Source organism: Leucoraja erinacea, chromosome 34 (assembly GCF_028641065.1).
Source record: "Leucoraja erinacea ecotype New England chromosome 34, Leri_hhj_1, whole genome shotgun sequence".
Classification (NCBI taxonomy): Eukaryota; Metazoa; Chordata; class Chondrichthyes; order Rajiformes; family Rajidae; genus Leucoraja; species Leucoraja erinaceus.
Genome location: NC_073410.1, coordinates 18,418,576 through 18,479,523, shown reverse-complemented (window position 1 = coordinate 18,479,523; position 60,948 = coordinate 18,418,576). Strand labels below are relative to the sequence as shown.

Below are 60,948 nucleotides of genomic sequence, written 5' to 3'. Positions count from 1 at the left end.
CAGGAGATGCAACACCTGTCCCATTAACCCCCCCCCTCGACTCCAATGGCTCAAACAGTCTTTCCAGATGAAGCAGAAGTTCACTTGCACCTCCTCGAATCTGTATCAGCTGTTCCAGTTGTCAACTTCCCTACATCAGCGAGACCAAGCGCACGCTCGCGATCGTTTCGCTGAACATCTCCGCTCAGTCCGTCTCAACTTACCTGATCTCCGGGTTGCTCAGCACTTCAACTCCCCCTCCCATTCCGTATCGGACCATTCTGTCCTGGGCCTCTCCATTGTCAGTGTGTCGCGCTGCTCTAATTGGAGGAACAGCACATCAGTTTATTACCCAGCGGTATGAACATTGACTTCTCTAACTTCAAATAGCCCTTGCTTTGCCTCCCCATCCCCTCGCCTTTCCAAGCTCTCCCACCAGTCTTACTGTCTCCTACTGTATTCTATCTTTCTCTCGCCCAATCACCTGACATCAATATGAAGAAGGTTCTGGATCCGAAATGTCACCCATTCCTTCGCCATAGATGCTGCCTGTCCAGCTGAGTTACTCCAACATTTAGTGTCTCCCACTAAAACTTCCAATAAGCACGAGTCTCATGAGCGGAAAATTACAGTCATTCGCTGGGTTCTGCTGAAACGTTTATATGGCCGACAAGAAGTGAGACTGCGGTAAACAAGAATCAAATTCGAACGCGGATAGAAATATAGGTCCTTTTGCAAGACCGGCCGCGTATCTTGTGACAATGTGCCTTCGTTGGAAAGTGTCGCGTCGTGAACACATCTCCGCATCTACCTTGTAAGGCTCCTCACGTGTTTGGGTAGGATCACCTATAACACCTAAAACATCTGACAGCACGTGTTTAGGGTCTCGCATAGCATTACAAGAAAGGTACGGAAGGAGGGAATATAAAGCATAGAACAGACAACACAGGGACAGTTCGTTCGGCCCCCAACGTCTGTGCCGTTCATGATACCAAGACCAACCATCGTCTGCCAAATATAGGTTGTGTCACTCCATGCATATCAATCTGCTTGTCCAAGAGCCTCTTAAATGCCATTATCACACCCGAAAGACGAGCAGATTGTAGATTAATTGGGATCTGTACATTTCCCTTCGTGTGTAGGGACTGCATACGAATGTGGGACGGCATCTAACTGGTGTGAACGGGTGGACTATGATCGGCGTGGACCCGGTGGTCGAGTGTAATGTTTTTCCTTACTGTATTTCTAATCTAAACGAAACAAAACAAACTGTGCCGAACGGCTTACGACGAGGATGGGATTCGAACCCACGCGTGCAAAGCACAATGGATTAGCAGTCCATCGCCTTAACCTCTCGGCCACCTCGCCTCATTTCTAGAGTATATTGCCTTTCGATTCATACAAATTGCTTTCATTTTTCGCACTTAATTTAATATTCACCCTTCGCTTTCCAAAAGCAGTTTCTTTGCAGAATTCTTAAAAGCCCCCAATCCCAAGTGTTTTGCTTTGTTCCGGGAACTTAACGATCTTATTCAATTAACTTAACATGTCGATGACTCACGCAGGTCGTTAAGGTTTATAATATTTTTCCTTGTGCTTTATTATTCGGTGGAAAGTACAATTACTTTGAGGATTTAAATTCCATATCCCATTACGGACATTTAGCCAACAGCTGTCGTGTGCGGTAATGCATCTTGCTCATGTACCACCACTAAACTACTCTGGCTGATCCATATTTCATTCATATGTTTAGATAGATCTCAACGAATCCAGTCTGAAATAATGAGTTTGAAGTCCATCCTCTCACCATCTCTGTTTCGGAGAGGAAATATTACATCTGGAGCAAAAGTGAACCTCGTCTCGAGGGATGCCAAAGGACACTGCAAATTCCTTTCACGAGCTGGATCTTCACAGAATGACCCAGGGATATTATTGGAAGTCATCATTTACATTAGTGGTAGTAATTTAACTTACCCAGTTTGTATGGGTGTGTGAAAGGCGGAGAGAAATTGCGAGACAGCCAAAAATTTTGTACCACTCCCAAAGCAAACGATGAAAACGGACTATTCGCCCCCACTTGTATTGAGGCAACAGATCGAACGAAAAATAAATCCTCCATATAATCCGTGAACCGAACATACAATGGCTGACATGGAATATTGTACAAATAACGTTTACGCTTTTCCCCGATGCTTTACGGATGTATGTATTTTCAAGATTTAATTTGCATTCCGCAATGGGATGTGCATGAGGGAAATGCGTAAACCTTATTTGTACAAGATTGCTGTACTTGGTAGTACTTCTTGCTCACCTACCACCTTGCTCACCTACCACTGGCTCATTCTTACTTTCCTCTGGAGGAGCATCCAACCAGCCTCACCGCCATCATTACCACACGAGACCGTTTGGGATAGAAAACGAAACACAGTATTCTTCCCCCACACTCCGCGCCCTCCCTTCCATCCACACAACCTTTCAAGGCAAAGCGTCACTTTACCGCCCACACAGCCCTGAAGGCAAAGCATCGCACTTACCATGCACACATCGCTTCACTTCCACATGGCCGCCTCCAACACAGGTGCTCGACTTGTATCTAGCTTATTTTATACATAGTTTTAGGGACGTCACTGCACGATACCACCTGCTTTCAGCTTGTTCTAATAGCCACCTCAGCTCATTAATTGTGGGCCATCGATAATTGACTGGCGTTTGTACCAATCCCGAGAATCACAGAATACACATTATTTAATTGGTTCGATTAAACACTCAGATTCACTGTTTGGCCAGTTTACTCCGGAAACTATCACGAGATTAACAAATTGCACGAATCAGTTCACAGTTCAGAAGACGATAATTGCTCGTTTCCAAGCGTCTCCCCAGTCTAGTTTCAGTAAAACACTGAATCAAGCACTTCAATCAACTACATTTTATTTTACCAAAAGCACGTCACAGATCACACACTGTACCTATCCCACCGGGGGTTCGATCCTTGCGTCTGCCTGTTGAAGCCCTCTAGGCCTCGCTCAGACAGAGGTACTCCAGAAGGGTACGAGTTCATGAGCGCTCTTCCAGAAGATTGACGCTGAGCCTCGTGATCACGGACGTTTATATGTCCCGGGACCTCGAGGGGCCGAAATACACAGAGGCGGTTTCTTAATCAACCGATTACAATTATCGATTAACCCCATACATAACAGGTATTTCCCTAACCCAATGATACAACAGTTCAATGCATTGTATTCACAACGGACTTCGAAATGAAGTAATCCTGGAAACATTTACCCTGATTAACAGAAAACTCAGACAAGGCTCAACACCCCATCCCATCAACACTTAGCAAAGTCAAACTCTGCAACATTATTTACAACTATTTACAAGGTGTATGTCTGGGTTTCAGCCACCCAATCCATTCTTTTTGCATCAGATTGATAAGGTTTGCAAGGCTTCCCATTCTTTGCTTGCAAATTGTATCCAAGCTCCAGACACCCTGGCACCTCCCGCAGCCTGCCCTAGATCTGCAGACTGCAGGCAGCAAATCCAATATCACAGCACCCCAGGCAGAGTTCAGGTAGCAAGTCCAATCTCACGGCACGCCAAGCAGAGTGTAGGCCAGCCAATTCACACACACATACATACACACCCTCCATCTCACACACACACTCACGCACACATGCACACTCACACCTGGACACGCATACACACCCACACACATACACATTCACACACATACACACACACATACACACACAGACTCACACACAAACTCACACACAGACTCGCACACAGACTCACACACAGACTCACACACATACTCACACACAAGTTTCACACACACAGACACACACACGCATTCACTCACACACAGACATACACACACTCACACACACAGACACTCCCACACACAGTCACTCACACACACAGTCACTCACACACAGACACTCACACACACAGTCACTCACAGACACAGACACTCACACACATAGTCACTCACACACAGTCACTCACACGCAGACACTCACAGACACAGCCACTCACACGCACATACACTCCCACACGGACGCTCACACACACGAACACACTCGCACACACTCACACACACAGTCACTCACACATACAGAGACACTCACACACACAGTCACTCACACACACAGATACTCACACACACAGACACTCACACACACACACACATACCGACACACACAGACACTCACACACATACACACATTCACAAACACACAGGTACTCACAGACACTCACACCCACATACACTCATAGACACACTCACAAACACACACACACACACAGATAAGACACACACACACACACAAACACACACACACACACACACACACACACCCACAGATAAGACACACACACACACACACACACACACACACACACAAACATTCACACACTCACACACAGACACTCACACACACAACCAAAGATACACAGGCACTCACACGCATAGCCACTCACACGCATACACTCACAAACACACACATACACACACGCACACACACGCACGCACACACACACTCATACACACGCACATTCACTCACACACACACACCATATATATGGCGGTAAACTGTTTTGAATACTCACACGGCTCAGCGGGGCTTCTCCACTGTGCGCCTTCAGCAGTCAGCAACACTTCCGCATTCAGCACGAACTCTGCACTCACCGGAAATGACGCAATCAGCGCGACCTGTCCACGGAGCGGAAGTCACGGAAATGAGCGGGACTTTTGTAGTAAACACGGTCGGATCTGATAAAGCGTTTATTTCTTCCAAACACAGTTCCAAATAAAGCACATAAAACAACATAAAGCCGCATGCAACCATGTAAAACTACACAAAGGGCACTCAAAGTTCAGTAGACACAAAGTGTTCAGTAGTTCCCAGCTCAGACCGAGAGACGTGACCTCTCCCTCGCCATCTTGCAGCAACTGAGCCACATCCAGATTTCCGGGTTTTATAGTTCCTCCCCTCGGTAGGGGCGTGGCCTTCATCGCGGTGATTGACAGGAGAGAGAATCTCAAGATTTTTTAAACCTTAATAAGTCTTTTATTTTTAATCGTTGGGGAACATCACGTGGGCCTGATCATCGGAGGAGGACTCTGAATAAGATGGCCAAAAATCACAGCCATATATGGTAGCGTTTTTTCTAAAATCAAACAACAGCGCAAACAGGAATTGGTCAAGATGAGACATCTTACTCCAGCCTTCAATACCTTCAATACCTCCACTGCTTAATATTGAATGACGTTTCAGTATTGTACTTTAAGATAGGTGTACTTGGGGTACTTGCCATGAGGGCAAGCTTGCCGAGCGGCTACTGCGCCACTTTTCCCATATTGTCGCTTCTTACAATCAGATATGAGTTAGCACACCAGGGTATCCTAATATGCTTCGAACATTCAGTTTCTCCATCCAAGCTGACCTGTTATATTTTCAGAAGAGAGGAGACATTAGTGTGGGGGTAATTGGACAGACCAGACAGCATCTATGGAGAACATCGATGAGTGATTTTTCGGGTCGGACCCTTCTTCAGACCGGGATCTTCCTTTAGTTACCGTATTACTACCATATTATCTAAATGGTGGCCGATTGGGAAAGGGGGAGATGCAGCGAGACCTAGGTGTCATGGTACACCAGTCATTGAAGGTAGGCATGCAGGTGCAGCAGGCAGTAAAGAAAGCGAATGGTATGTTAGCTTTCATTGCAAAATGATTTAAGTATAGGAGCAGGGAGGTTCTACTGCAGTTGTACAGGGTCTTGGTGAGACCACACCTGGAGCATTGCGTAAAGTTTTGGTCTCCAAATCTGAGGAAGGACATTATTGCCATAGAGGGAGTGCAGAGACGGTTCACCAGACTGATTCCTGGGATGGCAGGACTGTCTTATGAAGAAAGACTGGATAGACTTCGTTTATACTCTCTAGAATTTAGAAGATTGAGAGGGGATCTTATAGAAACTTACAAAATTCTTAAGGGGTTGGACAGGCTAGATGCAGGAAGATTGTTCCCGATGTTAGGGAAGTCCACGACAAGGGGTCACAGCTTAAGGATAAGGGGGAAATCCTTTAAAACCGAGATGAGAAGAACATTTTTCACACAGAGAGTGGTGAATCTCTGGAACTTTCTGCCACAGAGGGTATTTGAGGCGAGTTCATTGGCTATATTTAAGAGGGAGTTAGATGTGGCCCTTGTGGCTAAGGGGATCAGAGGGTATGGTGAGAAGGCAGGTACGGGATACTGAGTTGGGTGATCAGCCATGATCATATTGAATGGCGGTGCAGGCTCGAAGGGCCGAATGGCCTACTCCTGCACCTAATTTCTATGTTTCTATGTTTACTCATCGTGGCAATGGAAAGCACCGGACGGACATAGGTCGGCGTTTGAACGAAAAGCGAGGTTAAAATGTTAGGAGCTCGCGATGCCCTCATGGACAGAATGCAGTTACCCGGAAAAGCCGAAGCCCCATTTTGTCGATGTGAAGAGACGGCGTGGCTGTCGTGGAATGCAACGGATCAGGTTTGAGGAAGTTCACGTGAACCTTAGCATCTTGTAGAAGAGCTGTTTCACAAGCTGGGTGATGGTAATTGAAAGGTCAAGGGTCGTTTTGCCCTTTCGTGAAATAAAATTCCAATGGACGGAGAGAGGTGAGTGGGAGGAGTGTAATTGGTACGACGGTCTCGGCGACTAGCAGAAACAGGGAAGGGACAGATCATTACATGTTGTGTAAATGTTTGGCGGTTATGTCGGACAGATCGGAAGTGCATTAGGAGGTATAGCTTTCAAGGCAGAACGGTTGTAATCGTTTGGAAGAACAACGTACTTTCAACGTCCGGTGTAATAACCATATAACCATATAACCATATAACAATTACAGCACGGAAACAGGCCATCTCGGCCCTACAAGTCCATGCCGAACAAATTTTTTTCCCCTTAGTCCCACCTGCCTGCACTCGTACCATAACCCTCCATTCCCTTCTCATCCATATGCCTATCCAATTTATTTTTAAATGATACCAATGAACCTGCCTCCACCACTTCCACTGGGAGCTCATTCCACACGGCCACCACTCTCTGCGTAAAGAAGTTCCCCCTCATATTACCCCTAAACTTCTGTCCCTTAATTCTGAAGTCATGTCCTCTAGTTTGAATCTTCCCTATTCTCAAAGGGAAAAGCTTGTCCACATCAACTCTGTCTATCCCTCTCATCATTTTAAAGACCTCTATCAGGTCCCCCCTTAACCTTCTGCGCTCCAGAGAATAAAGACCTAACTTATTCAACCTATCTCTGTAACTTAGTTGTTGAAATCCAGGCAACATTCTAGTAAATCTCCTCTGTACTCTCTCTATTTTGTTGACATCCTTCCTATAATTTGGCGACCAAAATTGTACCCCATACTCCAGATTTGGTCTCACCAATGCCTTGTACAATTTTAACATTACATCCCAGCTTCTATACTCAATGCTCTGATTTATAAAGGTTAGCATACCAAAAGCTTTCTTTACCACCCTATCTATATGAGATTCCACCTTCAAGGAACTATGCACGGTTATACCCAGATCCCTCTGTTCAACTGTATTCTTCAATTCCCTACCATTTACCATGTACGTCCTATTTTGATTTGTCCTGCCAAGGTGTAGCACCTCACATTTATCAGCATTAAACTCCATCTGCCATCTTTCAGCCCATTTTTCCAAATGGCCTAAATCACTCTGTAGACTTTGGAAATCCTCTTCATTATCCACAACACCCCCTATCTTGGTATCATCTGCATACTTACTAATCCAATTTACCACACCTTCATCCAGATCATTGATGTACATGACACACAACAAAGGACCCAACACAGATCCCTGAGGCACCCCACTAGTCACCTGCCTCCAACCCGATAAACAGCCATCCACCATTACCCTCTGGCTTCTCCCATTCAGCCACTGTTGAATCCATCTTGCTATTCCTGCATTTATACCCAACAGTTGAACCTTCTTAACCAACCTTCCATGAGGAACCTTGTCAAAGGCCTTACTAAAGTCCATATAGACAACATCCACTGCTTTACCCTCGTCAATTTCCCTAGTAACCTCTTCAAAAAATTCAAGAAGATTAGTCAAACATGACCTTCCAGGCACAAATCCATGTTGACTGTTCCTAATCAGACCCTGTTTATCTAGATGCTTATATATATTGTCTCTAAGTATCTTTTCCATTCATTTGCCCACCACTGAAGTCAACCTAACAGGTCTATTATTGCTAGGTTTACTCTTAGAACCCTTTTTAAACAATGGAACAACATGCGCAGTACGCCAATCCTCGGGGACTATTCCCGTTTCTAATGACATTTGAAATATTTCTGTCATAGCCCCGGCTATTTCTACACTAACTTCCCTCAATGTCCTAGGGAATATCATGTCAGGACCTGGAGACTTATCCACTTTTATATTTTTCAAAAGTGTCAGTACTTCTTTTACTTTGAACCTCATAGTATCCATAGCTACTCTACTAGTTTCCCTTACCTCACATACTTCAATATCCTTCTCCTTGGTGAATACCGAAGAAAAAAAATTGTTCAATATCTCCCCCATCTCTTTTGGCTCTGCAGATAGCTGTCCACTCTGTCTCTCCAATGGACCAATTTTATCCCTCGTTATCCTTTTGCTATTAATATAGCTGTAGAAACCCTTTGGATTGACTTTCACCTTACTTGCCAAAGCAACCTCATATCTTCTTTTAGCTTTTCTAATTTCTTTCTTAAGATTCTTTTTACATTCCCTATACTCCTCAAGCACCTCATTTACTTCATGCTGCCTATAATTATTGTAGATCTCCCTCTTTTTCCGAACAAGATGTCCAATTTCCCTTGAAAACCAGGGCTCTTTCCAATTTTTACTGTTTCCTTTCAACCGAACAGGAACATAAAGATTCTGTACTCTTAAAATTTCCCCTTTAAATGTCCTCCATTTCTCTTCTACATCTTTCCCATAAAACAAAATGTCCCAGTTCACTCCTTTTAAATCATCTCGCATCTCATCAAAGTTAGCCTTTCTCCAATCAAAAATCTCAACCCTAGGTCCAGTTCTGACCCTCTCCATAATTATCGTGAAACTAATGGTATTGTGATCACTGGACCCGAAGTGCTCCCCAACGCATACCTCCGCCACCTGTCCCATCTCATTTCCTAACAGGAGGTCCAGCACTGCCCCTCCTCTAGTAGGTACCTCTATGTATTGCTGCAAAAAACTATCCTGCACACATTTTACAAACTCCAACCCATCCAGCCCATTTACAGAATGTGTTTCCCAGTCTATGTGTGGAAAGTTGAAATCTCCCACAATCACTACCTTGTGCTTACTACTAATATCTGCTATCTCCTTACATATTTGCTCTTCCAATTCTCGTTCCCCGTTTGGCGGTCTATAATACACCCCTATAAGAGTTGCTACACCTTTCCCACTTCTCAATTCCACCCAAATAGCCTCCCTAGATGAGCCCTCCAATCTATCCTGCCAAAGCACTGCTGTAATATCTTCCCTGACTAGCAATGCAACACCTCCACCTCTTGCCCCTCCAATTCTATCACACCTGAAGCAGCGAAATCCTGGAATATTTAGTTTCCAATCACAGCCCTCCTGCAACCACGTTTCACTGATCGCCACAACATCATACTTCCAGGTGTCTATCCAGACTCTAAGCTCATCAACCTTTCTTACAATGCTCCTAGCATTAAAATATGAACATTTAAGAAAACCCCCGTCTCTTATTCTCTGTTTATTTCCTTTTTTTTCTTTCTCCTCTTGTGTCCGAGTGCTTCCCATTTCTGCTTCCTGCCTCCCATTCTGTCTACTACCTTTCGCTATTTGAGTCCCTCGCCCCAACCATTCTAGTTTAAAGTCTCCCCAGCTGCCTTTGCAAATTTCCCCGCTAGGATATTGGTCCCCCTCGGGTTCAAGTGCAACCCATCCTTTCTGTACAGGTCCCACCTTCCCCAAAAGAAGTCCCAATGATCCAGGAACTTGAATCCCTGCCCTCTGCACCAGTCTTTCAGCCACGCATTTATCCTCCACCTCGCTCCATTCCTACTCTCACTGTCGCGTGGCACAGGCAGTAATCCTGATATGGTTACCTTTTTGGTCCTTTTTCTTAACTCTCCTCCCAACTCCCTAAATCCTCCCTTCAGGACCTCTTCCCTTTTTTTTCCTATGTCATTGGTACCTATATGTACCACGACCTCAGGCTCCTCTCCCTCTGATTTAAGGATATCTTGGATGCGCTGAGACACGTCCGAGACCTTGGCACCAGGTAGGCAGACCACCATCCTGGTCTCCCGACTGCGTCCACAGAATCGCCTATCCGACCCCCTAACAATAGAGTCCCCAATTACTATGGCCCTCTTTTTTTCCCTAGCTTTTGGAGCAACAGGGCCGGTCTCTGTGCTGGAGGCCCGTCCGCTGTCACTACCCCCGGGTAGGCTGTCACCCCCATCCGTACTCAAACAGGAGTACTTATTTGCGAGGTGTACCGACATTGGAGTACTCACTCGTTCCTGCCTCTGCCCCTTGCCCTTCCTTAACGTGACCCACATGTCTCTCTCCCGTGGTTTTGGAGTGACCACCTCTCTATAACTCCCCTCTATGACCTCCTCACTCTCCCTGATCAGAGCGAGGTCATCGAGCTGCTGCTCCAGGATCCTAATACGGTCCCTTAGGAGCCCCATCTCGCTGCACCTGGAAGCAACAAGACTAAACTGATGGTCACCAAAAATAAAAACATCAAAGCAAAACAGGCAAATGGAGAACTGTGTTTTAAATTATTAAGTTGTCAGGAGTGGGATTCGAATCCACGCCTCCGGTGGAGACTGCGGTCTGAACGCGGCGCCTTACACCGTTCAGTCATACTGACCACATCCAACCGATGAGAAGCACTGTATATTTATGTCACATATTAACCGAGCTCTCTTGCGTCAACCTGTTCTGATATTTCAACGCTTAAAATCAAATCACTAATTTCATACCTAATAAATAGGTCTCCTTAGTGGAAAGTTGGAGGTTCTGAGACGTTTAAACGGTTGCGTCATAAGAGACTGCCTGTGCAGTAAATTGGAAGCAAAGCTGAAAGTTGAATGAGGCAAACGTCTCTTCCACGTGGTTGGCCCCATAACGTGTGACAATGTCATTCCGATGGGAAATCTCCTGTCATGAACACGTTTCGCCGTCTAACTTGTCATGCCCCTCAGGTTTTACATGTAAGATCACCGTTAAAACTCTAAATTCTAAAGAAGCCGGACTGAACATGTCCATGCTCTCGTTATAGGACTGCAAGAGAGAACTGGAAGAAGGAACATAGAACATAAAGATCCGGAACAGATTATTCTACCACAATAGCATAATGCCGACAAACACTATCTTCCTGCACGTGATAGATATCTCTTCATGCGCTGTATTACATGTGCCCACCCAAAACGCTCTTAAATGCCGCTATCATATCCACCTTTAGCACTACCCCGGCAGAGTGTTCCAAGGCCCTGTGAGAAAACATTTGCCTTGCTCATATTCTTAAACTTTGCCGCTCTCACCTTAACCCATGAAGTCTAGTTTTTGATATTTCAATCCTAGGGGAAAGGTTCTGAGTGCGTACCCTGAAAAGATTCTGAGTATGTGGGAGAAAGGAAAGCGGGATGGTTCTTCGCCCCACCCCCCCTGCTCGATATTAGATACATTCTTACTCGTAGTGGAAATTTCCGATGGTCATGATGACCCTCTGCTTTCAGGAAACATACAGTGGGACATTGCGTGACGATAATAACACTTTATTTTTCGTAATTATTTAATCAAAAGCATTCAGCTCTGCTTAAAGTCACAGCGGCCCACGACGAGGATGAGATTCGGACCAACGCGAGCAAAAGCGCAATGGATGAGCAGTACATTGCCTTAATCTCTCGGCTACCTCGGCTCGTTACTAGTTCGTTTTTAATTGCTTTCTAGTACTTACAAACTGCTTTTATTTTTCGCACTTTTTATTTTATTTTCGCTTTCCAATGGCATTTTCCAGGTCCTCCTTTGGAAAATTACAAAATTCACCCTATCAACGGGCATATTCCTTGTCGATTAATCACGCCGGCAGTTAAGATTTATACGCATTTCGCTTATGCTTTGGAAACGTCCCAGTTTTACAAGATTGAAATTGCATATCGAATTGCAGATTCTTATCCGACTGTTGTGTGTGTAATATATGTTGCACACCAATCACAACCAATCACCACCCGTTCGTTCATAGTTTGCTTAGTTAGGTCTTCATGGATCCAATCAAACGGTACCATTTGAAATTCATCCTGTTACAATCATCGCTTCCGAGAGAACATTTTGCAACTCGAGCAAAACTTAACCCGATCTTGTTCGGATCCAAATTGACACTAAACAGTCGGTTCACATGATGGATTTTCACAGAATAATGCTGAAATATTCGAGGACGTCGTGCTTTACAATATCGGCAGAACATTTACCTACCCAGTCTGTAAGGGTGTGTGAAATGCGATGAAACACTGCGGGGCATCCACTATGTGTGGAGGAAGAAATTGCAGATGCCGGTTTCAAAGAAAGATAGACACAGAAGCTGGAGTAACTCAGCCGGACAGGCAACATCTCTGGAGAGAATGAACTGGTGACGTTTCGGGTCGAGGCCCTTTTTCAGACTATGTGTGTATCCACTCCCAAAGCAGACGTCGTAATTACAGTATTCATTCTTTGTTCCAAATTCAATATTTTGTCATAGAAACATCGAAAACAGGTGCAGGAGTAGGCCATTCGACCATTCGAGCCTACACCACTATACAATATGAACATGGCTGATCATCCTACTCAGTATCCTGTACCTGCCTTTCTCCATACCCCTTGATCCCTTTAGCCACAAGGGCCACATCCAATTAACTCTTAAATGTAGCCAATGAACTGGCCTCAACTACCTTATGTGGCAGAGAATTCCAGAGATTCGCCACTGTCTGTTTGAAAAATATTTTTTCTCACCTCGGTCCTAAAAGACTTCCCCCCTATCCTTAAACTGTGACCCCATGTTCTGGACCCCCGACATCGGGAACAATTTAGAATTTTGTAAGTTTCTATAAGAACCTCCCTCAATCTTGTAAATTCTAGCGAGTACAAGCCGAGTATATATAGTCTTTCTTCATATGAAAGTCCTGACATCCCGGGAATCAGTCTGGTGAACCTTTTCTGTACTCCCTCTATGACAAGAATGTCTTTCCTCAGATTAGGAGACCTAAACTGTACGCAATACTCCAGGTGTGGTCTCACCAAGGCACTGTACAACTGCAGTAGAACCTCCTTGCTCCTATACTCAAATCCTTTTGCTATGAATTCAAACATACCGTTCGTTTTCTACACTGCCTGTTGCACCTGCATGACTACTTTCAATGACTGATGTACCATGACACCCAGGTCTCTTTGTATCTCCCCTTTTCCTAACCGGTCACCATTCAGATAATAGTCTACTTTCCTGTTTTGCCACGAAAGTGTATACCCTCGCATGTATCCACATTATACTTCATCTGCCACGCATTTGCCCAATCACCCAACCTATCCACGTCACCTTGCAGCCTCCTAGCATCCTCTTCACAGGTAAGACTGCCACCCAGCTTCGTGTCATCCGTAAACTTAGAGATGTTGCATTCAATTCCCTCGTCCAAATTTATTAATATTGTAAATAGCTAGGGTCCCAGCACTAGTCACTGCCTGTCATTCTGAAAAGGACCCGTTTACTCCTAATCTTTGCGTCCCGTCTGCCAGCCAGTTCTCTATCCACATCATTACTGGACCCCAATACTTTGTGCTTGAAGCTTGCATACTAATATCTTATTATGATTATGTCGACCTTGTCGACACACTTCTGAAAGTCCAGATATAGCACATCCACTGATTCTCCCTAATCCACTCTATTAGTTACATCCTCGAAAACATTTATGAGTTTCGTCAGACATTATTTACCTTTCATAAATCCATGCTGACTTTGTCCAATGATTTTTACCACTTTCCAAATGTGCAGCTATCCCATCTTTAATAACTGACTCTAGCAGTTTCCCCACTATCGATGTTAGTCTAACTGGTCTGTAATTCCCCGTTTTCTCTCTCCCTCCCTTTTTCGAAAGTGGGGTTATATTAGACACCCTCCAATCCTCAGGAACTACTCCAGAATCTAAATAGTGTTGAAAGATGCATCCACTATCTCTGGGGCTACTTCCTTAAGTACTCTGGGATGCAACCTATCTGACCCTGGGGTATTATCGGCCTTTAATCCATTCATTTTACCTAACACCACTTCCCGGTTAACCTGGATTTCACTCCGTTCCTCCATCTCATTTGACCTCCGGCCATCACTTCAAAAGAAAAATATATTCCTCCACAGGATCCAATAAAAGAAGATAGCATTAAAGCAAACTAAACTAATGACTGGCATTGAATCCCCGATGGTCATGGTAAACATAGACAAAACGAAGCTGTATCATTCAATCTGCCCTCTCAGGCGAATGAATCTTCAGTCCAGATGAAATCTTGAACCCACTTTCCAGCCATATGTTCGCGGTGAAGTAGTGGTGTTGAGGTCAAGCATTTCTCTCCATGGCCAGTTTAAAGAAACTGGGTTTCCTTCCTTTGGAAGAAAAATGATAGATAAGAGAATTGAAGATTTATACTTTCGTGATTTGATTTACTTCGGATTTGTGATATCGATTAAGTGCACGATATTGGAGCTCTTGACATCAGTTCTTCGAATGGTATATATTTCGGAATAGAATAACCATAGAGCATAGAAAATAGGTGCGGGAGGAGGTCATGCGGCCCTTCGAGCCAGTACCGCCATTCAATGTGATCATGGCTGATCGTCCCCAATCAATAACCTGTGTCTGCCTTCTCCCCAAATCCCCTGATTCCATTAGCCCCTAGAGCTCTATCTAACTCTCTCTTAAACCCATCCAGTGACTTGGCCTCCACTGCCCTCTCCACAAATTCACAACTCTCTGGGTGAAAACGTTTTTTCTCACCTCCGTCTTAAATTGCTTCCCCTATATTCTAAGAATGGGCCCCTGGTTCTGGACTCGCCCATCATTGGGAACAGATTTCCTGCATCTAGCTTGCCCAAACCGCACTCGGGATATTTTGGGCGTCAGTTTAGACACAGTTGGCTGGCGATTAACCTTGTTGCGTTTAGACGAGGGAATTAAATGTAACATCTCCAAGTTTGCGGATGACACAAACCTGGGTGGCAGTGTGAGCTGTGAGGAGGATGCTATGTGATGACAGGGTGACTTTGATAGGTTGGGTGAGTGGGCAGATACATGGCAGATGCTGTTGAATGTGAATACATGTAAGGTTATCCACTTTGATGGCAAGAACAGGAATGCGGATTATTATATGAATGGTAAACACAAAATGCTGGAGTAAATCAGCGTGGCAGGCAGCATGTCGGGAGAAAATGAATGGGCGACGTTTCGGGTCGAGACCCTTCTTCAGACTGATGTCAGGGGAGTGGGCGGGACACAGATAGGTAGTCGGTCGCAGTAATAATGGTGGGAGTACTGGGGAGGGGAGGGACTGGAAAGGGAAGACAGCAAGGGCGATTTGAAGTTACAGAAGTCAATGTTGATACCGCTAGGGTGTATGCTGCCCAGGCGAAATATGAGGTGCTGTTCCTCCAGTTTAAAATGGGCCTCACTCTGATAACGGAAGAGGCCTAGGACAGAAAGGTATGATTGGGAATGGGAGGGGAAGTTGAAGTCCTGAGCAATCGGGTGATCAGGAAGGTTAAGGCGGACTGAGTGGACGTGTTCAGTAAAACGATCGCCGAGTCCGCGCTTGGTCACGCCGATGTACAGATGTTAGCACCTGGAACAGCGTATACAGCGGTGAGGTTGGAGGAGGTGCAAATAAACTCTGCCTCAGCTGGATAGACTGTTGTGGTCCTTGGATGGAGTGGAGAGAGGAGGTAAATGTTCATGAATTGCATAGTTCGCGGTTGCAGGAGAAATGACCTAGGGAGCGGGTGGTTTGGCTGTGAAGGGATAAGTTGACCAGAGAGTTGCAGAGGGAACGGTGTCTGCGGTAAGCAAAAAGGGATGGAGATGAGAAGGTGTGGCCTGTAGTGGATCCCGTTGGAGGTGGCTAAAGTTTTTTTAACTCACATTCTTTAGGAAACGGGGTTCTTCCATAGATAAGGCTCTCACTAGGGTCTCCACGATACCCCGCAGCTCAGCATTTGCTTCCCCTTCCCCTATACGTACCAATGATAGAGTCCCCCTTGTTCTCACCTTCCACCCTATCAGCCGTCGCATACACATTTTAATCCTCTAACATGTTCGCCAGCTCCATTGAGTTCCCGCCACTGGCCACATCTTCCCATCTCCACCACTTTCAGCTTTCTGCAGAGATCGTACACTCCGCAACTCCCTGGTCAACGCTTCCCTTCCCAGCCTCGACAGGTACCTTTCCCTGCATCCGCAGAATGTGCAATGCCGGTCCCTTTACCTACCCTTTCGACCACATCCAAGGATCCCAACAATCTTGCCATGTGAGGCAAAGGTTCACGTACCTCCTCCAACGTCATCTACTGTATCCACTGTACCATGTGTCTACTTCTGTACATCGGAGTCACCAATCAACGGATCGCCGATCATTTCGCTGAACACCTCCGCTCAGTCCGCTTTATCCTACCCGACTTCCGGGTTGATCAGCACTTCAACTACCCCTCCAATTCCCATTCTGTCATTGGCCTCCTCTATTATCAGAGTGAGGCCCAGCGCAAATTGGAGGAAGAACACGTCACATTTCGCTAGGGAGCTTACACACATCGGTATGATCATTGATTCTCTAACTTCAAATGCCCCTTGCTTTCGCTCTCTTTCTAATCCCCTCCCACTTCCACATTACCCCACCAGTCTTACTGCCTCGGACTCTCACAATCCGCGAACTCAGCCTCATTATTTCCACCGCTTAAATATTGACATCAGACCTCGTGGCGCAACGGTAGCGCGTCTGACTCCAGATCAGAAGGCTGCGTGTTCGAATCACGTCGAGGTCACAAAGGCTTTAATGAATTTTGGGAACTCGGTCCGTTCTGCAAACTCAGTAGTTCCTTACAGATCCGTGCATGCTCCCGCTCTAAATAACAATATTTATATTGTAATTTCGTCACGTTTTCAAAATACAAGACAAAATTAATTTATTCTTTAAAAAGATGGGGATGATGGAAATTGGAAATAACAAATAGACACAGAGAATACACTCACCGGGCAAGGCCGCATCTTTGGAAGGAAATAATTCACGTTCCCACACATACCGTGTGAACTCCCTCTTTATTATTATTCTTTACTATCAGTCACCGGAAAGAACATGCCCGCTGAATATTGGCAACGTTCTCGATGCTCACATTTCACAAAGTTGAACAGATACAAACGGTCGTTACAGGAGAGCATTCGGAGAAAACGGAACGGAACCCGTTTCCTTCTTATGCATGCTCCTCGAAACCCTGCACTCCTCCGGGGATACATGCCATCCTGGCTGTGTATACCTGATCCATGCCTCCTTTCCCCTAAACAGACCCTCAGTTTATTTCGTAATACGTTGCCTCGGACTCTCACTGTAGATTTAATACCATTCTACTTCAAGATGTCCCTTTGCATGTAAAAATCAACGTTTATAACCTTATATCTAATGCCATCACATTTTCCCCCAATATAGAGCACCCATGTGTGGAGAAGCCCTGATCTTATATGTCTTATTATGTTTTTAAATTCCAACAGGACTGTAGTCACTGATCATAGAACGATCGCCAAACTGGTACTTCAGTTACTTGTTCAATTCACGAAACAAAGATGAAAAAGTAACCTCTTTCTTGTAGACGCCTCTAAATATGTTTTCGAGGAAACTCTTCTGATTACACTTGACACAATGCCATCCTATCTAATCCTTTGGCACAACGGCGACCCCTCTGTGTAACGGTGACGTTAATATTTCCTCCACTGGCAAACTTGGCAAACTGGTTTGACGCTGCCTGCAATCTCCCGGCAAATCTTGTTCCTTGACTATTTGGGGCCCACAGTACAATAAAAAAAAGGCAACCTTCCATTTGTTTCTCTGCTCCATGCACATAATCTCAGTGGAATAAGAGTGTGGGAAGGATCTGTCGTATTTGGTTTAAACCGAAGATAGACTCAAAGAGCTGGAATAACTCAGCAGGGCATGCAAAATATCCGGAAAGAAGGAATAGGTGACGTTGCGGGCAGAGACCATTCTTCACACGTCTGAAGGGTCTCAACCTGAAACATCACCCATTCGTTCTCTCCAGAGATACTGCCTGTCCCGCTGAGTTACTCCAGTTTTTTGTATCTTATCTCAGTGGCCGATTGTTCAAACGTGTCAACGGCGCGAATCGTTAAACTGTAAAACAACCCCACTCCTCTAGTCCCGCCTCTAATTCGCTTGTTTTACCTGTACCCTGGATCATTAAGTTGCTTGTTATGATTCCATCTTATCCACCTTTCCGTAGTGGTAATAAGTTTAAGGCCGTCCATATCAATCCACGCCCTGAGATTCACCCTCCTTAATGATGGACTGCCTCATTGTACAGGTCTCATTCCCCCTCCCCACAAACGTAACAAGGATAGAGTTTCCCTTTTGCTTACATTTATTCCACCAGCCTCCGCATCCGCCAAATCATCGTCCAACATTTCCATCATCGCCAATATGATCTCAAAACCAGTTGCATCTTCCCATAACCAGCTCCGCAGAGACCATAGAACGCTCCACACGCAACTCCAGTTCTCACACAAGCACTCCTTTCCAAGCTGTTTCCCCTGCAAACGCTGAAGATGCTCCACCTGTTACTATACTTCCTCTCGCACACTCATCCAAGGACGCCAGCTGTCTTTCCTGGTGAAACAGAGGCTCACATGCACCTCTTCTAATTTAATCTATTATATTTGCTGGTTGATATAGCTCACACCCTAGTGTCCTGTAAATGCCCTAGTAAATCTTCTATGCACCCTTTGCAGCTTGACAACATCCTTCCTATAACACGACGAGCAAAACTGAACACAGTACTCCAACTGTGGCCTCATCAATCTATCTATATAACGAAAACTTGTTTGTGTGTATGTATATGTGGGTGTGGGTGTGTGCCATCTGGGCAAATCTGCTTGATTCTAATTTCCTTACTGACGCTAGTCAGACTGTTCTTTCGTGTCTTGTTCAGTTGCCTCCACCCCCCATTCCAGAATGTGAAATCGTAGTTTTATGCTTAACAAGATACAGGCTCCCTGTGAAATGTTTCCCTATCAGAATCTATCACGAGGAGAACCCGCCAACTAGGTATTACTTATTCAAGGTACTTTTTAGAAGGGTTTCGGCCCGAAACGTTGCCTATTTCCTTCGCTCCATAGATGCTGCTGCACCCGCTGAGTTTCTCCAGCTTTTTTGTGTAACCTAGGTATTACTTATTCGGCTAGAATTCGTGCCACGCTGTTATATCCGGACATGGATAGCGTTGACCGAACGCGTAAAACGATCAACTGCCACTAAACAATGCATCATATTTTCAGACTGTGGCAAGGTTACAGTGAAATCTATCTGCATATGTTCCATTAGTCCGTTTACTCGAGGTTCACACCATTTTGTATTTTCGGTGTTTTTCCCGGTTCGTATTGTGCAATGGTTAAGCACCGCTTAATGAATAGCTATATCTCTGTCCATCCTATCCACCAGCACCAACGAATCACCAGATCTGCATGCTATCTATACATAAGTAAAACTCTGATCATGTTATCTTCCGGTTTGGCGGTAATTCTATTCGCGCAAAAACGGTTCGCGCTATCGCTACGATTTGTCGCTAGCTCACTCACCGTTCTCCTATGCTGCGAGTCCACCAGGTTTCGTTCCGATCGGTTGAATGTTGTCAAAGTTAGCGCGGTCTAAAAATTTCAAAAGCCGCGCGTGCGCAGATCGACATTTACTGCTGCCTTCCTGCGCCGCGCGTGCGCAAATCGACATTTTCTCCTGCCTTCCAGCGCCGCGCAGATTAGTCTCTTTCCCCTGTCACTCCCCGTACTGTCCGCCGCTCCTGCGCCATCGTCGTCTTTACTGGAGCGGAGGAAATGGAGAGACCCGACCCAGCCGCCCAGCAGCCCAGCAGCTCAGCAGCTCAGCAGCGCGGCGCTGTCGCCAAACGGAAAGCGGTGAGTCTGATCTCGATGGAGGAGAACACCCAGCGTCCGCTGTGAGTCCCAAACGCACTGTCACCGCAACGCCCCGCAGCTCCACCCCTTTCCCCTCTGGTCCCCGTCGGTGGCTATGCCCGCTCCCCCGTGGTAGACCCCTCCCTCATGGCTCTTCCCCCATCATTTCTCCGAGGTCTCCCCCCTCCTGCCCACACGCCGCCGCGGCCGTAGCTGCTGGTACTTCAAGGTCGAACCGAGGCCTGGCTCTGACGGAGCACGCATGAAGGGAGAGGAGCGGCAACATCGAAATTCTGGAGAGGGAGAGTGGGGGAGAGGCTATAGAGAGGAGGGAAGTTGGGAGGGGAGATTAGTTCTGGAGGGAGGGAGAGTATGAATGAGGGTAGGGGAAAGCGGAGGGTGGTGTGGGATGGATTTGCGGAGGGGAGGAGGAGAGGGACATGAAGAAGGCGGAGGTGAGGAGAGAGAATGGGGCAGGAGGGGAATAGAGGGGGGAGTAGAAGAAGGGGAGGTGGGGGAGGTAGGGAGTGTGGAATGGAGGGAGAGGAGGGGTGGGGAAGGCGAGGTGGGATAGTGGAGGGATAGTGGTTGAGGAGTGGGGGTGATGGGCGATAGAGGGTTAGGAGCGAGGGAGGGAGTGAGAGGAGTTACGGAGGGGGGAAGGTAGTGATTGAGGGTAGGGGATAGTAGATGAAGAGAGAGGTGAGGGGGTGGGGGGTTAGGGGAAGGGAGAAGGAGAGTCGAAAGACGGGGGAGGCTAGAGGAGGGGGAGAGAGTGCTAGTGATGAGGGGAAATTAACTGCGCCTGTGCAGTTGAGGGCTAAGGGTGAGTGGTCGAATATTACTTTGGGGGACCAGTTAGTCTGGTATCTTCCTGCATGTGTTAGCCCATGGTAAACCTTTACCAGGATTGTCTGGATACAAACTGGGGTTAGTATTTTCGCGTCAGTCCTCCACCCTCGGTGGTAATCCTGCACACAACGATTTTCACACTCTGCCTTTTCTTATCCTGCGGTGGTTTCCTGGATGCACTTCATATTTTCTGATACATTGGTCGTTTTACTTATGGATCAAGACTTAAGTCCTTATCCATTCCCATTTATCTTCCATTAACATCAAGATGGCCGCGCCGTTCTGTTTGGCTGCCCGTCGTCTCCCGTCTGGCCAAAGCCCCGGACAAAGCACCATCAACCGTCGGTATGGCCTGCAGTCAATCCTGGCCTTCGAACGCCAAACATGTCTGGGCATCCGAGCCTCTGTCGTCGAGGTCTTCATCCGAGGCCCCGGACAAAGCCCCGGACAAAGCCCCGGACAAAGCTTCCCCTTACCGTTCGCTCCTCGATCGGCTTCCGGTGGGTGCTCCGGCTCGGCGTTGCGGCGGCCGCCACACGCGCCGATCCACGAGGTGGAGTAAACGCGCGGGCGTCCGGAAAAGTTTGAATACTCTCGCTCGCGCGCGTTCAGCGTCAGCTTACCTCAGCCAGCGCTGTGAAGACGGATCTGGTCGGCCCTACCGCTCCATCCATCGGCAGTCCTTCGAGCCCAGGTATGCCTCTCTCCGATCGATCTTTCTGGTCCCCGTTCTGTGGGCCCGCGGCCATGTGTGAAACGCAGTGGCGTGGTTTCCCTCAACCTCCGCCCGCTGGCGTGGGAGCCGCTACCGGATCACAACTCACCTGCAGTTCCTGCTAAAGTGGCAACGCAAGATCCTTGCTGAACAAAACCTTCATCTCCAACAACTTCTTCACCGCACGTGGATTGGACTTCCTACTGATCACAGAAACCTGGCTTAATCCTGGTGAGCTTGCTCCACTCGTGGAACTCTGTCCTGATAAACTGTAACTTTTTTAGCTCGCCAAGGCTCTCCGGTCGCGGTGGGGGCCCAGCCACTGTGTTTAAGAAACATGTCAACTGCCGCCTGAACGCTGATCTTTTATCCAGCTTCGAACATCAGCTAATTACAGTTGGTCTAATTTGTCCGCTTTTAATTGTACTTGTGTATCGCCCATAAAAATGCACAAGGACTTTATCACACAATTTGCTGATCTTATCGCTAGTTTTTTGCCCGAATTTGACCGGGCCCTGATTCTTGGTGATTATAACATTCATGTCCGCTGTCCCACTAAGCCGCTTGTGAGTGGATTTATGAACCTGGTTGAGTCCTTCAACCTGACTACTTACCACTGGACCCACGCACAAGCTTGGCCACACACTCCACCTGGTGCTATCGTGGTCTGGTCTGGTCTCCCAATTTGTAATACAGAAATTATTGATGCCTGTCTGTCAGATCATAGTGCATCTCTGCCTTTCTCTCCCTCAAAACCCCATCTCCGTGCTCGCCACTCTCGCTACGTATACTCCTCGACCGCCAGTAAGTTGTTTGAGGCTCCCATAGCCGCCCCTGACACCTGCACCATGGAGGCGTCTACCCCCCATCTCAGTACTGACGACCACATTTCTTTATTCAATACTACTTGCTCTTCCATCCTGGTTTCTGATGCTCCTCTTAAAATGAAAAAAGCCTAAGCCTAAAGGCTGGCCCTGGCTCAATGACACCACCAGAGCCCTAAGAAGAGAGTACAGAAAACCAGAACGGAAATATAAATCTGATGCTTCACATTTCCTTTGAACTCCTGGGAAACATTCTTATCAAATACCAGGAAGCAGTAACGTCTGCGAGACCCACAATCCCTTTTTTTCCGACCTTATTTCTATAACAGCCATGGCCGCTGGCACCTTTTTAGTACTCGGTTCCAGCCCTCTGAAATAACCTAACATGTCCTCTTCCCAAAGGTACCTTGTCCTTAGCTTGGTCCACTAATGCCTGCTAACCAAAATACCACCCGAAGAAATTTACTTCATCCGGTTTTTCACCAAGCAAGGTTAAGAACGATCCACCGAATCCGGAGACTGTTCCCCCTTCATCCGCGAGTCCTAGCTGTATCTCCGGTTGGGGTGGTATTGATGGCACTGCCCTTTTTTCTACTTCAAACATATGTGGTAATTAGACTTTGGTGTGTTTCCAACCCGTTACTGTACGTTTTTCCTTGTAGAGGACACGACGAGTATTCGACCAGCCCCCCCCCCCCCCCCCCCCCCCCCCCCCACCCCCCCCCCCCCCCCCCCCCCCCCCCCCCCCCCCCCTCGACGGCCTACCTATTTTGGCCCGGCTTTTGGAGGATGTAATTGCAATAGCCGGTCCCAGCAACAGCTCTATGACCGCTGGCACTGTTTCTACCTGTTTCAAGCACGCGGTGGTCCAGCCCCTCTTGAAATAACCTAACATAGACCCCATCTTGCCTAGCAAAGGTCCCCCACCTTGTCCTTTCAAAAGTCATTGAAAAGGTAATTCTTAATCAACTAATGCCTTAACTACACCAAAATACCACCCGCGAAATTGTCCAATCCGGTTTCAGGGCCCACCACAACACAGAGTCTGCCTTGTTGAAGGTACATAACGACCTGCTTCTCGCCATCGACTCCGGAGACTGTGCTATTCCGCTCCTTTTCGGCCTCAGGGCAAGATTTGATAAAGTCGACTACACCATCCGTAATTGACCGTCTCCGGTACGGGGTTGGTATTGATGGCACTGCCCTGAGCTGGTTCGTCTCCTACCTCAAATATATGAGGTATGTTTGATATGTTTGAAGTGCGTCTTTGGTGTTTTTATTAATGTATTTATGTGGGGGAAGAGGGCACGGTAAGGGGGATACGGACGTTCTGTCGCTTACTGGAGAGGACACGACTATTATTCCAGTCGCGTCCTCGCCCCCCCTCCCCCCCCTCCCCTTAGGCCAAGTCATTCAAAGGCACGGCATTTCTTTCCACTGCTATGCCGACGGTGCACAGCCCTATCTCCCCCTGAAAGCCAACAACCGATCAAATCTACTCAGCCTTACATGCTGCCTCGAGGATATAACGTGTTGGATGGCCCAGAACTTCCACCAACAAAACGAGAGCAAGTCTGAGGTTATCCTACTCGGCTTCTCGGACTCCATCCAAAGGATAGCAGGCAGCCTTGGAAGCCTTACCCGCTTACTCAAACCTCACGGCAAAAGCCATGGATAGACTTGGTTATTTGACCCCGCGTGGAAGTTTGACGAACATGCCAATGTCGTCGTAAAAGCCAGGTTCTTCCAGCTTTGTACGATAGCTAAAATAAAGCCATTCCTCCAATTGGACGACCTGGAAAAGATCATCCACTCATTTGCTCCTTCCGCCTTGATTACTGCAACTCCCTTTGCACTGGCATCAGTCAATCATCCCCGTCCCGCCTGCAATTGGTCCAAAACGCCGGGCGAGACTCTCGACGGGCACCCGAAAACGGGACCACATCACCCCGATTTTGGATTCTCTCCACTGGCTCCCAGTGCGGTTCAGAATCAATTTTAAGCTCCTCCTTTGTGCATAAAAATCCTTTAACGGGCTTTCCCCCACCTACATCAAAAATCTGCTTACCCACCATACTACCTCCAGGTCCCTCAGATCGGCCGACTTGGGGTTACTGACCACCCCGTGGTCCAGGCATAAGCTCAGAGGCGACCGCGCTTTTGCGGTTGCAACATCTAGACTGTGGAACAGCACCCCTCTTCCCATCAGAATTGCCCCCTCCATCAACTATTTTCAATCTAGACGTAAAACATATTTCTACTCACAAGCGTTTTGTGAGGACCTCTGAGGGAGCGCGGTGTGTTAGATCTATGTGCCTCTGTTTGTAGCACGTTAGTACATGCACTGATGTAAAGCACTTTGGTCAACGACAGTTGTTTTATATGTGCAATATAAATAAAATTGACTTGGCGTAACTAACTGCCTTATCTGGAGAATAATTTCCTCTCGGTTGTGAGGTCTGATTCTTCTGGGGGTTTACCTTTATTACGACCTCCTGCAGTGGAATGCAAGCTACTGCTAGGAGGCTTTTAACACTTTCTTCTGTTGTATCCAAAAGAGGACACATGTCTTCTTCGTTCCACGCTATCATATAATCACGTAGAACACCAAAGACATATGAACTGTCGGTAAGAATATTCGCTCTCTTTCCTTTTCCTAACTTGAAGGCCACCGTCAACGATACTAATTCTGCTTCCTGTAGAGATCTAGTCCCCTGATTCTGTTCCCATTTCAACACTTTCCCTTCTCCGTCCACCGTTACCCATTCTGTTTGAGGGGTACCATTATAATACTTCCTTGATCGATCCACATAACATTCTTGTACATTTGACTTCTCCAAATATATTTTTATAATTCTCCCATTCTCTTCTGCTTCGACTTCTTCCATGCATTCATGCTCTTTTCCTTCCTTCACCATCATTGTGGGTGGATTCACTCCACTGTCTTTGACTATCTTTACGTGCTTGATTACTGTAGTTGTCCGCATAATATTCCCGGTTGCCCACATCTCCTATTGCGCTGATTTGCGTCTATGTTCCCAGATTAGCCTCAGCTCTCAATGCCCCAATCAGTATCTCATTAAAAATGTTTCCCACCGGGAGGCTCATTTCCAAAATATTCTTGAAATGAGGCCCCTTTCCATCCTGACATAATTTGTGGAACATGACCCAATTTCTATTAGGTTTTGTCTGTCCTGAATGTTTAGTGTAAGCCGCAAAATATCTTTCTTCAGAGTCTTCTAATTTTCTCATTGATTTCTGTTTTACGAGGGTAATCTTGGCCCAGTTTCGTGTAACTATTCCGGGTCTTCTTTACAACTTCCTTGAAAACATCAAACTTCCGGTCCATGTGGTATATCCAGGACCAGTGTCTGGAATTCTATGGCAAAGTTCCCCGGACTAAAGGCGGTGCTTTGATCTTTTGATGAAATATATACCAACATTAGCAAGCCTATGAGCCTGTATTACTTCTCATTTTCCTTTTAAACCAACAGTCCATTTCAAATTATCTGCTTCTCTGAGGCTGTCAAAGTTCTTCGCATTCTGTCTGTGTAATTTGTCCCCATATATTTCTGATTACTGTCCGAATTGGAGCTGCAGGGACTGCAGTTAATTTATTTACATTCATAACATTGGATGTGTATATTCCATAGTCCTAGTCATAGCCGTATCTGTATATCTCATTCTTTAAGCTTCCCCAGACAATGTGGTCTCCGTTTTTTTGGAAAGGCTCTAGGCGCTACCATTCCCCCGCATATTTATTTACAGCAGGTTACCCCGAATGTGTGTGCTTTGATGCTGCTATCTTTAGCTCTTGCTGGTTCCTTGCCATGTCTGCGAGTAAAATTACTCATTTTTCGCATCTAGCCCATTCTTAATCACCTGTGTGACCAAAATGTGAACAATTTAGGAAAACATATATTCTAATTCTGAAAGCATTACATGTATATTTTTTGTACTGTATATATGATTAATATTATTTTTCGAAATGTATCAAGTAAAACATTTATTTTATGCTGACAATGTTTGTTCAGGGTCAGAGGTCAAACGCGACTGGTCACGTGTGTGGCCCCACACGGACGCATTTTTTCATAGCAGTTTTATCTTACAAGCTGTTGTAAATTTTAAAAGCTAGAACGTTCATATCTTTAGCAGACATGCATTCAGGTTCTGTAGGTAGGAAAATATCAATGAATAAGTTTAATCTCTTAACAGAATGTTTTAATATATTACTTTATTTGATGTCATTTCGTAATGTATATGAAATTTTGGTTCACTTTCCAAAGAAGGGCACATCTACGGGCTTCCTGTCCCTGTCATCAAGCTTTTTCTCAACTGGTGATGCTTCAGGAACGTATCACGGTTCTATGATTTTTTTCGATTGTTTTTTTATTATGTTGGACTATAGTTTGTACTGTGGAATCCTAGGACCCCCATTTGATGGTGTTTTGGTAATTGTAGCCAATCTCAATACAGCGTATGCTCCACTGATACAGGGGATTTTGAGGTATGCCGGCGCTGGCGTAATGTCAGATCCAGCTCAGTCTTAGGAAGAAACAAAGAATAAAACATCTCGTAGAACTATTGTGAGTTCTCAAAAATGTCGGTTTATTCAAGGACCTAACAGTACACACACTGGAAAACACTCAAAGATTCACATCACTCATCGTATTTTACCCTCATAACGCGATGTACTCGTGAATTCATTATTTTTTTGATATCTTTCATTATTGATCGAATTCATCATTCATCATTGCAGCCGTTCCTCTTTATATTTCCCGAGAGATATTGATAACCATGTACTCTCTGTTGTTTAGAAAGACATTACAAATGGACGCAATAAAATTGTTTACTTCCTGGTAGTTTTATTATCTTCAGCTTAGTTTACAACCTCCAACGCTTCTTTTAATTAAACAGGCTATACTGTGGAACCTGAACATAATGATAAACATATTTACAGCCTCACTTAAGTTCCTTAAGTTCTTAAGTTCCCTCTATTGGCCATTTTACCATCACGCTTCCCCAGTGTATAAGGTATTGGGTTTAGCAGACTACAAACTAATGTTCTTCCTTATAATCTTCGTAATTCCTAGCATCACAGATTTATGTCAATTTTGTTCTGCACCTACTTGCCTGGTGGAGCAGATATTTGTGGGTACAGGCGCTCATCTCCACAAATCGGAAACGTTTAGCTGCCTGGATATTGCTTTGTTTATAAGCACCTATACCATTTCTTGGCATCTCATGGATTGAATTGAAGTGGCTGGAGACGAGTTTTGATAACTCCTGTCATCCTTAGAATACTCCGAAATGGATGAACTATTCGGTATTTCTATACCTGAATGTGTATGTGACCATATAACCATATAAAAATTACAGCACGGAAACAGGCCATCTCGGCCGTTCAAGTCCGTGCCGAACACTTATTTTCCCCTAGTCCTATCTACCTGCACCCAGACTATAACCCTGCATTCCTTACCCGTGTCGTATTGAAATTTTAGTCGATCAGGTATTACGTTATTACACGTGCTTGAGACTTTCGCGTTAGGCCACTACTCCTATTTTGGATGTTGGCCTATATGTAAAAGAAAGGACGAGCAAAAGCCGAATATATTTCACTGGAAGCTGGTCAGTGGAATATGTATGAAATCGGAATGAAGAGAATACCGGAGCTTTTCCGATGTTCTACAATACCTCAAGATGACAGACATTAGGGGATTTTGATGGATGCTAAATTTGAACATATTAAAACATGTTATGATGACAAGACAGAGGTAAATCTTTGTCTGCATATCTCAAACCTAACATCACGAACCTGGGGATTAAAGTGGACCCTGAGCTTAGATTTGACTGTCAGGTAAGGGCTGTTGTTAAATCTGGTTTTTTCCATCTGAGGCAGCTGGCAAAAATATTATGATCGAAATTATGAGTGCTGCGCCTGAGAATATATGTTATCGTGTTATGACATTGGAGCCTATGAGAATTGATTATGTAGATGTGCAGGATAACATGAGGAGCAAAGATATGAATGCGTCATCTTCATCCGTAGAATACGGGAATCCCGAATTTTCAAAATAAGAGTGACAATTTTAATTGTCTAGTGATACGGATAGAGCTTTCAGAGGTACCGATTGCGACCGGTTCAGTGCAAACTTTGAATGAACCGCTTCTTTTTTACGATGCCACATCACAGGATTCAGCCAGAGTTGAACACACTTCTCGACATCTGCATCCAATGCCGTCTCTCCACCGCGTCTTGTGCTTCTTGTGCGTGGTGGTGAAAAGATTGGTCGAACGCTCTTTCCTTGACCCCGATAAACCCGCGAGCAGGTATAAATAAAGGGGACGGTTTCGATGAATATGGCTAAATGGGGCCACCCGCTGTTAGCGTAGGTCATCACGGTTCCAATTTAAACTATCCCAGATTTTCCTCACGTGGCGGGGAAAAGAATGTTATCTACATGCTAAACATTCTACTTGTGCTTAATATATAAAAGAGTAGACCTCGAAAGAAAACTTCATATGTGGGATAACCCAACTTCGCCACAAACTCCCCTTCTTTATGTTACTGTATGTTACTGAGTATTCACGCTTCACTATGCTATATATCTATATTACTGTCGGACTTTACTCAGTCAAATTTTATATCTCTCCTTGGCATGACGCACCTCCATCACTTATTTTTTTTAATCATTGCTCGCACGGCGTCGGCCAGACGTGTGGCAATGCACATTGTTGGCCCCTAATGCCCACCAACAAGCAGTGGCGCCAGCACTAACTACCTTGCAATCATCAATCTTCCAGCCTGAAAAAACAAACTTCTATCATTCTTACCAGCTTTCTGCATATTCTATGTCAATTGAAAATTTGACCTTGCGCATCGGACTTGAATGGATATTGAATGGAACTACAATGTTCTTTCATGATTCATGATTCTACGTCTTAATCACGGCAGAATGTTCTCTACAGCCTTCTACGGTTTAATAGTTACTCCGTGTTGTCTCCACATTTATTAATCATAAGCGACGGGTAAAGTAAATGTGGGCTGTTACTTTATCCAGATATTTCATTGGGTCACCATGGTGACGATCCAACCGTTTGTGAATATTAATATTAATAGCAGAACGTTCTCCAAACAGGAAGAAAGCCGGACTGCACAGCACCGAAAAGCACGAGGCGGAATGGCGATGAACATAATCATGATAGTCGCAATCCTGGTGATCTTTTGGCCTCTCGTTACCGAAATGAATATGGATTCATGGCCCGGTAAGAACACATCATTATACACAATTTGCAGAACCTTTGCCAGAAAACACAAAACGAAAACATCTGAGTGGACATGCAGGATATTGCACCGATATCCAACTCCCATTTCCTACGTCTCTCTATCTGTCGGCTTGAATGCCAAATCATTCTGATACATTTCGCTTAATGGGAAACTGTACGCCTCCCAGACATGCAGAGTGTCTGCCGTGGATCGAGGAAAGGAATATTTCCGCATCTTCCCGTCCGATTGTTGCGATATTTTATATTTATTATTCTGGTTATCTCACACATGCGCGACCTGATGAGAAACAATGGTAAATCTTTCCACTCAAGAGTTCGACGTGCAAAATGTGAAAGCAATGCAGATGCTCAATTGCGGAATGCGTTGTAGAATCAGAAGGACGAACAAAGTATTACTGTGGAGACGGTAGAATATTTTAAGTGATCAGGGAATGGGCGTGGAATACAATAGCAAACAGAACGAAGACGGGAAATATGAAGCCGGAGGGCTCAATGCTTCCCCTATCGCCGCTTGCTGATACGATTAATATAGCTTATACTCCCATTGCAAGTAAACTATATTTCTCGATTTCAGACCTGCAGCGCCGCTGTATCCATGGAGGAGATGTTTGCGTGTTTAAACCGTGCCACAGCTATGGGTTAGCTCCTGTTCGCGCTCATTGTGCCGGTAACATGTACTGTTGCAAGCGCCAGGCAGGAACAGGCGGACGAAATCTGTTTAAGTCAAGATTCGCGTGGCTGGATGGGCCTTGCGAACGGCACGTTATGTTTAATTAAACATATTCTAAATACATTGATGAATCGCGCACTGTTTAACATCCGTATTTTACTGACAGTTGGAAATAGGAGGAATGGGAAGGCTATTTTGCCGGGGGGTGTGGTCTGGGACGATAGTATACCACTGAGAAGAAGCGATGAAATGTCAGGCGATGGACAATTCAGTCGACCGTTTAAAGTCAGAAGGAAGTTGTAATAAATGTGGACGATGGAATTTGACAACCTAGTATCAAGTATACTGGAATCATTCGTCAGATACATATAACCATATAACAATTACAGCACGGAAACAGGCCATCTCGGCCCTACAAATCCATGCGGAACACTTCATTTCCCAGAGTCCCACCTACCTGCACTCAGACCATAACCCTCTATTCTTTTCCCATCCATATGCCTATCCAATTTATTTTTTAATGATACAATCGAACCTGCCTCCACCACTTCCACTGGAAGCTCATTCCACACAGCTACCACTCTCTGGGTAAAGAAGTCCCCCTTCATGTTACCCCTAAATGTCTGTCCCTTAATTCTGAAGTAATGTCCTCTTGTTTGAATCATCCCTACTCTCATTGGGAAAATCTTATCCACGTCAACTCTGTCTATCCCTCTCATCATTTTAAAGACCTCTATCAAGTCCCCGCTTAACCATCTGCGCTCCAAAGAATAAAGACCTAACTTATTCAACCTTTCTCTGTAACGTAGTTGCTGAAACCCAGGTACCAATGCCTTGTACAATTTTAACATTACATCCCAACTTCTATCCTCAATGCTCTGATTTATAAAGGCTAGCGCACCAAAAGCTTTCTTTACCACCCTATCTACATGAGATTCCACCTTCAGGGAACTATGCACAGTTATTCCTAGATCCCTCTGTCCAACTGCATCCCTCAATTCGCTACAATTTACCATGTACGTCTTATTTTGATTTGTCCTGCCAAGATGTAGCACCTCACACTTATCAGCAGCAAACTCCATCTGCCATCTTTCAGCCCATTCTTCCAAATGGTCTAAATCTCTCTGTAGACTTTGGAAATCTACTTCCTTATCCACAACACAACCTATCTTAGTACCATCTGCATACTTACTAATCCAATTTACCACACCTTCATCCAGATCATTGATGTACATGACTAACAACAGTGGATCCAACACAGATCCCTGAGGCACCCCACTAGTCACCGGCCTCCAACCTGACAAACAGCCATTTACCATTACTCTCTGGCATCTCCCATTCAGCCACTGCTGTATCCATCGTGCTACTCCTTAATACCCAACAATTGAACCTTCTTAACCAACCTTCCATGAGGAACCTTGTCAAAGTCCTTACTAAAGTCCATATAGACAACATCCACTGCTTTACTCTCATCAATTGGGTTAGGTACAATCTAATCCAAGATGGTAGGAGCGCATCTGAAAATATATAGCATTACAGCTCAGGAACATCGGTCCACGTAGTTATTTGCCGAACATGACGAAGGTAATCAAGCTTCTGTCTGCATGTCATCCATATCCCTACTTCCCTAACATATCCATGTGCCTTTCTGAAATATTCCTAAACGCTACGATCAAATATATTTCCACCAGCACACTTGGTAGCGTTGCAAAATAATAATAGGTGAGTTGCTGGAGGATTCTAGAAGTCCCAATGGTGTTCTCTTGCTTTAAGAAGCAAAATAGAGATAATCCAGAAAATTATAGACCGGTGAGCCTCAAATTGGTTGCGTGGAAATATTCGGAGAGCAGTCCTGGAAATAGGATTTACTGATATTTGGAAGGGGTGGGCTAATTAACAACAGACAAAATTAATCTTTCCGATGAGGTTCTTGTCTTGCGAACTTGATTTAGATTTCTGAGTTGGCGAAGGGTATTCTTGAGCGTAGTGCAGCGGTTGTCGTGCACATGGACTTTACAGAGTCACTTGACAAGAACAACTGATCTGAGATATCAGAACGAATTAACTGTGGCGGGCGTTTGGGTTCAGAACTGACTGTGTAAATCATAATTACGGTGGAAGGGGAATTAATTACGGTGACCAATGCTATTCCGTAGCGAACGGTCACGGGATATCTGCTCTTTGTGAGATATGTAAATTTAATTGTCCAACATGCTGAGAAAACAAAAATCGCTGGTTATCCAGTCCTTGGAAAAGGCGGCATAGAATACGCAACACCATATCTTACAGATGTAGGCGAAGACCGTGTGCGGATGTGGCGTCGAAGGAGGAGAAGCCGAAGTTTAGAAGTGGAAGCCAAATAACCGAACGGCCGAAACGCCGACAAGCCAAATAACCGAAAGGGCACGAAGCCGTAAAGCCAACTAACCGAACTGACGCTACGCCGAAAAAACAAATAAGGGACATGACGTCGCCGGGGGCGGGACTTGTCAGCGATTCGTCTAGACACTCGCGCCCATCACATCATGGGATTGGGAAACGGAAGGGCGGGGGTCATTTTTAATTTTCTTTCGCCGCATTTGGACTTTCCCGAATGTAAAATAAAACCCCGTGTGATTGAAACTTGGTTGATTTAACAAAATAATATTCAAAATTGGTTCCATAGATATTTACCCCAACTGTAACGACCACCACAATACATGACACTACCGTGCTTCGAGAAAGCCCGTGGTCCTTTCGGTGTGAATCGAGAAACCAGTCCAAAAAAAATTACTGTTTTTTTAAAGAATATCTTTGCTCCCTGAGTCGGTTCAACGATGTGAATAAGTGTGAATCGGCATGAGAACTGGGTGGTTGTCTTTGATTGATCCCGTGGGTGGGCCGCCCCCACCTTTGATTGCCTGCTCAATTTCCGCTGTCCTATTCGGACCCGCACGTTGTCCAGCAACGTGCACTTTTCTGATAAATAACACACGTAACCATTCCGAAGGCTTATCATTTCTTTCCTTACGTTCTCTGACAAAATGTCCTTTATTTCACAATATAACGTTGTCGATTCCCATATTTCCAATCATAATGATATATGTGACCTATAGCATGTTTGTGAAGCCAACATAATTGCAATAGAGGTTCTCAATTAACCTGGACCGTCCGTAAGAAGATGTGATATATGGGGATTAGAAACTAAAATTTCCGACTTCTCCTGCTCTCGATCTGCGGGTATTTGGAAAATTCGACAGCGGACTCATTTGGGGGGTTGTGCTGCCGAGTCAACTGTTTCTGTCCGTTAACTGTTTCTGTCCGTTTAAGAGCAGAATGAGCACAAATAACATTGGGTGGCGGAGGGACATACTAAATGTTCTCCAATGAATCCCACAGCTGCGAATGACCGGCATTCCTTTTCATACGACAGAATGAAGCGCCGTGGCCAAGGCGAACGGGTTTTCTGTAAAAAGTATCAAGTCGTGTCCTTTTGAAATAAGAAAGCCGTCACCGTTAGCAGAACCACCGGGCACCATTTTCTCAGTACAACATTTGGTATTCAGCTTTGGGCAAAAATAAACCACGCATTAATTAAACGTAACATTGCCAGACAAAGGAGTATTTCGCTGCATAAGGCAGTACACAAATGCAGAAACAAGTATAAAATAAACGGCGATTGACACAACATTTTGGAGTTACACAGAAGGTAAGGTATGGATAGGCGCCGTTTCAGGATGGGAAAAATAAAATAAACATATCCTGGCAAAAAATCTGTGGACGTGCCTTTTCAATGAGGTCGGTAATATCAACGAGTAGTTCCGCCGCTGCGACAAGAAAGTTTTATAATGGTTGCCCGCGAACAGCTTGGGTAAACATAGAAACATAAAACATACGTGCATGAGTAGACCATTTGGCCCTTCGAGCCAGCACCGCCATTCATTATGATCATGGCTGATCATCCAAAATCAGAACTCCGTTTCCCCATTCCCCCCATATCATTGGATTCCGTTTGCCCTAAGAGCTATATCCAAACTCTCTCTGGAACATATCCAATGAGTTGCCCTCCACTGCCTTCTGTGGCTGAGAATTCCACAGATTCACAACTCTTTGGATGAAATGATTTCCTCAATGACCTGCTCCTTATTTTTAAACTGTGACCAATGTTTCTGGACTCCCCCAACATAGGGGACATTCTTTTTCTGTATCTAACCTGATCAATCCCTTATTATGTTGCCTGTTTTTATAAGATTACCTCATGTTTCCAAATTCCAGTGAATATATGCCCAGGCAATCCATTTGTTCATCACATGTCAGTGCCGCCATCCCGGGAATTAACGATGAACGTATTCTGCACTCCCTCAATAGCAAGAATGCCCTTCCTCAAATTAAGAGACCAAAGCTGCACACAACACACCAGGTGTGGTCTCATCGGGGCCCTGTGAAACTGGAGTAGAACCTCCTTGCTCCTATACTCAAATCGCCTCGCTATGAAGGCGTTTTTGCACTGCCTGCTGTACCAGCAAGCCTACTCTCAGTGACTGATGTGCAAGGACTGTCACATCTCCCCCTTTTCCTAATCTGCCATAATTTAGATAATAATCTGTCTTCTTGTACTTGCCAGCAAAGTAGATAACAACACATTTATCCACGTTGTTGTGCATCTGCCAATCACCTGGCCACTCACCCAACAAATTCAAATCAACCTGCAGCAATACAGCATCCTCCTCGCAGCTCAAACTATCACCCAGCTTCGTGTCATCCTCAAACTTTATATTTAATTACTCGCCTAAATCGTTCATATTTATTGCAAATAACTGGGGTCCCAGCACTGAGCCTTGCGGCACCGCAGTCGTCGCTGCTTGCCGTTCTTAAAATAACTTGTTAATTCCTACTCTTTTGACTATCTTTTGAAAGTCCACTTACATCACATTAATTGGCTTTTCCTTATCCATTCTACTTACAAATCCTCAAAAAATAATCCAGAATATTAGTCGAGGATGATTTGCCCTTCATAAATCCACGATCTTATCAATGCTTTCCAAATGCGCTGCTATTACATCTTTAATAATCGACGCAAGCATCTTCCCCATTACCGATGTCAGGCCAATTGGTCTATAATTCCCTGTTTTCTCTCTCCCTCCTTTCTTAAAAAAAGTGGGGTTACATTTTCCGCCTTTCAGACCCCCCAGGAACAGATCCAGAGTCCATAGAACATTGGAAAATGATTACCAAAGCATCCCCAATTTCTAGGGCCACCTCCTTGAATACGCTGGAATGCAAACCATCGAGTCCTGGGGATTCTCTGCCTACAAACGGTGGAGGCCGTTTCGCTGGATACATTTAAGAGAGAGCTAGACAGGGCTTTTAAAGACTGCAGTCAGGGGATATGGGAAGAAGGCAGGAACGGTGTACTGATTGGGGATGATCAGCCATGATCACATTGAATGGCGGTGCTGGTTCGAAGGGCCGGATGGCCTACTCCTGCAAATATTGTCTATTGTCTATTGTCTATTGTCTATAATGATTCCGACCCCACAACAGAAAATAAACGTCTGTGCAGATAAAGAGATTAGAGCATTAAACCCAGAGGGAACATTGAACGGACAGAGACCGTCATCGCTAAAGTAACTAATTTGGTGAAGAAGACCCAGAGCGCGAGCCGCTGATTTGATTCTGTCACAGGAGCTACAATGGATGAGTCATATGAGTGGTTTTGCCGACGCAGTTAACACACAGCTGAAGTTCGTGGCCGTGATCGTATAGTGGTTAGTACTCTGCGTTGTGGCCGCAGCAACCTCGGTTCGAATCCGAGTCACGGCAGGCCGTATTTTATAAATTCATGTTTTAGCTGTTCAAGGATATTTAACTCACTCGTTTTACTGAAACTTCGGTTGCTGCAAGCGGTTGAGTGTTTACCGTTGTCACAGCTTTATCCTCGGGACATTCCATCTCACATTCGAATATATATAACTGGTGTGAATTTCGAAATGAACCGTGTCAACAGATTAGCAGGCACGATAATATAATCGGAATCTTTATGTATTTGTCATTGATTGCTACCCGGGCCCGCGAATTGCTCGAGACGGAATCACCCGGGTTGCATCGGCAAATACATTGGAGCCCCATTTCCCGAACCAGCCGCTGCCGGCGGAGAACTGCCGTTTCCCGTAACAGCCGTGTCTGGAAGTCACTTGCCGCAGATTATCTTCATTAAACTGAAAGTGTTGGGGCGGCTGACACGCTGACTCAAGACGCGTCTGTTCACAGGCTCGCGACGTTAAACCTTGATTAGCTAAGTGCATGCCTGCTGGTAAATAATTTCTCATCATCGTCATATTAATAAATATGTCGTCCTGGTGCACGTTACCAATGCAAATCACCCAGTTCTGCGGATCCCGTCAATTTTGATTGTAGTGCACTCAATTTTATATTCTAGGATCAAAGGATAGCATATTAAATTAATGTTTCATGGCCAAGTATTCACACATACAAGGACTTTGCCTTGGTGCACAAGTTGAATTCCCCGGATGGCAGGGTTGTCATGCGGAGGCGGCTGGGCTTCTATACTCTAGAATTTAGAAGAATGAGAGGGGTTCTATTTGAAATATAAAAGATTGTTAAGGGTTTGGACTCGCTAGAGGCCGGAAACGTGTTACCGATGTTGGGGGAATCCAGCACCAGGGGCCACGTTTTAAGAATAAGTGGGAAGCCATTTAGAAAGGAGATGAGGAGACACTTTTTTCACACAGAGATTTGTGAGTCCGTGGAATTCTATATCTCGGTGATTGAGGATGTAATAATAACACATTAGAGTTTAACATGAGGATGAAATTAAATACCAGAGTAAAATGAGGCTAGAGGCTATTGGTTATTGAGTAGAGCTACTACTCGTGGAAAAAAAGTTGTTTTTCTGTCCGGCTGTGGCGGCTTTGACAGTCCGGAGTCGCCTTCCAGGTGGATGTGCTTCAAAGAGTTTGTGGCCCGGCCAAGAGATCTTACCCGCTCGCTTCCCGGTCCTTGCAGTGTACAGTTCGTTAATGCGGGGGAGTTTGCAGCCAACAACATTCTCAGATGGTAACGTTTCGGGCCGAAACCCTTCTTCAGTCTGAAGAAGGGTTTCGGCCCGAAACGTTCCCTATTTCCTTCGCTCCATAGATGCGGCTGCACCCGCTGAGTTTCTCCAGCATTTTTGTGTCCCTTCGATTTTCCAGCATCTGCAGTTACTTCTGGAACATTCTCATTTGATCGTACGATTCGCTGCAGCCTACGGATGTCGTGCTGTATGGCTGAGCCAAACTAGACCATAAGGTGAGGACAGGCTCTACGATGGCAGTATAGAATTGGACCATAATTGTCTGTAGCAGATTGTGTTTCCTCAGCTGCCGCAGGAAGTACATCCTCTATTGGGCCTTCGACTGTGGAGTCGATGGTTGCCCCACATTTCAGGCCCTTGGAGATGATAGTTCCATGGAACTTAAAATACTCCAAATATGTGACTGTGCTGTTGTTGATGGTGAGTGGGGGGGAGGGAAGGGAGGGAAGGGAAAGTACTCCTAATGTCTCCAATCAATTCCACTGTTGTAAGAACATTGAGCTCCAGGTTGTTACGAAGGTACCAGGACACGAGCTGAGTCACTACGTATCTTGAGGCAGATTCATCCCCATCAATTGAGGGTTATGTCGTCCTCAAACTTGAGAAGCTTGGCAGAGGATTCAGCGGAGTTGCAGTCGTTGGTGTAGTGAGTATAAATGGAGTACGTAGCCTTGCGATGGTTGTATGCTGAGGGTCAGCGGGTCTGAGATGTGCTTCCCCAGCTTTACATGCTGCTTCCTGTCTGTCAGGAAGTATGTGATCCATTAACAGACAGTTTCAGGCACAATTAACTTGGAGAGTTTGGAATGTAGTTGAATGGTGTTGAATTCAGAGCTAAAATCAACAAACAAAATCCATGCATAGGTCCCCTTGCTGTCTAGGTTCTGGAGGATGAAGTGCAGGCCTAGCTTGACTGCCCCATCGACCGATCTATTGGCCCGGTATGCAAACTGCAGAGGATCCAGCACGGGGTTCGTGATATTTTTAAGTTTGCCCAGATCATGTATTTCAAGGGTCTTTATGACTATAGGTCAGTGCGATAGGTCTGTTATCATTAAGTCCAGTAATACTTGTCCTTTAGACAATTGCGGGGAATTTGAAGCAGGCAGGGACAGTACAGCTTGCGGGGGCTGGTTGAAAATGGCTATGTCGTCTGTACACCTCAGAGCCCTGGAGCAATACCATCAAATATCCTTACGAAAGATTCTGAGGATCAGCTGGGAGGCCAAACGCACCAACATTTGCGTTTTGGAGGAAGCCAACATGACCAGCATCACCACCACAATAATGCAGCACCAAATTCGATTCAACCCACATCTCCCTGAACAAATCCCGTACCCTCAATTGAAGGAACGTCGGCGAGCCCCCGGCGGGCCAAATAAACACTTCAAGGACAATATCAATAACAGTCTGAAGAAAGGCCACATCACATCAAGCAACTGGACAAGCGGTCCTGGAGGAAATCCGTGCAGGAAGGAGCTCCACTTCACGAAATGGAACTACGCAGTGTCGCAGAAACAAAGCCACAGCACCATAAGGAGAGAGCGAAGGAGGATCGACGACTACCAACCACCGCCAGTCTCCAATGGTCACGTTGCATCAAGGTGTGTGGATCGCAGATCGGCTTCTGCTAACATCTGCAAACCCAAAAGTAGACGACCCTATGGAGAGAGGACGGTCATACTTGTTTCGAGTGACCGCCGATGAGACTGGCGCCATTTTTTCAGCACAGAGGTTGAGGGTAGAAAGGAAACTTTGCCCGATTCTGGAGATGTTGGGCTATTCCGTCTTCTGAATGGCCTCTTCCCATCCTCAGTGTCTATTGTTAATGATGGAGAAGTGGCTTGGCTGATGTTGGGCAGCAAGGAGGGGTGGGTAGTGGACGAGGGCTCAGTCATTGCAGACTTGGGCCAGGCTGTACGTGGGTGTTAAGTGTTGATTGGAGAGAGGTGGATTGGAGTTGGTACAACAATCTTGATTACCGGTCTGTTCTAGTGCAGCAATTCACCTATAACTTGGCTGTACAAATGTTATACAGCTTGAGAAACTTGACAAAACAAAATTCAGTCTAAACTCCTGTACAATCCCAAGGACCCATCTTGCCACGTACACACAACATACAGATTGCTTGACAGATTCTCGACGATTTGGACAGCTGCTGTTTTAAACTACAGTCCCCTGTATAGTCGGATCTGTGGCATATTGTGTCCAGTTCGCAAACAACTCCGTATTTGGTGGTTAAAATGTTAATCACTACTGCATTTTGCAAAACAGTCCTGCACTGTATTAGTTCACAATGATTAGTTCACAAACTATATTCCGTCCTCGTCGCCAATTTCCTAATATTTCAACGAAGAACTAGACGTACACACTGGTTGCCTGGATCACTAACAGAGACAGACTTATTACCAGGCGTTCCCTGCTTTATTAAACACCAACTCATTAACATAAACTTGAATATGTCGGAACATATTACACCCGAGCGCCTTGGTCTGATCCACCTCATTAGCTTTAGCCAACGACCATTCAGGTGACAGTCAGGTTGCAGAGCCGAACTTCATTGCTTTAGTTGTTGATTCGTTGATCAATTGAGGATTTTGTGTTGGCTTCTTGTAGTGCGACTATGTACCAGAGATAAGACCCAGTTGGATAAAACATTACACTCATGTTTTCGATGTTTTTCCTTGGAATTTTACGCACGTTATCTATCAATTTATTTATTCCACCGTTATATGCAGTGACTGCTTCAACTTCCTTCGGAAATACTTGCGATATATTTCCCCAACCTTACTGATTGTCCCGGCATCTTGAAATCCCATGACTGCCAATCTCAGTACCTTGCCTCTCAGCTGTTTTCATTGTTTGCTAAGTGCTGCAACATCTAGGTATTTATTGTGGCTATGCCTACTGCAAATCATCTTCGAGTTCTACATTTACCCCTTTCCCAGTAACTGGTCCCTTAACAAATATTTGAATGAGTCCCTTGTGGGTGTGGAACACCATTCCAGAATGTCCAACAGAGGACATAACCTGCATGTGCCGGAAAATTGCACTACTGCTACTGTATATCCATATATATATATATATATTACTGTTCAATTATTCTGTGTTCGCACTTCTGGGTGAGATGCTAACTCCATTTCGTTGTCTCTGTACTTGTACACGGCACAATAACAATAAAGTTTGAATCTGAATCTGAATAAAGATTATTGCTTCTCCTTTCGAAGTCATCACTATGCTGCGAGCAAACGCCACTGCAATACCTTCATTCATGGTTCGGGCTCTCGGCAGTGTTTGTACGAGGCAAGTGAGTTGAACACCCACTTAACCAACGATCAATGTTGATCGCCACATATAGCAGTAAGCTGTTTTCGTTTCCCACTTCGATGCATAATAAACTGCATTTCTTTATTTCCCTTTTGATCTTCGGAGCCAACCCCTAATACTACAATCCCAAAATGCTTACGTAACATTGCACCATTTGTCCGATCATTAGTGTAGCCAAATTTGTACATTCGATGGTATTTCCATTATCATTTATACTTCTATTCAATTAACATTTTTTCTTTTCTTCCAATTAGGGATTCTGATTATTAAACAGGGTCTTGTTTGAGCGCGCATAATGGTCTCACCCATCCGGGCTGGAGGCATAGAAACATAGACACATAGAAAATAGGTGCAGGAGTAGGCCATTCGGCCCTTCGAACCTGCACCGCCATTCAATATGATCATGCCTGATCATCCAATGCAGGACCCTGTACCTGCCTTCTCTCCATACTCCCTGATACCTTTAGCCCCAAGGGCCACATCTAACTCCCTCTTAAATATAGCCAATGAACTGGCCTCAACTACCTTCTGTGGCAGATAATTCCAGAGATTCAACACTCTCAGTGTGAAAAATGTGTTTCTCATCTCGGTCCTCAAAGATTTCCCCCTTATCCTTAAACTGTGACCCCTTGTTCAAGACTTCCCCAACATCGGGAACAATCTTCCTGCATCTAGCCTGTCCAACTCCGGGAGAATTTTAATCTTCATCTTTCGTCATATTAGCTACAATGCTTTCAGTTTTTCACAATCTGTGATCATTTACCGATGAATTACCCCATTCATAAGTTCAAACAATGTCTCTTGTTAACTCCCGGATGCACCTGAAAACGTTATCTCTTCCGTTAGGGATGTTGGCTCCTCCGTTTATCACACCTTTTGGTTGGTCCAATACTCGCCCTGTCATCTGCACAAACAATGTTAATCCTGTTCTTCCATCTAGGGTTGCTCAGCACATCAGAAAGGCTGGAGCATATTAACCCATCCCTGTCCAATCTCGGTCAAGCTTTCCGTCAGACTGTTCATTCGTGTCTTGTTCATTTGCCCCCACCCTCCATTCTAGAATGTGAAATCGCGGGTTTATGCATAACATGATACGCTTTCCTCGTCATTTCCTCTATTAAAATCTATCCCGAGGATAACCCACCATCTAGGTATCATTTCATCGGCTGGAATTCGCGCCAAGTTTCCGGCTGTTAAATCCGGACATGTGAAAGATTCTACCGAACGGATAAAGCGATCAACTGCCACTAAACAATACATCCTATTTCGTGACTGTGGCAAGGGTCCAGTGAAATATATCGGGTCCTATGAACTCGACCCGTTGGGCCACATGCTCACACGAGGGTTGCTCCCCAATATTCCACCTCTCCACCAATTCCAATATTGGTGGCCTGTGGTTTGGGGGGGGGGGGGGGGGGGGGGGGGGGGGGGGGGGGGGGGATTTCTGGAGCGCTAGTATAGGGTTTGGGGGCTGAAGGGACTGATTTCCAGGGGGCAAGTATGGTCATTGTGTGCTGAGTGGATTCTTCGGGTGGCAGCTCACTCATTCGCGGCTGGTGTGCTGGCAGTTGAGTAACGGCTATTCCTTGAAATTCCATTTCAAGTGTGCAAGGCCATCAAATCCAAGTGCAGTTTCATAGCACTTGAAACTGCGAGCAAGGCCAGCATATTCAAGGTACACAAAAAAGCTGGAGAAACTTAGCGGATGCAGCAGCATCTATGGAGCGAAGGAAATAGGCAACGTTTCAGGCCGAAACCCAGCAAATTCAAGTGCAGTTTCCTACGACTTCAAGCAGGGGGCAAGACCACCAAATTCAAGTGCAGTTTCATACCACTTCAAGCAGTGTGCATGGCCATCAACTCCAAGTGCAGTTTCATAGCACTTGAAACTGCGAGCAAGGCCAACAAATTCAAGTGCAGTTTCATACAAATGCAGTTTGATACCATTTTAAGCAGGGTGCAAGAATACCAAATATAAGTGCATTTTCAAACCATTTCAAGCAGGGTGCAAGGCTACCAAATTCAAATGGAGTTTCATACCATTTCAAGCAGGATGCAAGGGCATCAAATTCAAGTGCAGTTTCATACCACTTCAAGCAGTGTGCAAGGCCATCAAATTCAAGTGCAGTTTCATAGCACTTGAAGCAGCGAGCAAGGGCAGCAAATTCAAGTGCAGATTCATACCATTTGAAGCAGGGTGCAAGACTCCCAAATTAAAGTACAGTTTCATACCATTTCAAGCAGGGTGTAAGGCCACGGTATTCAAGTGCCGTTTCCTACCACTTCAAGCAGGGTGCAAGGCCACCAAATTCAACTGCAGTTTCCTAATTCTGCAAGCAGGGTGCAAGGCCACCACATTCAAGTGCAGTTTCCTACCACTTCAAGCAGGGTGCAAGGCCACCACATTGAGGTGCAGTTTCCTACCACTGCAAGCAGGGTGCAAGGCAACCAAATTCACAGCTCAGACTTAGAGTCGTGACCTCTCCCTCCCCATCTTACAGAGACTGAGGCACGTTCACACCTCCGGTTTTTGTAGTTCTTCCCACTTCCACCGGAAGGGCGTGACCTTCATGGCGTGATTGATAGGAGAGAGAATCTCAACATTTTTAAATCATTAAAAAGTCTTTAATTTTCATCGATATGAAAAGTCCTCTGGCCCTGATGAGCGGAGGCGGACTTTCAGTAAGATGGGTCAAAACGCACAGCAGTGAGTGGTAGCTTTCTTCAAAAATCAATATGGAGCGAAAACCGGATGTTATCAAGATTAGAGTTTTAATTATGTAGATACCTACCCGTTGGGTCCCATGTTCACACGGGAGGGCTTGTCACCAACGCAATATTCCCCCTCTCCACCAATTCCAAAATGGTCAGTGTGAGTGTATGTGTGTGTGTGTGTGTGTGTGTGTGGGGGGGGGGGGGGGGGGGGGGGGGGTGCTCTCAGGAGCGGTAGCATGGGTGTTGTGGACCAAAGGGACCGGTTTCCAGAGAGCTAGTATGGACATTACGGGCCGAATGGATTCTTGGGCTGGTAGCTCAGTCACTCAGGCCTGGCAGCTCATAACTCAGGCCTGGCAGGCTGGTAGATCAGAACCTGCCTGAAATTCTGCTGAAAACGGTCAGAGATTGCGAGAGAGGAGGGGCAGAGGGTGGACAATCAATTTTTTAGACATTTTCATCTTTTTTTTTCAGTTGCAAAAGGCACACAGTTTCTAAAGGCTCACGGTTGCAAAAGGCAGCCCCGGCAGCTTCGACCGCCCTGGGCCGCGGAGTTTGAACCGGCCCGTTTTCGGAGCTCGGATTCAGCCGCGGGACCTGCACACCATCACCCGGCGGGGTCGCAACATCGGAGGCTTGGATTGCCTCGGCGAAGAGGGAGAGCAAGGAGGGAAGAGGCCATGACTTTGGGACCTTAAACTGTGTTGAGTGTTTGTTTTGTTATTATTCTATGTTATGACTGCAGGCTGAACCATTTCGTTGCACTGAAAAGTGCAATGACAATAAAATTGAATCCACTCCAATACAAAAGGCACACAATTGCGAAAGGCAAACTGCATTCATTGCGACAGCCGCACAGATGGAAAATACACAGTTTAAAACACCTAATGGGCACTCACTGGTCAGTATTCTCAGTATTCTGTCGAATTCCAGCTCAGACTGAGAGTCGTGACCCTCCCCCCTATCCCCAACGCCCTCACATGCGGCTTTTATAGCCCATCTCCTCCCACCCGAAGGGGCGTGGTCTTCATGGCGTGATTGGCAGGAGAGAGAATCTCACCATTTTTTAAACATCAATGTCTTTTATTTTTCATCGATTAGGATTTGCCTTTCCTGAATGTTCAGTGTAAGCCGCGGACTATGTTTCTGCATAATCTTCTAATTTTCTTCTTGATTTCTTTTTAACAAGAGTTATATTGGCTCAATTCCGTGTCACAATTCCAAGCCTATTTTTACAGTTTTCTGGAAAACTTCAAACTTCCGGTCATTAGTTTATCATTGTGGTATGATCCACGACCTGCATCTTTCATTATTTGGCAAAGGCCCCCAGACTGTAGGTGGGGGCCTACTGATATCACCATTAGAGGCCCATGAACCTGCATTACTTCTCATTTTTCTTTTGAACTAACATTCATTTAACATTTTCTGTTTCTGTGAGGCTGTCTAAGTTCTTCACATTCTGTCTGTGTAATGTGTCCCCGTATCGTTTGAGTATAGAAGGAGGGCGGCTCTACTGCAGTTGTACGGGGTCTTGGTGAGACCACACCTGGAGTATTGCGTACAGTTTTGGTCTCCAAATCTGAGGAAGGACATTATTGCCATAGTCAAGGTTCACCAGACTGATTCCTGGGATGTCAGGATTTTCATAAGAAGAAAGACTGGAGAGACTCGGCTTATACTCGCTAGAATTTAGGAGATTGAGAGGGGATCTTATAGAAACTTACAACATCCTTAAGGGGTTGGACAGGCTAGATGCAGGAAGATTGTTCCCGAAGTTGGGGAAGTCCAGGACAAGGAGTCACAGCTTAAGGATAAGGGGGAAATCCTTTAAGACCGAGATGAGAAAAACATGTTTCACACAGAGAGTGGTGAATCTCTGGAACTCTCTGTCACAGAACGTAGTTCAGGCCAGTTCATTGGCTGTATTTAAGAGTGAGTTAGATGTGGCCCTTGTGGCTAAAGGGATCAGGGGGTATGAAGAGAAGGCAGGTACGGGATACTGAGCTGGATGATCAGCCATGATCATATTGAATGGCGGTGCAGGCTAGAAGGGCCGAATGGCCTAGTCCCGCACCTATTTTCTATGTATCTATGGATCGTCCTGATTACTGTCGGAATCTGGGCTGGTGGCACTGCATTTTTTTTACGTCCATATCATAGGATGTGTATGTTCCAGGATCTCGTCATAGCTATTGTCCTGTAAATATGATCTATTTTTGTTTATCAAGTGAAATATTTATGTTATGCTGACAAGGTTTGTTTTGGGTCAGATGTCAAACATGACTGGCCACGTGTGTGAACTCACACAGTAGCATTTTCTCATGTCAGTTTTATCTTTCAAGTCTTACTTTTAAAATCTAGAATGTTCATATCTTTTGCAGATATTTTTAGCATTATAGTTTTGATGGTAGGAAACAGGAATTAATACATTAATATCTTACAATAATTTTCTAATGTATTACTATGTAGTGCCATTTGGAAACGTGTATGACATTTGGTTCACTTTCCAGAGAATGGTCCTGACAAACTGTGATTTTTAAAAAGCTGGAATGTTCATATATTTAGCAGACATGCATTATAGTTCTGTAAGTAGAAAAATATCAAATAAGATGAATCTCTTACAATAATGTTTTAATGTATTACTTTATGTGATGCCATTTGGTAACGTGTGTGATATTTTTTTATTTTTTAATATTTTTATTAGTAGACATATTATAAACTATACTTACATATTATAGTTAAAAGACTTTTCACATACATCAATCATACATTGTTAAAATTTTCAATTATCAATTACTTCTGCTTCTAGTATTTTTATTTTTTATAGAAAGAGAGAGAAAGAGACGGTAGAAAGTTACAAACGGAAGAGGTGGAATGGGTTGCCTATAATACGTCAATGGAGATAGGTTCGTAGATTATAAAATATAGCTTTTCATCTAATCCTGAGTTCAAGTTTCAGTTGGGTCCTCGTGCTGTGCCAATCTATCCCTTCAGATAGTTAATGAATGGAGCCCAGATTTTATCGAAAATATCTTGTTTTTCCACTAAGACGAGTCTAATTCTTTCTAAGTATAGGGACTCCGACATTTCCGTAATCCACATTTTAATTGTGGGGGTTGTAGGGCCTTTCCAAAATTTTAATATTAATTTTTTCCCGATTATTATACTGTAGTCGAGGAAATTTCTTTGGTTTGTTGTGAGTGTTAAACTTTGTTCTGATATTCCAAGTATTATTAATTTTGTGTCTGGGTCCGGTTTTGTATTAATAACTTCTGAAATTGTTTCAAAAATATCAGTCTAGAAATGTTTAAGTGTCATACAGTTTGCAAACGTATGTGTTAAATTAGCCTCTAGATGTAAACATTTATCACAAATAGGAGAGATTTGTGGGAAGATTCTATTTAGTTTTATTTTAGAGCAGTGTAGTCTATGTAATACCTTGAATTGTATTAAAGTATGTCTGGCATTTAATGAACATTGATGTATTTGTTGTAAACTTTCGTCCCACATATCTTTCGTTATAGGTTGACCTATTTCATTTCCCCATTTGTATCTATATGGTTCGGTCGGTGGTACTTCGTTGTTTAGTAGGGTGTTATAAGTATAAGCTATTAGTTTTTCAGTATTAGGATGCTTGTTCAAACATTCATCAAGAATTTCTGATTCCCTACTCCTGTAGACTTGTGTATTAGATTTAACATAATCTCTAATTTGTAGATATCTAAAGAAATTATTTATGTGCAGTCCATAATTCTGTTGTAACTCTTGAAATGAAAGAAAAGTGCCTTTCCCATAAAGATGTCCAATATTTTTGATTCCATAATTTTTCCATTGTGTGAAACCTTTGTCCATAAAGGATGATTTGAACAAAGGATTATTTACAATGGGAAGGCATAGTGGGGTGTTATTCAATTTTAAATCTTTTTTTATTTGTTTCCAAATTCGTATTCCACTATGTATTATGGGGTTTTCTTTATAGGTTTTTTTGTGCAGTTTTGTGGTGGCAAATATGATCGGACCTATTTCAAAAGGTAGACAGTCTTCCTTTTCCATCATTAACCAATCTGGCTGTCGATCCATTTCTTCCAGCCAGAAATTCATGTTTTTAATATGGACTGCGTAAAAATAAAATAAGAAATTTGGCAAAGCCAAACCTCCATTTATCCTTGACTTACATAAATGTTTTTACTTATTCTATAATTCTTATAATCCCAGACAAAACTTGTAACAATGGAATCGACTTTTTTGAAAAAGGTTTTTGGGATATATATCGGAATTAATTGAAATAGCTACAGCAGTTGCGGTAAAAAAAAACATTTTTATAGCATTAATTCTCCCAAGCATAGAAATGGGGAGTGTTTTCCAGTATTGAATATTCTTATGTAGTTTATTCAGTAAGGGTGGGAAATTTAATTTAAATAAAAAGGTATACGTCTTAGTTACATAGATTCCTAAGTATTTAAATTTATCTTTAACTATTTTAAAAGGGGATTGTTGTATTGTATGTAAATTGAATTTTGTTAATGGCATGATTTCACTTGTATTCCAATTAATTCTATATCCCGAAAACTGACCAAATTGAGTTATTAGATTTAATAGGTTTGGAATACTAGTTTCTAACTTTGTAATATATATTAGTACATCATCTGCATATAAGGAAATTGTATTCCTTGTGTCTCTAGTATTGTATCCATATATTCCTGGATGGTTTCTAACGATTTATGCTAGGGGTTCGATTGCAAGAGCAAATAATAGTGCGGATAATTACATCCTTGTCTACAGCCTCTAGAGAGATTAAATTTAGTTGATAACATTTTGTTTGTTAATATTCTGGCTGTTGGATTAGAATATAACAATTTAACCCATGTACAGTACTTCTCTCCTAGTTGAAAAATTTCCATCACCGAAAATAAATATGGCCATTCTACCTGGTCAAATGCTTTTTCAGCATCTAACGAAATAATTGCTAGATCTGCATTAGGAATTCTATTGGAGTATATAATATTAAATAATCTTCTCAGATTATAAAATGAATATCGCTTTGGGATAAATCCTGTTTGGTCAGGATGTATTAATTTGCTGATCACTAAGCTCAATCTATTAGATAGAATTTTAGTTAATATTTTCTGATCAGTATTTAAGAGGGCTACAGCTCTGTATGAACCTGGGTCTTCAAGATCCTTGTCCGTTTTTGGTATGAGTATGATTGTAGATTCATTTAGAGTTTCTGGGAGTTTCTGTTGAGTGTACGCGTATTTGTACATTGTCAGTAGGCGTGGGGAAAGCAAATCATATTTTTTTAAATAAAATTCAGAATTTAGACCATCGGGGCCTGCAGCCTTTCCTTTTTTTTAAAGGTTTGATTGACTCTTCGATGTCTTTTATCGTAATTTCAGTCCCTAGTAATTCTCTCTCTTTCTGATCTAGACCCGCAAGCTTACAATTCTGCAAAAATGTATCCATTCCCGTTGATTGTTCTGTTATTTTAGATAACTACAATTTTTGGTAGTATTGTAGAAATATATCATTAATATCTTTAGGCAGTGTTAATGTTTCTCCCTTGTCTGTTCTAATTTTGTATCTTGTTTTTCCCCCCATCCAATTTACGAAGTTGGCGCGCTAATAGTTTTTGTGGTTTATCACCAAATTCAACATTTAATTGTTTTGTATGTTGATAAAGTTTTATAACTTGGTCTGAATATATCTTGTTTAATTTATATTTCAGTATTGCAATTGTATTGTGTTTTATCGTGGATGGTGCTGCTGCATTTTCTGTGTCTAATTGCTTTATTTCCATTTCCAGTTTCTGTTGTTTGGCCCTATTCTCTTTATTAAAAAATGATTGGGAAGAAATTAATGCTCCTCGTACAAATGCTTTAAATGTTTCCCAAAGAAGGGAAGCAGAGATTTCAGGGCTATCGTCAGCTTCAAAAAACATTTTAATTTGTTTTACTAGGTATTCATTACATAACTTATCTTTTAAAATTTGGAGATTAAATCTCCATTGTGACTGCGTCTCTACCATTCCGTTTAGTTTGATCATAAATGTTAGTGGAGCGTGGTCTGAGATTATGATGTTATGATATTGCGAGTTATAGGTAAATGGGATAAGTTTTGAATCTACTAAAACATAGTCTATCATTGAGTAAGTTTTATGTACTGGTGAGGAAAATGAATATTCTCGGCCCGATGGATTTTCAATTCTCCAAACATCCTTAATATTAGTAGTATTAATGAATGAGTTTAAAAATTCACTTGATCGAGATTTTAGTTTTCTTTGAGTTGATGATCTATCCAAACAAGCATCCAATGTACAATTTAAATCTCCACCGATTATTAAGTTTTGTTGTGCGCATTCAAAGTTTACAGTTCCATATCTTCTCTGCGAGATAGCAGCATCCAGGTAGGTGTTGAGTGTTGAATATTTCTCAATCTTCGATCTTGTCCTCGATGTTCTTGGCAAATTCAAATGCTTCTGTATGCTTGATGAAGAAGTGTTCCTTCTTCTCGTAAGAAACTCTTAGTGTTGCGGGGTGTAGAGTCAAGAGTCAAGAGTCAATTTAATTGTCATTTGGACCCCTGGAGGTCCAAACGAAATGCCGTTTCTGCAGCCATACATTACACACAAATAGACCCCAGACACAACATAATTACATTTAACATAAACATCCATCACATAGCTGTGATGGAAGGCCAAATAAACTTCTCTCTCCACTGCACTCTCACCCCCCCCCCCCCCCCCCCCCCGATGTCAGAGTCAAAGTCATAGCCCCCGGCTGGCGATGGCGATTGTCCCGCGGCCATTAAAGCCACGCCGGGTGGTGCGAGGTCGCACACCGGGTCTTGATGTTGGAGCCCCCGGTGTGCGCTCGCAGAGTCCGCGGCCATTCCAGCCGCGCGGGGCAGTGGTGTCAGGCCCCGCTCCAGGAGCTCTTCGACCCCGCAACTCGGGCGGGAGAAGTCGCCGCCGCAGAAGCCCCGAAAAGCGGTCTCCCTCCAGGGAGCCGTGGGCTCCCGGCGCCGTCGTCCACAGACCTGTAGAGAGCCTCCGACTCTCCGGCAGCAGCAGCAACAGCATCAGCAGCAGCAGCATCAGCAGCAGCAGCAGCAGCGCTCCTCCAACGCTCCGGACTCGGCCAGCTCCGCGACGGCAACGGTGAGTCGACACCTAAGTCCCCGGTCTCTTCCTGTTGGAGGCCGCTCCTCGTTGCGGCCTCAACGTAGACTGAGGCCCGACGAGAAAAGGTCGGGTCTCCAGTGCAGGGAGAGATTCAAAAAGTTCCCCCCCCCCTCCCACCCCACCCCCACCCCCCCACACACACACCCCAACATAAAATAACAAACACTACATAAAAACACAGACAAAAATAATAAAAACGCGGACAGGCTGCAGAGGCCGCTGCTGGCCAGAGCCGCGCCGCCTACCAGTCCGTATCTCAAATTCTTTATGTTCTTCAATATTCTTCTTGTTTCCGTGAACAATGCTCTTTTCTTTGCAACTTCCACAGGATAATCTCTGAATACGCTAATCTTGTCTTCTTCATATACAAGATTTCTGCTTTTGACAATTCTCCTCATCATGTCATCCAATACATGGTCATATTGGACCTTTACTATCATTATTCTTGGACGGTCGCCCACCTTTGGGGGACGTCCAGGCACTCTGTGCGCTCGGGCAAGTAAAGGTGCCTGGTCCAGGTTCAAAACTGTTTTCAGTACATCTGCAGCAAATTCACGAGGGTCACGAGTCCCCTCTCTGCCTTCCTGGATGCCCACGATTCTTAAGTTCTGACTCCTCTGTCGTCCCTCCAAGTCTGTACATTTTTCGGTTATTTAACGCAATAACTTTGATAGGCGTTGGTTCTCGGTGATGAGTTGTTTTATAGTTGCAGTGCTTGTCTCAGCAAGTTCCTCAAGTTATTTTACAATCTTGTGGTGTTGGTTTAATGTCTGGAAGATAGGTTCAAGTTTAGAATCAAATCTGGATTCCATCTTATTCAGTTTTTCATTAACTTCTTCAACATTTTGAGTCAAATTACTTTCCATATCTAATTTCCAGTCTTCCAGGACTTCGTGTACCATCTCTGTAACATCGTCGTTAATTTGTTCTTTAATTTCTTTTTTTAAAAGATGTGAGCTCTTCTTTAAAGTTCTGTCTAAGATTTTTAAGTTCCTCCATTAAATTAGAGATTTCCTTTGAAAGAAACATTTTTAATTCTTCCATCTCAGTCTTTTTCTTCTTCTTTGAGATGTCTTCTCGGGATGCTGTTATACCTGAGGCCGAGGCTTCAGTTGGGCCTACTCTTTAGTCTTGCCGGTTTTTGTCTTGTGGGGGGGAGTATGCTGAGTCGACATACTGCTGGTGTAGCGCGCCTGATGACGTCACTGGCCTACTGCAAAACAATCGGTGCCGTTTTCTGCAGGTAGGATCTGGCTTTCCCCCCCCGTTTTTTCGTTTTTTTTTCACGGAGCTAGTTGGCGTGAGTCTCTCTACTCCATAGCGCCACAGGAAGTCGGTGTGTGGTATTTTGATTAACTCTCCAAAGAAGGGCCCATCGACGGTTTTTAGATCCCTGTCACCAAGCGTTTTCTCAACTGGGGATGCTTCAAGAACGTATCGGTTTTCTATGATTTTTTTCGATTTTTGTTTCATTATGATGGACTATAGTTTGTACTGTGGAATCCTAGGGCCCTCATTTGATGTTGTTTGTAGTATTTGTAGCCAATCTCAATACAGCGTATGCTCCTCTGATACTTTATGTATTTTAAACTACGATCAGGTTTCGCTCGAAACAAGGTTCCATGTGTCGTCATCGTACCATATGCCTGTATGCCTGTATCTCAGATATTTCAAACATGTTGGAAACCTTACATCTTGAAGAAATGCGATTCCTCCTAACAGACAAAGTAGACAAATTCTTAAGGATTTGGTCCCCATTTGTCGACTTCTTACAAGCATATCGTGCAACACAAACGTATAAATGATCTGTTTCAGGATTGGGTGAATGGTGGTCAAGAATAATAAAAATAGCTATCTCTCCTTTATTCTTCTGCTCTCTACCTCTTCTTCTTTTCTCTCTATTTTCTTTCTTTTCTCCTTTCACTTTTCTCACCTTCCGATATCACACACCTCTGAATTGCTCTTCTATTCTCTTTCTGTCTCCTCTTTACTGTTAAAATAAAAAATAAAAAAACAAATTAAAAAAATAGTAGACCTCGAAAGGAAACCTATGTGTGATAAACAAACTTTTACGCAAACTCTCCTTCTTTCTGTTACTGGATATCTCTGCACGTTTCACCACGATGTATATCTATCTTACTGTCGGTCTCTATTCAGTCAAAATTTGCATCTCTCCGTGGAATGACGCAATCCCCCTCACATTGTCTTTCCTTGCTAGCTCGGCATCGTCCAGACGTGTAGGGATTTATATTACTGGTACCTAATGTCCATCAAAAAGCAGTGGCACCAGCGCTAACTACTTTCCCAATCATTAATCTTCCACCAAACACAAATTTCTAACTTTCTCACCTCCTTTTAGCATATTCTATGACAATGAAAAATTACCTCGTGTATTGGACTTGAAAGGGACTTTACGCAATATTACCACTGCTGTGTTCATTTATGATTAATGATTTTATACCGCAATCACAGCAGAATTTTCTTTACAGCCCTCTACGTTTTAATAATTAATTAGTGTTGTCTATCCGTTTATTAATCAGACGCGAAGTGTAAAGTAAATGTGGGCTGTTACTTTATCCAGATCTTTGATTGGGTCACTATGATGACGATCCAATCGTTTGTGATTATTAATAGCAGAATGTTCTCCAAACGGGAAGGAAGTCGAACTGCACCGAAAAGCACTAGGCAGAATGGCGATGAACATAATCTTGATAGTTGTATTCCTGGTGATCTTTCAGCCTCCCGTTACCGAAATGGATATCATGCCACGTCCAATATATAACGGTAAGTGCACATCATTATACACAATTTACGGAACCTTTGCCAGAAATCAAAATCCGAAAACGTCTGAGTGGACACGTAACACATTGCACCGATATCCAACTCGCAATTCCAACGTCTCTCTACCTGTCGCCTTGCAAGCCAAATTATTCTGATACATTTGGCTTAATGGGAAACTGCACGACTACCTAACATGCAGAGTCTTTGCCGTGGACCAGCTGGATGAGGAAAGAAACATCTCCGCAACCTCCCTTCCGAACGTTGCGATATTTTATATTTATTATTCTGGTTTTCACACATGCGCCACCCGATCAGAAGCAACGGAAAATCCTTCCACAAGACGTACTAAATGTGAAAGCAATGCAGATGTTCAATTGCGGAATGCTTTGTAGAATCAGACAGACGAAATGGGTATTACTGTGAAAATTGTAGAATATCTTAATTGATCAGGAATGGGCGTGTAGTACAATAGCAAACACAAGGAAGACTAGAGATGTAAAATCGGAGGGCTCAATGTTTTCCACTATCGCCGCTTGCTGAGACTATTAATATTGATTATAATCTCCCGTTGCAAGTGAACTGACATCTTATATTTCTGGATTTCAGATCCGGAGTATAGAAAAAGGAGTTTGCATGATTAAACCGTGCCCTCGATATACAAAATCAGTTCTCTCTGATTGTGTCCCTAAAATGTTCTGTTGCAAGGGCTTCGACTGGGTCATTGGAATGCCACGGAGGAGCAGACGTAGGTTCTCTGTTTAATTCAAGATTCGTGTGACTGAACGGGCTTTGCGAACTGTTTAACTGAATAGTTTCTGAATAAATTAATGAATCGCACACTGTTTAACATCCGTATTTTATTTACAGTTGGAAATAGAGGGGGGCTCGATTGCCGTGGGTTATAGTGTCAATCGATAGTATACCACTGAGAAGAACGATGGAAAGCAATAATGGGAAAATGGCTGTGGATGGGCAATTCAGAGTCGTTAATTCAAAGTCAGAAGGAAGTTGGAATAAATATGGACGACGGAGTCTGACGACCTACTATCAAGTATGCTGGAATCATTTGTCAGATGCTATGTAATTCAAGATGGGTAGTAGCGCATCTGGACAATATATAGGGTTACAACACAGGAACATCGGCCACGGAGTTATTTGCCGAACATGACGAAGTTAATCTAACTGCTGTCTGCATGCCATCCATATCCGTACTTCTGTTGCATATCCATCTGCCTTTCTACAATGTTCTTAAACGCTACGATCATACCTGTTCCCCCCAATGCACCTGGCAGCATTGGAAAGTAATACTAGGCGAGTTGCCAGAGGATTCTAGAATACCTAATGTTGTTCTCTTGCTTAAACACGCAAAATAGAGATAATCCAGGAAATTATAGACCGATGAGCCTCACATTGGTGGTTAGGAAATATTCGGGGTGCATACCTTGAAATGGGATTTACTGATATTTGGAAGGGGTGGGCCAAGTAACAACAGACACAATTAATTTTTCCGATGAAGTTCATGTCTACAAAGTTGATTTAGATTTCTGAGGAGTTGGCGAAGGTTACTCTTGAGGGTAGTGCAGCGGTTGTCGTGCACATGGACCTTAAAGAGGCACTTATCATAGAATCATAGAAAGTAGGTGCGAGAGTAGACCACCAGGTCCGTCGAGCCCGCACCGCCATTCGCTCATGGCTGAACACTAAACAGACACACTTACCCACAAACAATAGACACAAGACACAGAACACAAGACACTACCCTCCCCTTTTTACCGCTATCTCCCCTCTCCACCCCAAGAACCTCGTGATCTCCTGGGGGAGGCAAAAAAACGGATAAAAACCCAGGTCCAATTCGGGAAAAAAAATCCGGGAAATTCCTCTCCGACCCCAATCCAGGCGATCGACACTTGTCCAGGAGATCACTCAGGTCTTACTATACTAACCATACCTAGGTCCATATCCCTGCCCTCTCCCCGTAGCCCCTTATCCCCTTGGCAGCTAAAAAACCATCTATTTTAGTCTTAAATATATTTAAAGTTTCTGCTTCCACTGCTCCCTGGGGCAGTGAATTCCATAAATTAACCACCCTCTGGGTGAAGAAGTTCTTCCTCATCTCAGTTTTAAAAGAGCCCCCCCTTATTCTGCAACGATGTCCCCTAGTTCTAGTTTCCCCGATCATTGGGAACATCCTCGGTGCATCCACCCGATCAAGGCCCCTCACGATCTTATATGTTTCAATGAGAGAGCCTCTCATTCTTCTAAACTCCAAAGAGTAGAGTTCCAGCCTACTTAACCTTTCCTCATATGTCAATCCCCTGATTGCAGGAATTAATCTTGTAAACCTTCGCTGCACTGCCTCCAGGGCTAGTACATCCTTTCTTAAGTATGGACCCCAGAACTGTACACAGTATTCCAAATGTGGTCTCACTAATACTGTGTACAGCTGCAGCAAGACCTCCGTGTTTTTATACTCAATCCCCCTAGCAATAAAGGCCAAAACTCCATTGGCCTTCCTGATTGCTTGCTGCACCTGCATACTAACTTTCAGTGATTCATGTACTAATACCCCTAGATCCCTTTGCGTTGCATTACAACGCAGCTCCTCCTCATTTAGAAAATAACTTGCCCTATCTTTTTTTTTCCCAAAGTGAATGACTTCACATTTATTAGTATTAAATTTCATCTGCCAAGTTGTTGCCCACTCACCTAGCTTATCTATATCCTTTTGCAGACTCTTCCTATCCTCCTCATCCCCTACTTTTCCTCCCATTTTTGTATCGTCCGCAAATTTTGATATATTACACTTGGTTCCCTCCTCCAAATCATTTATATAAATTGTGAACAACTGGGGTCCCAGCACCGACCCTTGCGGAACCCCGCTAGTTACCGGTTGCCATCCCGAGTATGAACCATTTATCCCCACTCTCTGCTTCCTATTTGTTAGCCAATCCTCTACCCATGCTAATATATTACCCCCAATCCCATAATTTTTTATTTTTAGCAATAGTCACTTGACAAGATAAACTGATCTTGGATATTAGAACGTTTTATATTAACTATGACTTGCTCGTTTGGGTTCAGAACCGACTGTGTTAATCATAATTACGGTGGAGGGGCATATTCCAGTTGGAAGCCGGTGACTAATGTTAATCCGTTGCGATCCGTCCTGGGATTTCTGTTGTTTGTGAGAAATGTAAATGTCATCGTCGAACATGGTGACAGCACAAAAATCGCTGGCTTTTCAGCCCTTGGAAAAGGCGGCAAAGAATACACCACCAAACATCTTACAGACGTAGGCGAAGACAGGGTGGTCAGTGTTTAATGGGCAAGTATAATATACACTTTAGGAAGGCAAATGCAAGGGGAAGTATAACAGTTATTGTAATATGTTGACCATCATTAATGGGGTCAACGAAAGAGCGTTTACGTCACGGCCCTATGTCTACCAATCTTTCCACCACCACGCGCAAGAAGCACAGGAAGCGCAAGACAGACATCATTGTATGCGGATGCCGAGAAGGGTGTTGAACTCTGGTGGAACATTTTTTAATCTTGTGATCTGGACTTGATACGAAGAAGACCAGCATTAATAGGGAGATGGAATTTGGCGTAAAAATGTAGAGCCCCTGAATGTTTTCGAGTGTTTCTCGAAGATGTTCACTAGCATGCTTCCACGATCATCCAGTGTTTGTTCTCAGGTGATGTTGGTCAACTGTCATTTTTCTAACTGAACACCTTTGAAAATGCGCAAGCAACACATTCCCAATTCACAACTTCTAAGTCCTCCATTTGTGCTTGAAACCTAGTAAACATAGTAAACCTAGTAAATCAAATATTATGTTCAAGAGACAATCTAAAATAGAAAATGAGGATTAGTGGGAATATACTAACGGTCATGAACACTTCAACTGCTCTCGATCTCCGGGTATCTGGAAAATTCGACAGCGGACTCATTTGGGGGGTTGTGCTGCCTATTCAACTGTTTCAGTCCGTTAACACGTTTTGGAGCAGAATGAGCACAAATAGCATTGGGTGGAGGAGGGACATTTTAAATGTTATCCAATGAATCCCACAGCTGTGAATTACCGGCACCCATTTTCACACGACAGAATGAAGCGTCGTGGCCAAGGCGAACGGGTTTTCTGTGAAAAGTATCAAGTCGTATTATTTTAAAATAAGAACGTCGTCACCGTTAGCAGAACCATCGGGCACCATTTTCTCAGTACAACATTTGGTATTCAGCTTTGGGTAAAAATAAACCACACATTAATTAAATGTAACATTGACCGTGAAACAGACACAGGAGTATTTCGCTACATAAGGCAGTAGGGAATATATATTACACAAAGGGAGAAACAGGTATAAAATAAACGGCGATTGACACAACATATTGGAGTTACCCAGAAGGTAAGGCAGCATATTTGGATATGTGACGTTTCAGGATGGGAAAAATAAAATAAACATATCCTAGTAAAAATTGTGGATGTGTCTTTCCATGAGGTCGGTAACCACACCGAGTAGATCCGCCGCTGCCACGATGCGGTGAGCGACACATCTGGCGAGACAGCAACACCTTAAATGAGAATCTCTATGGCAATTATGTTGGCTACGCAAATATGCTACAGGTTATATGTTACAGTCTGATAGGAAATATTGTAGTCCACAACGTTATACAATACAATACAATGCAAAGGACATTTATGATCACATACACCAATTGGTGAGGTGAAATCTGACTTGCCATTGCAGCACACGAATAAAGATAAGACACAACATTAGTGATTTACCAATACACATAACCCCCCCCCCCCCCCCCCCCACAATGGTTCCCACTGTGAGGGAAGGCAGTAAAGTCCAGTCCCATCCCCGTTCACCCATAGACGGGCCTATTGAGGCCTCCGCAGTCGCCGCTACGGCAGCTCGATGCTTCAGGCCCTCTCGTCGGATGATGGAGCTTCGGCGTCGGATGGATTCTGTCAGCGGCTCGGAGTGTCTTTAGCGTCCGCTCCTTACCCGGAGACCGCGGCTCCCGAAGTCCACGGGCCGCGCTGGTCGGATCAGCAACACAGGCGACTCGGCGAGAGATCCCAGGCTCCGCGGTGTTCAAAGTTCAGCACCGCCCGCGGCTGGAAGCTCCACAGACCGAAGCTCCGCGATGTTGGAGTCGGCGGTCACAGTACTCAGGAGCCCACCGCAAGGCGAACCGGGGAAGGCACTGCCCGCTCCGTGCGCTGCGCCGCTGCGGAAGCTGAAGTTCTGGACGGCTCCGGCAGGAAAACGCCGCTCCAGTGTGTTGGTAGGCCGCGAGGCATGGGCGAAAATACGACGGAGAAAAGCCGCATCTCCGACAGGTAGGTACTGAGAAAAATCGTTTCCCCCTTTCCCACCCCCGCCCCCCTCATAAAAGGGCTAGAAGACCTCCGAAATGATCTCCTATAACTCACTAAAAGTTTCAAATAAGGGTGAAGGGACTAACAGGTGCAGGCAGAGCAGCTATTCTCGACGGCGTCCCCAGACTATTTTGTGAAATTAAGACATTTTATCAGAGATCGTAAGGAAAGGAAGTATAATCCTTTAAATAGTTACATGTGTTATATATCAGAAAAGGGCACGTTGTAAAGGGGATTGCTGAGCAACGTGTGTGTCCGAATAGGACAGTGGAAATTGAGCGGGCAATCAAAGGTGGGGGCATCCCACCCGGGAGATCAATCAAAGACAACCATTCAGTTCTTAGCAGATGAATTCGGTAAACTGTTAATAGAGCTGACAATGTGACCCGTCGCTGCTCTCAGAGACGTCCTGCAGGATCCATGGGTCTTGCAATGTTGATTCGGTGTTAGGGAACAATTTTACAATATATTCAAAGTTATTGCTGCGCCTATAGCCATTACTGATATTGTGTAACTCCTTACAGGTGGCTGACTGCATGTACATGTGGGGGCGGGGATGGTGGCGAAAAAAAGCAACACTTCTAGAATCCGCGCCACTCGAAACATATGATTTCAATGTGAAAGATAAACTTTGGTTTTCTAAGTCAATAGAATGGTCAATTTTGGCGATCAGTCTCCTAATACAACTGGAATTCAAAATCTCTTAGAAACAGGAAGTTAACTGCAGTATCAGATAATCTGCGGGCAAAATTATCCGGGATAATTTTCCGAGATAAGCGGGAGAGCGCGCTTTACCCGCGAAGAAGCACGTATAGGGAATGTCAAAGGCAATGGAGCAAATCCGTCCACCACCGTAGCGAATGAAGGAGAAAAACCAAAGTGTATGGAATTGCGTACGGAGATCACGGTAGCATATTTTGAATTTGATATGAATATATCAAGAACGTTTTATAATGTTTGCCCGCGAACAGCTTGGGTATACATAGAAACATAGAAAATATGCCATTTGGCCCATCGAGCCAGCACTTTCAATATGATCATGGCTGATCATCCAAAATTAGAACTCCGTTTCCCCATTCTCCCCATAACCTTGGATTCCATTTGCTCCAAGAGCTATATCCAAACTCTATCTGGAACATATCCAGTGAGTTAGCCTCCACTGCCTTCTGTGAGAGAGCATTCCACAGATTCACAAATCTGTTGATGAAAGGATTTCCTCAATGACCTACTCCTTATTCTTAAACTGTGACCAATATTTATGGACTCCCTCAACATGGGGAACATTCTTTTTCTGTATCTAGCTTGATCAATCCCTTATTGTGTTGCCTGTGTTTATAAGATGACCTCATATTTCCAAATTCCAGTGAATATAAGCCCAGTCAATCCATTTGTTCATCACATGTCAGTGCCGCCATCCCGGGAATTAACTTGATGAACGTACTCTGCACTCCCTTAATAGCAAGAATGCCCTTCCTCAAATTAAGAGACCAAAGCTGCACACAACACACCAGGTGTGGTCTAATCGGGGCCCTGTGTAACTGGAGTAGAACCTCCTTGCTCCTATACTCAAATCGTCTCGCTATGAATGCTTTTTTTACAATGCCTGCTGTACCAGCAAGCCTACTCTCAGTGACTGATGTACAAGCACTCTCAGATCTTCCCCTTTTCCTAATCTGCCATCATTTAGATAATAATATTTCTACTTGTACTTGCCAGCAAAGTAGACAACCTCATATGTATCCACATTAGTGTGCATCTGCCAATCATCTGGCCACTCACCCAACATATTCAAATCACCCTGCAGCCTCACAGCATCCTCCTCGCAGCTCAAAATATCACCCAGCTTCGTGTCATCCGCAAACTTTACATTTAATTCCTTCGCCTAAATCGTTCATATATATTGCAA

General features: G+C 44.3%; 3 non-coding genes across 3 annotated transcripts; 2 read left to right on the top strand and 1 right to left on the bottom strand.

Moving 5' to 3' along the window:
- Positions 1-1,265: 1,265 nt before the first annotated feature.
- On the bottom strand, positions 1,266-1,347 carry trnas-gcu (transfer RNA serine (anticodon GCU)). The gene has a single exon. It is a non-coding gene; the product is annotated as a tRNA-Ser (tRNA).
- A 15,656-nt stretch (positions 1,348-17,003) lies between these two features.
- Positions 17,004-17,075, top strand: trnaw-cca (transfer RNA tryptophan (anticodon CCA)). The gene has a single exon. It is a non-coding gene; the product is annotated as a tRNA-Trp (tRNA).
- A 19,229-nt stretch (positions 17,076-36,304) lies between these two features.
- trnah-gug (transfer RNA histidin (anticodon GUG)) lies at positions 36,305-36,376 on the top strand. Its single transcript has one exon. It is a non-coding gene; the product is annotated as a tRNA-His (tRNA).
- The last annotated feature ends 24,572 nt before the right edge of the window (positions 36,377-60,948 follow it).